The sequence below is a fragment of the Branchiostoma belcheri genome, unplaced genomic scaffold (assembly GCF_001625305.1).
Source record: "Branchiostoma belcheri isolate BF01 breed outbred unplaced genomic scaffold, Haploidv18h27 scaffold209, whole genome shotgun sequence".
NCBI classification, from domain to species: domain Eukaryota; kingdom Metazoa; phylum Chordata; class Leptocardii; order Amphioxiformes; family Branchiostomatidae; genus Branchiostoma; species Branchiostoma belcheri.
In genome coordinates, this window is record NW_017803591.1 from 1 (window position 1) to 69,839 (window position 69,839).

A 69,839-nucleotide genomic window follows, 5' to 3' on the forward strand; every position below is an offset into this window, starting at 1 on the left:
TTCTCACTATTTTATTTAATTTAAGACAAATGACGTCAAAACGACGTCGTGTGCGTTACTTTTCTGAGTAGAATATCAGCGTATGGATCAATATAAAGGGATTGAAAGTCATTGCAAGTTGTAAAATTATAATGTTACTCTGCAACAAGGTGTTTAACACCTGCGGGCGGAGACCAGCTACGGTACAGCTTCCCGCCATTTTTCTTGAATTTAATACGACGTCACGAGTTGACCGAGTTGACCGAGTTGACCGAGTTGACCGAGTTGACCGAGTTGACCGAGTTGACCGAGTTGACCGAGTTGACCAGGGTAGTGGACCGAGTTGACCGAGTTGATCGAGTTGACCAGGGTAGTTGACCGAGTTGACCAGGGTAGTTGACCGAGTTGACCGAGTTGATCGAGTTGACCGAGTTGACCGAGTTGATCGAGTTGACCGAGTTGATCGAGTTGACCGAGTTGACCGAGTTGACCGAGTTGACCAGGGTAGTTGACCGAGTTGACCGAGTTGATCGAGTTGACCGTAGTTGACCGAGTTGACCAGGGTAGTTGACCGAGTTGACCGAGTTGACCGAGTTGACCAGGGTATGGACCGAGTTGACCGAGTTGATCGAGTTGACCAGGGTAGTGGACCGAGTTGACCGAGTTGACCGAGTTGACCGAGTTGACCGAGTTGACCAGGGTAGTGACCGAGTTGACCGAGTTGACCGAGTTTGTCTTGTAGCTGAAGAGATATCATTTCGTCCCATATACAGTTATTCTCCTTCCGAATTATTCCACGCCAGAGACGGTCGCTAGATTTGAGGGTGTGCAGCTTCGAATAGAGGGCCCAAATAAACTGGGGCGTGCCTCCTTAAGGGATTGAAAGCCATTGCAAGTTGTAAAATTATATGGATACTCTGCTACAAGATATTAAGCACCTAAAGGTGGAGACAAGCTAGAGTAAAGCTTCGCGCTATTTTTTCTTCAATTTGAGACGACATGACGTCAAAACGACGTCGTGTGCGTTACTTTTCTGAATAGAATATCAAAGTATAGATCATTATAAAGGAATTGAAAGTCGTTGCAAGTTTTAAAATTATATGGTTACTCTGTTGCAAGGTGTTAAACACCTACAGGTGGAGACCAGCTATGGTACAACTTCCTGCCATTTTCTTTGATTTAACACGACATGACGTCAAAACGACGTGACGTGCGTTACTTTTCTTAGTATGGGATCCATATACAAAGAAAGACAATGACAAATTGGAAAGGGTACAGAATCAAGCTGCAAGATTCTTTATGAACAACTATGTAGGAGGTGGTAGTGTCACGGAAATGAAAAGAAACCTACAGTGGACCTCTCTGGAAGACAGAAGAAAGATGTCTAGACTATGCATGATGTACAAAATGACTAATAAACTGGTGGATGTCCCAACTACTAAGTACCTAATACCAGCCCAGAAGAGAACAAGAAATAGCCACGCATTCAAGTACCAGAGTTATCAACCAAGGATTGAGGTGTTCAAGAATTCATTCTTTCCTAGAACTATCGCAGAGTGGAACTCACTGTCACCAAGTACAGTAGGGGCATTGTCAATAGATAGCTTTAAACAATGTCTAGAGCTAGAAGTTCAAGGGTTAGGTGTAACAAGTCGATCGGTATAATATAGCCAGCTGCCGCCGCGCCGCGTGCCTGCGAAGCTGGTGTGTTACGCCGAAAGGCGGTTATACCGGCTATACAGATACAGAATGTATGGATCATTATAAAGGGATTGAAAGTCATCGCAACTTGTAAAATTATATGGGTACTCTGCCACAAGGTGTCAAACACCTAAAGGTGGAGACGAGTCACGGTACAACTTCCCGCCATTTTCTTTAGTTTTAGACGACATGACGTCAAAACGACGTCGTGTGCGTTACATGTCTTACTAGAATATCAAAGTATGGATCATTGTAAAGGGATTGAATGTCATTGTATGTTGTAAAATTATATTGCTACCCTGCTGCAAGGTGTTTAACACTTATAGGTGGAGACGAGTTACGGTACAACTGCCCGCCATTTTCGTTGATTTAACGCGACATGACATAATAACGACGTCGTGTGCGTTACTTTTCTTACTAGAATATCAAAGTATGGATCATTATAAAGTCATTACGAGTTATAGAATTATATGGTTAATCTCACGCAAGGTGTTTAGCACCTGAGGGTGGAGACCATTCACTTGAATCGGCGGCCAGCATCAGCAGATTATGATATTGTCGCTAGGTGTCGTTTTTAAGTCTTTAATTTGCACTTTATCGTTTAATTGGTACTTTATGATTTTATTCATCTTTGAATTGATATTCTATGCGTTATTACAGACCATTTGCAACAATTCCCCATTCGTGATTTTTCTTTGGGGTCGATTTAGGAAATTTCTGGGATTTCGAATCTGTATTTGAATCAGCTGCTATGCTCGGTTTAGTCCCGAATCGGCGGCTGAAAGGGCGGCTACGAATCGGCGGCCCAATCGGCGGCCTACTTCAGGTTGGTGCTCGGTCAGGGAAAATTAAGGTCATAGGTTAAAGTTGAAGCGCAGCCTGACCTGGTCTCGTGCCCAGGGTACTAAGGCTTACTGGATTCTTGATGGGTCTTGATTGGACTCGACAAAAGTACAAGGACTTTCCTATGGTCTTCCACAAGTACGATTGAACAATAAATACATGTTTGAATTGAGCCACCCTGCGTTCAGAATACACGTATGCGACTGCTCTGGGTTCGAGATTGCTTCACACCTGATTACACTATTGATTGTTGTCTAGGTCACCTGATTACACTATTGATTGTCTATGTACATATGATTTAGAAACGACCTTTTTGTCCCAAATGTATTAGTCACAAACCTGCATAATATTTGCAGTTCTGTGAAAAAATGAGTACATGTATTTTAACCGATGTAAGTAACACGTACGTAATTTCAGTCAGAAGGCTGCAATGTTTGTCACAAATAAACCTTTCATTTCTTCATTTATCTATTCATTCATTCATTCCGTCAAAATATATACATCATGCTCCCTTTTCCCCTCGTAGTTGATAAGAATTTTCCGCCCTTTCCTATGGTAAAACAAGTTGAAAGCTGTCACAGTTGTACTTTGATCGCCATACCAGGTAACCTTTTAGTAGTTTGTTCACACTACAGGTATGTTTACTCTCTCACGTGCTTGTCAGGCGCAGTTGGTGTCAGAACTTTCAAAATGGCGGGTACAAAACATACAGGACTGTTCAGGCGCCAGACACTGGCAGCTTTTCTCGTTGTCTTCTCTTCTGAGCTGGCCAAGTCTCAAACCTGCGTGAAGAAAATGTCCTGTGCATGCGAGATGGACGATAAGTCGGGCTACATAGACCTCAATTCTGTCCAGTCGTCAACTAAACCTAGGTTAGTGACTCGTTAAACTTTGACAACCCGTTTTATAAACTGTTTATATATTGACATCTGTACTTAGATTTGTACTTGCAATTAACTTGATTGTAAGATGTACTAAACTTGATCATAAACAGTTGCCGCGGACTACTAGCTGCCAAGAGGAATATTGGTATTAACTTTTTCATAGATTAATTGTATTAGTAGAATCCTTACAAATTGTCGTATGGCCAGTGTAATAAAGAAGGTTTGACGTAATGCATAGACTTGACATCGGATATGAATTGCGAAGATTTGAGTAGCTTTTACATGTAGATGCAACAACGAAAAGATCTGGTATGATTTTAGGCATTGTCTTTTCAATCTTAGCTTCTGATTGAATTCTTTAGCTGTTCCATAAAAGATACAATGTCACCACGCTCTCGTCATCTCTCTTAGGTTCAGGGACGTCCAGCCCCAGGATTTCGGCCCGTGGCTGTACTCCTGGAACCCGTGTGGACCCTTCTCTATGTCGCAGTGCTCCAACGTAGCGGTTAGTTTTCTCCTCCCGTTTGTTTCAGATTCTCAAATTATTACGTACATCTTCGCAGAAGGAAAAATATTGTTTTTGCTCAGTTTCTTCCTCTTCTTCTTCTCTCCAAACAAATAAAGTGGACCACAGGTCTGTCAGCATGGTAACTGTTGCTGTAGCAGACACCCTGTGGTGTTGGGTTAAATTATGTAGACAGAGCTGGAGCGACTGCTCACCATATATTATAAATGAATCGGTGTTTGAGTAACAAAAAACTGAGAAGTATTTTGGTAAGCTAGAATGTTGCTAGAATGTAAACCAGTCAGAATTGCCCTGAGGAAGGTGGCAGACGGTCACCGAAACGTCGGTTGAATAAAACACTTGGATGTGTAAAAAGAGTCTCTTTATTCTGTATCTTCTTTTGACCATCCACGCAGGCGTGTCAGGTCAGTAACTGGGACGCAACACAATCCTTTGACATCGGGACGCAAGACTCTGTCACCTTCAACAAGGATTTGAATGGGAACTGGGTGCTGAGGTATTTGAGCAGAGATGGATCAAAGTAAGGGTATTCCTAACACAGTTTTAGGAGAAATGTATGATAATCGTATACATGAATTATCACAGAAATCATTTGACATTTATCTCCTCACCTCACCTCACCGGTCCCATTTATCTATCTATCAGTAAAACAAAACCAATATCTAGTACTAGTAACATCCATTGTTTATGTTAAGCACAGACGATATAGTGTTAGAGACGTAGATATAGATAGATAAATTGATAGACGTTACGCTATAGATATAACGTCATACAGTACGTGTATGTCCTTGTTTTCAACACTTTTGAAAATGTTATTTTTTCTCCATCAAATTTTGCCATTATATCAATTTTATGGATTGATTTATCAATAAGGCAAATAGAAAATACTGCAATATTTTTTTCTTTTGGCCACAGAAGTCTCGATGTCGTGCTACAGTGTACACAGGGTAATGACGACCTAACTGTATACGGTGAACTTGCTACCAATGACTACGTGAGTATCTCTTATGATCATCAGTTCCTCAAAACCTAATGACCTACTCTTGAATGTGCTCCAGAATTTTGCTTTCCCCATTTCCATATGATACATCATATATTATAAATTGTATTCTTTGTTTTCCTATGTTGTCTGTTTGTATAATGGTCAATATAATGAGTGATGCTTCTTCTTCTTATCATTATCAAAAGTACTCAAGTATTGAAATATTAGGAATTTCATTCAAGCAAATAATCCAAAATCATTTTCTGTCCTGTATAGTACAGTACTTGTACATAAAACAATGAATGCTACTAGATATTGGTTTTGATTTACTGATTTGTAAATCCTTTATCATTTCAACGTTCATAACTGCCAACCAGTTGGGCAGTATTACCATGGCTAGATATCACTTATCATTTCTTATAGCAATTCACGTTAAGCAGTCTACACAGCTGTGTGAAGGAAGGACCTTGGCCTGGACTCGCCGGCAGTATAAGCTTTGGATCCGTTTTGTGTATAATGTAAGTTTTAATTTTTCAGACGTAATTTTACTGTCTATACATACGTCTATTTGAATAGATAAACTCATAGATATTATAATTCAGTTCTTGTGTGAGACGTTCGCGTAGATATATATGACCCCAGCGTTTCAAAAACCCAAAATGTGTTTAAAAATCTTTTTTGTTGTTGTTAAGAGGTAAATAAAGTCAGCGTTGTCGTTTTTATTTTGTAATGTTTTATAAGAGATAACAAAGAAGCATGCGATACAATATACGATTTGGTACTTCTCTCACAAACAGATTCTTTCCCGCCCTTTTCCTGTACTGTGTTGGGGGAGTCGCCTTTAACAAAATCGTCCGAGGACAGAGCGGAAGAGACCTCGTGCCTAACGCCTATTTCTGGTCAGAGTTACCAGGAGTGATAAAGGTACCGTGCTTGACTGTTTCTCTTTCGCACGAATTAAACTTTGTCTTTGGTGATCAAAGGAGCCATTTTAAATATATTGTCGATACGAAAAGACAAACAAATAGTTAAAGAAACTAATAGGGAAATGGCTCTTAGAATTATTATGTTTACCGAGGAAAACATATTGTTTTTGCTACGTTTCCTCTCCTTCTCCAAACCAAAAAGGTCAATGACCTGAACCATAGTCTGTTACCATGGTAACTAGTGTTGGGTTACATCATGTTGCAATTTTATAGCAGGAGGAATTTAGACTTCTGTCACCATATATGTGAATGTGTTTGAGTGAGAATAAACAGAGCAGACCATATGTGAAGGTAAACATTATGCATTTGCTTTGCAAATGTTACCTTTCTACTTTCGCTTTGTATTTTCAGGACGGCTACAGATTTGCAACAAGTCCCTGTAGAAGTCCCCAGGCAAGAGACGCAAGCTACGACAAAATCTGAGGACATTTTTTTTACTTCTGCTTATACTTTGACAGATACACAAAACAGAGGTCCGATACTGTTAACGTTATATGTTTTATGTAGTTTCATAATCAGTAATGATAGCACCTTTATAAGATCATGTATCTGCATCAATTTCATGTACATGTACCACAGTGACCTCAATGAAAAGTACATTTTACAGACATCACATCTGTCTATTAATTAAGATGTAGAAAAGATATTCTTGTGCTTTTTTGTTTTATTAAAATCTTGTGTGCACAAAATATCTTCTGTAAAAGCGAGGAGCTAGTAGTAACACTGCTATCACGCAGTAAAATCAATGATTGGAGACACTACAATCAATTGTAACATAAGATACTCAAGGTTCCAAATATAAACCATTATAGGAAATAAAAATACTAGAGTTCCACGATCTCATACCCTCGCCAAATAATGCTAATCATGTTTATGTTTATGTTTACCGTTCGTGGCATGATCATTGTATCGTTTATTCAGAAGCCCCGCCCAGCCAGGTCGTTCTCTTCTTAGCAATGAACAAAACTGTACATTTATAGAGAACCGTGCGTTCCACTTTGACTGTTCAATCCACAATACTGGTGGTTTATGCGGTGTTCTACAGTAGTGTCCCACCTCGACTAGTATATGCTTGAATTGTGACACTTCTTTGACAAAATCCTGTCCTTCTTGTGCAATTTCTTTTAACAACTTTGCATAAAAATGTTTGTAGATTGCAAAGTCTGCTGCGCTGAAGTTCTCAAAGTTGTGAAGCATTTCTTGTGTGAAATTATTCTGCATTTCTGATCCTTTAAGTTTCAGGGATTCCTCTTTAAACTTGTAAGATCTGCTCTTGAGCTTTGTGCCTTTTCTATAGATGATGTCTCTCAGTGACCAACACATGCGACGTTTTAGAAGCACCAGCGATTCGTCTAGTTTCTCCAAAACCATCACTGTTGTAAAATCTCCGTCCAACTTTTCGATGTAACGCTTCACGGCATCCTTGTCTGTACTAAGTTTATCCTCTAAGCCAAGGTCATGGGCGATACAGTTTCGGATGCAACCGTAATCGTCGATTGAACCAGCTCCAGTTTTTCGAGGTGGATGAAAACGTTTCTCCCAGTACCAAGGATTCGTCATAAATACCTTCACGGGAGGAGTTTTAGTTCTAACAGCAGTTTCCGACATCCCGTTAAAGAATTTATGCATGTGGAAGTAGTTAAAAGCAGAACTTATTCGACTTGACGGTTCTCTGAGGATGGTGACGAATTTCGTATCTGCTGGCATGAGCTTGAGAAACATCTCTCTGTCGTACACGTTGTGGTGGTTGAAGATGTTCCACTGTTTTCCGCCAGGGGGCGGTTTGTAGGACTTTTCTGTGATGATGTGGGGTTTTCCTATCCAGGCTCTCCTGACTCGCCTTGGAAGAGCCACTATCAACTTGTGGGTGTAGGCATAATGGAAGAAGATGGCCTGAATTGTAGAGGAACCGCATTTGTGCACCTAGAGTTTGAAAATAAAGTGTTACTGTTCTGCCACGATCTAGAAGCAGTGCATTCATATCATAAGATTGACAAGAAAAATTGTAGCAAAGTTCGTTTGTAACATTTCTAAGCCCCTGGCAAAAGCTAAAACCATAGGCAAAGTAAACAAATGGGAAATGTTGAAATATTAATGTCCCACGTATGAAATGATAATTCAGTTACTAGGAATTCGGTGAAGAGGTCCATAGCTGATTGCATATGACTAGGATGTCAGCCATCATGTGTTATTTTGTCAAATGTTTTGCTTCATATGCATAAAATCATCAGTATGGAAAATAACTGACCTTTGCAAACACGAAATTATCTTGTCTGGCACACTGAGTATCTGCTGTTTGGTTTGATGCTTCTAGAAGACTTCCAATATCACGGATCCTATAAAAGGAGAGATATTCAAATTGCTATTATCATGCCCTATTCAATCTATGCACAGCTCGCTGCAGAAACAAGACAATGTAATACATTCATTATGTAATATATTTATCATGTTATTATCATTAGGTGTATAGGTGTAATATATTTTCTGTCATGTACTGTGAAACAAATATGTGTATGGATTTATGAGGACTCTGAATTGTGTAAATTTTACCTTTTTTATAGTTTCGTCCGGCCCTTACCTCTTCTCTCATAACTTCAATGACAATGTGATGTGGCCTACAGGCCCATAGGAGCTTCTCATCAATAAAGAACGATTCAAGAAAAAAAAACAGCTCATTTTTACATGGGGCATATACATTTGACAGTACTTACTCTGTTGAAACCGAAACGTTAGTTGGTTGTTTGTAGTGAAAACTTAACTCCACGGACAAGTTCATCAAATGGTAGTCACGGAAGTTTACTTTCCTCGGGAGGTAGTCCCCGGTGTAGAACAGGGCGATTGTCAGTACTGACAGTAAGGACAGGATGTTCAGCCACAGAATCTTCCTATCCATGTTTTCAGTTAGTAGTGCTGAAGAAAAAGATAAACAGAGTCAAGTCTGGATTGTAAAAGCCCTTGCTGCTTGCAATCTCGTGCACGAACTCAAACACACACACACACACACACACACACACACACACACACACACACACACACACACACACACACACACACACACACACACACACACACACACACACACACACACACACACACACACACACACACACACACACACATACACACAGTGACACACACAGGCACAGATACACATGTACAAACAGACACAGATGCACACTAAGACACACACACTGACACGCTGTGACACACACGCACAAAGCATACACACGCGCACAGACAAACACACAAGAAACACGCCCGATAACCAGAGGGTGTTGAACCAACATGGCCGACATTGTTGTTGTGAACACCTACTTCACTGACCTCCACCCAAAGTAACCTTACAAGATCTTATAAAAATGTATACTTACGGTAAGGTCGTCTTCCTGTTTGTAAAATAACGAAAGGGCTCAAGTAGCTAGGCAGTTTCTGAAGAAGGTTGTATTGTATCTGTGTACGATACTCATGTTTTCTCTATTGATTTTGATTAATGGCCGTTTCAAGGCACGTCATAGAAAAAAAAAAGAAACATGGTGACCAAACTCGCCCGACCAGCTGCCTGCCCTGTGTAATGACTCGTGCATAAGGCTCAGGCCTCCGCCTCCGGGACATTCTCTCTTACGTCAAACACGAGACGGTCACACGTCAGACCGGTTATTATTTACCAGCTCAGACGTTCTTTTCAGAACCGTACTGCGCTTTTTCTGCCCTCGTTTGAAGTAGATGTATTTAGATGTCTGTCACTTAACGTCAGAGGACACAACATCAGTCACGATGCCTGAGAAATGCCCTGACTATCAATAAGAATTTAGATTTTCTGCATGTGAAAATGTAAAAGATATTACCTATGTATTTGTATGCACAATTGCACAAGTGACTTCTGTGCAATGGTATTTATGACCCTCTACATGTATATACAAAAATACGTATTCCAATCTCACTTTTACCTGCTGCGATGTTGGAATACTTCGTATATATTAACACAAAGGCATGCTTTGATTTTACTGTGAGGTAGTGCATTGGTTTTTCATGTCTGCCTTTACTTGAACTTAATTTGTTAGACAAAGATGCATGAATACTACTTATTAGGTCAGCATCAAAAGCAAATAAAGGAATAACACAAAACATTTAAAAATAAATATGATATTTAATGGTAAAGGAAATATATAATATCAAGATAAAGCACAAATTGAAGAAACAAATACACCATATACTAGTATTAGAACTAGAAAGGCCAATATTTGCTTTGGAGCAAATACAGCGATGGGTTCACCACATTTTACGACATGGCAGGGAAGAATGGGAAACACAAGGGAAAACAATGATTTACATTGATATAACTATAATATGAAGTAAAATACAACTAAAACAACAGTTGGATAGCTATTCCCTACTTTATTGGTTAGGATTTTTAATTGCATAATGCAAACTGTTGATTTTCAAAATAAAAAAAACGTACCATGCCCGGCATTCCAATGCTGGAGCAGGAAAGCTTGAAATACCTACCAAAACACTTGAATACAGACATACTGTCAGAAATGCTTCTGTGCAGGTGTTAATCAAGTTAAATCCCAACAGCCAATCAGCAAGAAGTATAGAGGAAAGCTGCATGCCTATTGGTTGATGCCCTGCATTCCATTGTGATGACTCATGCCCAAACGTGGTAAACAAGGCACACTAACACAGTAATACATTTGCTATAACACAGCCAAAAAACTCAAATAAAACCATTCTAAAAGCCTGTATCACAATAATTTAAAAAACGCCTAGGGGTATTTGCCCACTGTACCTCCATACCAAATTTCAGGACCTTGGGCCCTAAAATGAAGAAGCTGAATCCATTTAAAAAATGGCAGGAGGAGAAGGAGGAGGAGAAGAAGAAGAAACATCAGAAAAAGCAATATGGTTTCACCACACCACTTCGTGGTGTGGTGAACCCATAATGAGCCTAATATATATGTATACATAGCTACAATGCACCATGCATACATACATAAATAAACGATTCAACAAGATTTCTTATTTACATTCCTATGTCTTATTATTGTTTACCTAAATTATCATAATAGTGTTCTCTTAAAATTCTATCCCACCCTGGCCTCTCTTCGCTTAACAATTGACAATAATTCTCATCAATGGCAAATCTTTTGTTCCACTTGGAATCCTTAAACCATAAGTGCTTTGGTTTCTTTGTAGATTTGCAATAAGAGGCTACTTTTTCCAGTATGTGTTTAAAATGATCCACCTCTTCAATAAAGTCCTGTCCTTCTGCATCTATGTCTTTTGTAAGTTTCTCATAAAAGTAGTTGTATATCTTAAAGTCGATGTTGCTGAACTTTTCGTAGTTTTGCTTCATTTCTTCTGTGAAATCTGATTTGAGTGAAGACCCGCGAAACCGCACATCTCCGGCTTTGACAAAATATTGTCTCTTCTTGAACTTTCTGTTCTCCCAAAAGATGATATCTCGAAGAGACCAACACATGCGCCTTTTCAGAAGCACCAACGATTCTTCCAGCTTCTCTAGAATCATCATTATTGTAAAATCTTTGTCAAGCTTTTCTATGTAATGTTTTACGGCGTTAGCGTTGTTGTATTGGCTTCGTTCCATACCAAGGTCTTGTGCCATGCAGTTTTGGATACAACCAAGGTCGTTGAGCGAACCATATGCCGAGCGCTTTGGATGAAACTGTTTTTCCCAGTACCATGGATCCTTCAAAAATAGTTGAATCGGCGACTTCCTCCTTTCAACAGAAATGTTAACCATGTTCGTGAAGTACTTGTACAGCATGAAGTAGTTAAAAGCTGAACTCAGTCGACTTATGGGTTCTCTGAGGATGGTGACGAATTTTGTATCTTTGGGCATGAGACGCAGAAACATGTCCCTGTCATAGACGTTGTGGTGGTTGAAGATGTTCCACTGTTTTCCGCCAGGGGGCGGTTTGTAGGACGTGCTTGGGATGCTGTGGGGTTTTCCTATCCATGCTTTACGATCGCTCTTTGGTAGAGCCACGATCAGCTTGTGGTTGTAGCCATAGTGGAAGAATATGGACTGGATTGTGGTGGAACCACACTTATGAACCTGCGACACGAAAAAAATCTAGCGTCAATATCTCTATTAGCGGGCATATGTACTTATTTTCAATCAGTAATTATATAATCAATCTACAAAGATTATAAAGATTATAACATTTTTTGGTTCCTCTTTGACATTCCATTTTCTTAGCAGAACATATCAAGACAATTCCTGACCTTTGCAAAGACGAAGTTGTCTTGTCTGACACACAGCGCCTCGGAGGTTTTGTTTGGTGTCTGTGCTACATTTCTATCTTCACTGATCCTGTGAAAACAAGAAGCATACTTAAAGGCATCTTTCAGGGAGGCAAAACAAAAAAAATTCTGGATGAGTAAATCTGTCTAACATTGACTCTTATTGCCATTTCGAATTCGTAGCACATTTTCGTCATAATTTTATACTTGAAGTGTTTAAGGTAGCACCAAAACAAGGGAGTCCTTTATTTTGGGGTACCACCCATAAATGGTTAGAACCAGCCTACGATGCAAAAAAAAAAAACTTACTTCAAAGTCCGACTGCCCTTTTTGATGTCCGGATCATTCTGTACTGAGGTGTGATTTGACCTGTGAATACAAAATTAACACATGGTGGAAATAATTAGAGTATAACTGACGCACCCAATTACTCATTCCAAGAACGGCTACTGAATGTCAACCAACAACATGCTGCATTCTAATGTTTCAAAATCATTCAATGCTTCACTTTTAACTTCGATATGGCAATAATACTACCTTTATTCCACAGGAATTGTACAGGGTGCAAAGTATGGCATCTACTGTTTCATAACACTACAATTTCACAAAGCTAAAATACTACTAGTACATATCCCTATGTATGCCTATGTATTGTCACTACTCAAGTCCATTGAGGCAAACCCTGAGTATAGATGCTGATAGTCTAGTGTATAGTTGTATACGTATATCGACGTGTTTTTCATATTTAACTTGAATCATTACCTGCTAAACAATTACATGAATAGGATCGCATAAAGTTTGAAGGCCTGATCCCAAAAGGGTATTCTGGCTGTCAATACTTACAGATCAGAAGCAGAAGCAGATGAAGTATCTGACTGTGTTGGTTGGACTGTCGCAGCCGGAGGGAGGTTCAGGGTTCGGTATTCACGTACGGAGCGTGTCTGCAGTCCGAAGTCTCCAGTATAGAAGACAATCACAGACGACAACGACAACAATGACACTGTGACGAACGCTGAAAGTTTCCGAGCCATGTTTTTTAGTTATCACTGGTTGTTGCTGTAAGAAACAGAGACATGATTTTAAGAAGCATCAACAACATTATTATTCATTCGGGATAGCCTATTACCTTCTGACATTTGACAGTTAACTGTGAATCCGATGTTTACTTTAAATCAAGATGGCTGCCGAACTAGTTGTTTACCCAAACGTCCAGTGTTGACAGAATTTTGCTGACCTACATTTATGGGAGATCGCGATAAACCGACAAGGAACACTATCTAGCTCCCTTTCTCTGTATGCAATGTTGAAGAAAACACTTAATGATGTACTTTAAACGGTACAATTGCCATGAATTGGTGATTTCTAGTTGTCGTCAGCTGCAATCTACTAGTATGTCGTCACTGGTAATTTATGTCACGAAAATGACCACAAATCCCCTTAGGATGTTACTCTTTTGTTTCTGACCCTTCCCAGAATACGTGATGGACACCAAAACCCACCCAACCGGGCGCGTGTCACAAAGAATTGCTGGCAACGATTAAGTATTGCTGGTGGGTGGGAAGGGGTGTCAGAAAATTATTTTTCGATCGTATTCTTCCCTTTTTAAGAAGGAAATGTCCGTCCTAGACATAACCTCGGAGACAAGGAATGTACAACATAATAGTATGTATAGATTAATGGCATGTAATTTCATATAAAAGGTTTCTGACGTACTGATTGACCTCTAGTCATGCCTCTTTTTTACTTTCAAAAGTGTCTTCACATTGAAAACTAAGTCCTTCAAATCGTAAGGAATGCTTTGTATCTACTTGTTTCTAAGATACATGAAAGGACTCGATATTCTTTACAGACAGAAAATTAATGTAAACAGTCGGCAGTGTCATCGACCCCTTGAAAGACCACTAGCAAATTTCAAAATGATTACCAAAAATGTGCCCCCACGTAGCTTCGTCTTCAAATCAGTAGCACTACCTTGTTCCCATGCGTAGCTTCGTCTTCAAGTCAAGCTTGTTCCAGCGTGTCTTCTAGATTGCAGAGTTCCATAAAGGGTAGCTTAGTAAGTCCTCGATCTCTTCGCTGCACTCAGTCAAAACGGTGGCACGCTTGTGGCATATTGTAGACTACACCTTTCACGAATTACTCGAGTAATTAGCGGCGAATGTCCGGAAGGCACATGACGTCAAAGTAATATCAAGTCTACATCACAATAGCGACATCTAGCGGTTTATATGTTCTTTGTAACAAATTGATTAATGGTAGTCTCCACATAGTTTCTGCCTACCTGTTTTTGTAATCCACTGCAGCCTAATAGTCTAATATGAGGTTCTCAGTATCTTGTTTGTCTGTTTGTTTATTTGCTTGTTTGAACCATTCATTAAGCTCAAATCGGCCTGCAAGCCAACTTTTCATTAAAGTCAAGAGGTAAGAGTCCGACATAATATGAAGATTACATCATTGAATTTGTTAGATCCTAATAAATCTATACACATTTTATTCTTTCTTACAAGTACGTCCGTGTTAAGAGGAATATAAAGTTGTATGTTGCATTGGAAAACTATTTGTTCGTTGACGCATTGCTGCTGACGCAACTGTCGTTCGCATCTGACATGTTGGAGTTATATACTCTCGTATTTGGACTGTTTGCGAATCGGTGAAATAGCAAAGAGAAAGCCGTCCTGTAAGACAAGTAAAGATAACGTTACTTTACATTACACTAAGAATAAAAAAAAGCCTTATCATCTATCTAAATCAATTTCATAGCCATTTTTCTTCAACTGATCATAAATGTTATTCAAGGTAGCTCCATAGTCTTTTTAAAAACACTTTTGATTTAGATACTTTTGGAAACGGTTAAGTCGATTCGGTTCTGGAAAACGTTTCGGGTGGGTTAACCGTTATCAGTCTAAAGAGGAAGACGACATTGTAATTCCGTGAATAGTTTCATCAGGTTGGTAAGTCACTGAGTAAAGAGATTTTTTTCCACAGTCAAGTCGTTCTATTCAGCCGACGTTTCGGTGACCGCCTGTCACCTTCCTCAGGGCAATTCTGACTGGTACACACTGCATTGCAGCACAGGTGTCACTGCTATAGATGCTTCCCAAACGTACAATATTTACATTGCAATTGCATTGTAATTAGCCACTCGGTCATACAACGCCTCATAGAATCAAAGAAAGATATAGACAGCATTGGCATACCTTTATCAAACCTGGTAGCGAGGCCCAGAACTCCATGTTAGGTATGACGTCCTTTCCCTCCTTTTGACGGGCGAACTTGTTAAGTAGCACACCGCCCACAATGTAGATAAATACAGTCGGAAAGAAACTGCAAGGAAAAAAAAGAATTGACAATGAAAATGAAACCTTTGTGTATATGTATGTGAGCATGGTATGACTCTTCATTTTCATTTCTTCCCGTATTCTTCTTTTACTTTTTAATTGATTTTGGCATTCTACATCATTAATATTGTTTTCCAATTTTCTTTGCAATTTAAGGCATATATTTCCTTCTGTTGCAGCTGCTTTGTACGATTTACAGTTTGGCCGAAAACTTTTTGTTTTAAATGGATGAAAATTCATGCGTGCGTGGATGTCATCCATATAATCAAATCAAAAAGGCCTTACATGCTACTGAAAGAATGTAGCGACGTATACGTACACGATGCAGAGGATAGACCCGACGCTGATGTTGACAGTAACCACGATAGGGCCGGGTCCCGGGCCTGGTCCTGGGTCTGGGCCGTCCTGGGTACAGCAGTACGGGCTTTCCAAACGGAAGTCCTGTGAAACGTCACAAATGTCCAGAAAACTGTGAATTACTTGTTTTTTATGTATATAGCTGTTTTAATTTGTGTTCTAGTTTTTTTCCGGCGTGGTTCATATGTAAGAAAAATATCCATCTGAAAAGATCAATGATTTGAATTATGTACCTGTAGGCATACTCGTGTGTGTGCACTCGAGTACTAGTATACGTATGTATATGACTGTATTACAATACGTACGTAGTTATTGAAGTAAGAAGGGTCCTCCCCATCCACTGTAAATGTCGTGAAAGAAGAGGAGCTGCAAATCAGCGAGATTTTCGTCGTTCTGTAGAGAAAAAAAAGAGAGAATTTAAAACTCTGGAGAAAGCTGTTACTACTATTCAAATTTTGGTTGCACTCTGATTAACATAGAGCGTCCGCGAATATAATTTTATCGTTGTTTCATTTGTCCAGGAACCGTTTTTAAAAGCAAAGTTACGAAAGCTAGTTCTTTTTCCAATTATGTCCATTTGCCGACAAGAAATCGGCAATAACTGACATGTTTTCTCATAATACGAAGCAGTGATTCACCATACATATTTGAGGGTGATTTGTAGTGAATCACCAACTTCCATACAGTACAATTTTGACCATCGCACACCGGGACATGTCCCTTCTCTTTTTCGAAAGGTGTGGTGGGTTCTTTAACGTGTGTGGGGTGTGGCTCTTCCAAACATGGGACCTCCATTTAACGTCCTATCCGAGGAACGTACCTAACTGAAGCTAGGTACTCATTTACACCTGAGTGAAGTGAGGGAAAGAAATATTTTGTTTACCTTTCATAGGATAAACTGTAGTAGTATAGCGCTACTCCAGTTCCGGTTGTATCCGGTTGAAAAATTGCGTTTTCCTGTACACCAAGATCATAGGCTTCTGACGGGTCCGCCTGACCGACTTGGCACACCTGGAAGGAAGATAATTTAGAAAAGCCACGTCACAATATGAAATACAAAAAAATTAATCTAAGGTCGGCCAGTTGTGAAACAACAGATTATTGTGCAGTAATTATTCCATTACAAACTGATAAACCCTATAAGGTAAACTGCAGTAGATGCCAGTTACTTGCAAAACGGTTTGTAGCAAAAACCTTCCAACAATATTTTTAACATCAACAGGCTAGGTTATCTAAACAATAAGTATGATGAAGATATTGAAAAATGAAACATTGGTGGTAATATGATAGATAAAAGACTCCATACAGCGACACCCGTGCATCCAGACTTGCTGAAGGCGTAACACGGGTTCCAGGAGTAGGTGAAACCGTCAGGGTACATCGATGCATAGTAGTCTTCGTACCTGGGGGGAATTTATTTTAGAAATATCTTCATTTAAATATCGTAAATAACTAAATTTAAACATCTCTGTTCTTTACTACATCGTGTTAGATATCTATATGTTCCTTTGTATTCCCTTCATATTGGATTTCATTTTCTAAGAATTATGTTTACTGTTTCCTCTTCTTCTTCTTCTCCAAATCAATAAGGTCAATGACCTGAACCAGATGTCTGTCATCATGGTAACTGGTGTTGGGTTACATCATGTTGCAATTTCATAGCAGGAGGGATTTAGACTCCTGTCTGACCATATATATATATATATGAATGTGTTTACTTGAGTAAGAGTTAACAGAGCAGAACATACGCGAAGGTAAACATTATGCATTTGCTTTGAAAATGTTACCTTTCTAGTTGAATTTGAAGTAACTGGTCTATGTTCTTGTTAGATGTAAGTGGTACTGTGGTAGCGTAAAACTCAAAGTCTTCGTAATTTGAGAGCGCTACCAGTTTTGTGTTTTGATGCTACCTTTAATTTTGTAATAAAAAGAGGAAAATGTTGATAACTAGGACACTATAGGCCTAAATTTGTACTTTGGCCGTTTTCAGTACACCTCCACGTGTTGGTGCGCTCACGTGTTAGGAACTGTATTGGATATTGCATTTCGATGTAACCTTTATCCTGATCAACACATCAGGATTGATTGGTCCAATTGATCAAATCTATTCTTACACCTTGTGATATATTTCGAACAAGCAACTAATTAGGAACACTGCTGAAAAGATGTTCATATTGCTTTTTCAAAGTCAAAAGGAGTAAGAGGGGTGTAAGTAAGTGAAAGATAATCAGCTCATGATCGCAACTAGCCTGAAATTGGGTCACTCTCTTATAAATCCTTCAAATGTTAGAAAGATGCCGAACATATCATATCCATGGAGTCAAAAAGACACCTTTCCTATATGGCAAAGAAAAGGTTTACTTTCAATAGTACAGACTACAACTGTAGAAGCGAAGTTAGCGATGATAATTCGTTTTCATGTGAGGGTACTTACGCAATGCCCCCCTGTGTGGCGAGTGGCGAGAGGTCTATCGTGCCTGATCCGTCATCCATCGTACAACTACATGGTCCGGTCTGCGTGCAATACTGAGCTCTGGTACTGTAGAACAAACACCCCAGCAAAAGAAGCCAAAAAGGCCAAGAATTTGACATCTTGTAAGCCATGTGGCCCCTCTTTTAAGAGAAGCTTCGCAAGGACGTTGTTCTGCAAACAGAGCGGACTGTCGTCGTCCCGTTTTATCACAAAGGGGCGAGCAAAGGTTTCTTTACTGTGTCAGCTGTGGCGTGAATTTTGACCTCCGTAAAACTGTTAACGCTTAAGCAATTGTCACACTACGCCTCCTGGCGGAAAAAAAACACATTGCATTATTTCTACGTCAAATTAAAATGTTTACAGTTACTTCACTTTTATTGTGTAACCTGTTGTTTTATTCCTAACCTGTCGCTATGTTGAAACACACCAGACTGGGCCATGGGAAAGAAAACCTTTCTCTTTATTGATAATCAATATCATTATGGTTTTTATCGTAAGTTTAAAATGTGTGTAATTGTAGAGTTATAACCTCTGTTACCATTATAAAAGTGTCTATGACAAGAGATAGCAACCTGTAGATGATATACATTTTGTTGTATTACATGTTGCCCATTCTTTTAGCAAATGATCTCATTTTTCACATCTTTCAAATAGCCCCTCAAAAAACAATGTTCAAATTACATTGTATAGCCTAGCAAGCCCTTCGCTACGAAGAAAGATACACAAGACCTGTCGGTAGCTTGAGGAATGAATCCCCTCTACTATATACACAAGACCTGTTTTATTATCATATTACACATAGTTATTATTAGAATATATAAACCTTTACATCACATATAAAATCACCTACATCACCTAATATTAAATGGATTACAATATACATGTATTAGGATAGATGATATGAGAAAATAGCAGAGATGTTCTGAGGTATACAGTGTTGCATTAAACCATGGTCTGTGTAGAATAACGTAACTCCAAACTTACGGTAATATCGGGAATGCACAATCTAAGAAAAGTCGATATTTTCCGAGAAAGGCTAGGATTTTCATGTTCTTTTGGAGAAATGATTCATGTTTTTCACACCTTACCCCGTAACCTGTGGACTTTTTTCTTTTGGAAAGGTTAGTGTGTTTTCATGTACAATCTAAGAAAAGTCGAGTGTGTAGATTTTCTTGGTGCAGTGGATGGTGATAGAGTTCAGCCCGTCTCCAGGCCAGGTGATGTTCTGAGACCACACCTCTTCCCTGCACTCTCCCGGAGTCACCTCCATTTTGTACCCCAGCTTCTCGAAGTAGTTCCCGAAGAAATTCAGCGTCTTCCCCTTGTCAGACTCGGACATTTCTCCCATGGCTATCTCCGGCAGGGGACACTTGTGGTTCTCGTGGCTCTTGTCTTGATCAAAGTCGTAAGGAATGTAGTAGTTTCCGATGGTTTTCCCGGTGCTTGGGCTATGGTGGACCGACTCCCACGATAGCTCCTGTGTAAACTGTAAGACCACCCGGCTCTTCCTGCTCAGGGTGTCGGCAAACTTCTTCTGGAGGAGGGAGGCGATTTCTTCGGCCTTGTCCTGGGCGTTGGGGCACTGATCTGCGAACTTGGCGACTTCTTCCTCTTCGATAATTGACCTGTGTCGGCGGAGGATGTCAGCAAGGGGCTTGATACCGTAGTACAGCGCCTCCTTGTAGACATCCTTGGCCTGCATAGTGTAAAGAAACCGTATATTAGAGTTTAATATACTCTTTAAAACTGTATCTGTCCCTTCAATAAACCGCGACGGGGGCCGACATCGTTTACCAGCTATCTTTGACCCAGTGTTGACTTCACACTTCAGAGAAACCACGTGACAAGTATACTAGTATTTACTTACTGGATCAGTCTAGTGACCGTCTTCCTCCGTCTAAAGCTCTAGGTGAGAACCATTGTTTGTGTTACTTCAAAAGTTTTACGTTTTAACAACTTTTACGCAAATTTACCAGTGTAAAACAACACGGGCTCACCTTGCCGGGAGGAGGCAACTGACTATCGCGGAGGAAGTTGAGAATGTGACCAAAGTTGGCGCCGTCCCGCTCGATGAAGTATCGACCTTCGTCGTCCTTCACGACAAGATGGCGGCCGCTAAACATGGCGGCCAACATGGACTCCTCGAACTTGCGCAGTATCGGGAGGGTGCTGGTGTAGTGGTGACCTCCCACATTTAGAGGCACGATGAAGTGAAACTGGGGAACAACAAAAAACACAAACCATTTCAATGATATCCCCAATCAGAGAAAGCTTTAATAACCTTACATTTCCAAGCATATAAAAACTTCTAGATGGGGCATTACTAGTATGTAACATTTTTGCACCAGAAATTAAAGTGTTTTATTTCAAGAAATATTCGTTTTATGGACACTGTTTACATGATTGACCCTTAATTTGTTGTTGATGATGTCTTTAATCATGCTGTAATGGAGTCACACATAACATAAGGTTGTATAAGGCCAAGGCCCTTGGTCATAAATCAGGTACAAGGTTGACACAATGACGTTAGTGAAGCTTTAATTATATCTACACTTTCTGGCCCTGTAGCTTAATTCTGATTTCTCTTTATAATTATACATGAACGTTACAGCAGCTTGCTAAGATTTAAAAAAAAACATGAACTGTTACGATTGAAAAGCTATATGTTGATAAACAACGTGCATGTAAATAACACGACGTGCGTACCAAGGCGGTCACTGTCCCGTTATGTAGTTTGTCCGTTATGTAGTTTACGTCCCGGATTCTAGGGCTCTCACCTGTATGACCTCCGGCGATGTTTTGACCGTACATTTACGAATCAAAATTTTAAAGCATGTAAAAAAGGGATACAAACATGTCCCCTATTTTCTCATTCATAATATTGTCCAGCGCTAAAGAATATCAAGGACATTAGCACAGATATCGCAAGTGTGATAACAAGGATGGATACAGGAGTCGTGTGGTCCTGTGGTCATGTGGGGTCGACAACCTACATACAATGTGCGGCCGTGTCGCGTAGCGGTAGCGTGTTCGGCTCAGGACCAAGAGGTCCCGGGTTCGAATCCTACCCATGTCACCGATCTTGTGCCCTAGCGAAAATCACTTTACTCGACTTTACTTTACACCTCACTTCACTCAGGTGTAAATGAGTACCTAGCTTCGGTTAAGGACGTCCCGTTTTAAAATGTAGGTCCCGTGTTTGGGGAGAGCCATAACCAACGCACGTTAAAGAACCCACCGCAATTTAATATCGAAAAGATTAGGGGACCTTCCCGGTGTGAGTGGTTCACACCTTACAGTCGAGTCTTACGCAGCTTGTAAATTGTACGCACATGTACAAAACTGGTGTGTAACACCTAAAGGCGGTTTACCGGTTATGCAAAACAAACAAACAAACCTTCAAGTGTTCTCAAGGCTATTTGCAAATTTGCATAACAAGTACGATTTACATGACCCTGGCCTCGCAGGGTCGGAACAATGCCTTATCTAGCTAAACGTCACAAACAATTAATGCTATAGACATTGTTTATGTGTGAACTGGAAGGAAGAATGCGTCCCGACAAGTGCAATTATGTCAACCACAGAAAATAAGCCGAGCTACTCAAACTTGAAAACATCATACATTTTCTGTAAGTTCGGTACGAGTCTTAACCTGAACTTCTGGATGGGCACTATTGTTACACCGCTGAAAACATACAAGTCACGGAGACCAAAATAACAGACCCAGGAAAGCTCCACAGAAGGTGGACCAGTAGGCAGTATGTTCACTGTTGACGATAAGATAATGGAACATATTGAACAGGCTAAAACAGCTAAAAAGAACTATCGTGCAATTAACCCATTTATCATCCAATACCATTCGTAAGATCCTGCCCCAATGCTAGGATCACATTTCCAACCCGAGGCCCGACCGGGCTAATCTCCAAGCAGATCTTTTGGTGGGGGTAAGACAGTATCAAATTGACAATTTGATACTGTCTTACCCCCACCATAAGATCTGCTTGGAGATTACGACCGGGCAGTTTCTGAGAAGGGAAAGTATGATCATCAAAAGGCAATGATTATGAGCACTGTCTATGCATATTCTTGATTTGAATGGTCTATTTTTTGTTTACATAAACAACCTGGCCGAACCCGGCTTGGAAATGGGACCTTTAGCATAACCTAGCAAAGAAAGCTTTAAATAGAACCTACTGTATACAACCTCCTTGCATAGCCTGATTAAATCGTTTTGCGACTGCCCCCCGCCCAACATCCAGCCGGCGTTCAAGAGAGAGGCGCACAAACTCCGGGGACATTAAAGCCGCGAACGACTGTCACAGTGTTTGCGTTACAGACTAGTCCTAACAGATATTTTATATTTCCCCTCACCTGAGAATTTTCCCTGTCCGTCCCGCCCGCCATCTCCGGCTGCCGTCCGCCTGTCATTGTGTGGGGAACGGTGTGTCAGGGGTGTGACGTCACTGCGGACATGCGCACTGTGCAGTTTGAGCAATCTCCGTGAGATTTTTGCCCCTTAGGGGATTTTGCCTAGCCCCTACCAGGCACCGCGGATCGCTGGAAAAATAGTAGAAATTGGCCGAAATAAAGGGATAGTATGCCAGAGAAGATCCAGGGCCATAGAAGCTCCAATTTGCGACCCATTTCGGCCAATTTCTACTATTTTTCCAGCGATCCGCGGTGCCTGGTAGAGGCTAGATTTTGCCGTCTATACATGTCTGTATAATGTAGATTTTATTGCTTTTTTTGTAAAACTTGTGCATTTGTATAGATTTTTGTGACTGTTTTTTGTGACAGTACTTGTAGACCCAGTGTCGTACCTGTAAACCTAGTTTTCTTGGTGTATGTGATGTTTGTTTACCTGACCTTCTGTGATTTCTTAGGATGTTTTTTGTTTTCAAATTGCTAAATTCATGGTAAGACTAATGCACCATTGTGATACCTGTGTACCTGTATTTTTTCTGACAGTTTCTAGACTGTTTTAACATTTGTGACTGTTTTGTTGTTGCAGTACTTGTATTCCTAGTGTTGTACTTGCAAATCTAGGTAATTAGTATGTTTGTGTGTGTGTTGCATTGCTAGGATGATGTTTGTTTACCTGTAAATCTGTGTTTTCATAGAACATCATTGTTTTGATTCTACAAAATGTATTCGATTTGTGGTAAAGCCAATGTTGTTTTTGTAAATCTTGTGCATTTGTATATTGCCTGATTTTTATCTTTTTGATACTGTGTCGATGTTTGTTTTTCTCATTTGGGACTGATGTGTTGTTACAGTGCCTGTAGACACACATATACAATGCATACATTCACACACACACAGAGGGAACACACACACACACACACACACATACTTAAGAAACGCATTCAGACTCAATGCAAATATCCTTGTTTGTCGTCAGTCACGTGACCCAAGTTTGTGACCTTGGTTGACCCCATTAGCGCGTGACTCAGTAACTAGTCCGTGTAAAGCAATTCAAAGTTTTGAAAAACAAGATGGCGTCTCGTAAAGTCCACCTTTCCTTGTACTTATCGGCTATCACCGTAGTGATGATCAGACCAACCCTGGCCGCTATCTGCCAGCAAACCGGGCCTTGTTCGTGCCAAATGGACGATGGTTCCGGCACGATTGACCTGTCTCCTCTGGCTGGATCTGGCACCCCAAAGTAAGTAATGTGGAGTTGCTTGCACAGCTTTTGTTAAACTGTGTGTAACACTGTTGTTCTGTCTGTTAACAGCTATCTTTTTCATCTTGTCGTGGGGCGTCTTCTGTTTTCCAAAGAGGTCTCTATTTGTCCATTTGCTTTCTTTTGGTGATAGGTTTCTAAATAGACACCGAGTCTTTGCTTCGTCCGAGTTTAGAGTCAGATTTTGTACAGAGCAACATGGAAACCTGAAGCAAAATAAGATACAAAAGCTAGTCAGTGTAAGCATAACTTCAAAGAATACATACATTTTGTGTGATTGTGTCTAGAAACATTATACATTGCATGTTTGAGAATCCTGTTTGTAAACGTCACACGGTCAAACAAACAGACACATAGTGACCAAAGTCCAAATTTACGGCGGACCCACTAAAATGGCCACAGCATGCACTCTGTATAGTACTCACAGAACCTGCATTTTAAGTATACAACTCCTCATTTTTCTCTTTATGGATATAGTATAGCGTAGCTTAGAACATACGTGTAGAGGTGTACTAGCTCTTAGTTAGTTCTATTCAACATTTTGCCATACATGATACCCGTTGAACCTACATGTAGACTATTGATAGACTCATACCAGCTCGTAATCTTATCATTATCTACCATACATTGTACCTGTTACAATCGTTGTGCAATAAACTTTGACTTGACTTGTATTTGGTCATTGCAAAAGATGAGTGAGATTTTATTGTGGGCTGTACCTAGCTTATATGACAACGACAGAAATGCCATCTTCAATTGTATACAAGATGAGTTCTTTGATGAGTTTTGGATATTTACAAAAATCCATATTCTTCATGGAACCAGATAAAGTCATAAATCATGTATCATAAGCCCCATATAGATCTGTTCTTAGACCTACAACTGTCTTCAGTAGCGAGACTAAACTGAACCTGTACATTAAAAAAACTGTACATTAAAGTACACTATATGGATGTAGTAGATATTAGACTTGTGTCACTGTTTGTACATAGAACATTATCACGATGGGTTTTAACCCATGAGGGCATAAATGTTTCATTCATTCATTTTCCATACTTCTGAAACTGCCTGTTTGAATGTTTATTGTCGTAGGTTTAGCGGATCGGCGACAAAATGGCCGGATGACAACTGGCAGTACAGTTACAACCCGTGTGTAGCGTTTGACATGCAAATGTGTTACGGCGTGGCGGTAGGTTTCTCTATCATACCTTAAAATTACCTAGTACATGGATGTTCATAGGTATCTAAATGCAATTTCAGGGTAGCAAAGCAAAAAAATATTATGGATGAGGAAATCTGTCCGATATTGATATTTCATTGACATTTCTGAGCACATTGTCCTCATAATTTCATACTTGGAACGTTTGAAATAGCCCCCAAACAAGCTACACCATGGGGTTTTTTTTTTTGGGGGGGGGTATCGCCTATAAATAGCTCGTAGAACCACCCTACGATGCAAAGCAGGCAACCATTTTCCGTCAGCAATACCTTCATTTTTGCCTGACACATATCAGTATGCCATGTGATAGGTTTGATTCAACTTACTACATATATGGCCAGAAAATTGAAAGCCTAGTTTTTACGCCATGAAATTGCATTGAATGCCTTTATAAGATTTGCCAACTGTTAATGAAATAACTCATTTGTTTTAAATCTTGTGCATGATTAGTCACCGTATTTTCTTTATCATAAATAGGTACATGTGATCTATACTATTAAATCTGTGTTTTATGTTTGTCATTAGGTTTCAGACCTAAATGATAGTATAGTGGGATGTACATGTTTTCTTTGCACATCTTCAGGCGTGTCAAGTGAAGAGTGACATGTCAGGAGAATCGTACGATATCGGTTCTCAGGACGGCGCGACCTTCTCCATGGACGGAAACAACGTCGCCATCACGTACAACGCCTTCGATTATCAAAGGTACACACAATCATGAAAGTTCATCTGTGTTGGTAGTTACATGTTAAAAGTTCAAACTTTTAATCCAACACAATAAAGTTCTCTCATCTAGAGCTTTTGACCAGTCACTCCTGATCTTCCTCTGTAGCTATAGACTGACCCAGTGAGGCTTGTCGCGTGGATTCTTTGAAGTGTGACATCAACACTGGGTCAAAGGTGTCTGGTAGACGATGTCGACCCCAGTATACTGAATCGACATAGAAACGTATTGAAATCACCGGGCATTGTGTCGAGTTCAGATAGACTTGAAGGACAATACCATAATACATGCAAGACGTCAATTTAAAGCACTAAATGTTATATTTCCGTACAATGTAACAAGTACTTAAAGAAGTATGACACAGGATTGTTGGCTAGATTTACTTTCTTCTATCATGTGTTTTTGCAGGCACACCATAGTGAAGTTAGTGTGCAGTTCGAACACAGCATTCACCGTGGATGGCGAGGATCCCGATGCACAAACCTCTTTTGTAAGTAAAATAGTTTTGTTATAAAAATACGCTGTAATGTCCTCTAATGCAATTAATAATAACTGAGCTCTGACGTCAACATTACTTTTATGTATACCTGATTTCGAAGAATTTTACGTCAAATCTCTAATGCAAATGTTTAAGAAGCCCAGCTGTACATTAACATAACAGGAAAATGTTCATCAAGTTGTTCATGTTTGTAATTATAAGACACATAATTCATTCATCAAATCAAATATCAAAACGCCTTGTAATCTTTATGTCGATGGATCACACATATTCCTACCCCATCTACTCTCCAAGCAGAGGTTTGGGTTTTGGCTTATTTGGGACGTGTTTTAGGTTTTTTCATCAGTCTTTTTTTTTGCACTGTTATCTTTTTACGCCATCTTTGGGTTGACGTAAAAATAAGATGATCAAAAATAAATTTAAAAAAAACACGCCCAAAACAAGTCAAAACCCAAACCTCTGCTTGGAGAGTACACGCCATCCAGTATTGTGTTTATGTTGATTGTTTATTTCAGGCTGGATGGCCCATATTGACAAACACATACACATCTAAAAATGTCAATATAGGAGAAGGGTATTGCAAACATTCAACTTCCACGTGTTTTGTTTCCAGTACTTCACGCTGGAGAGCCCGGAATGCTGTGCTAGTGGCCCGGGTCCAGGCCCTGACCCTACCGGACCGGGACCCAACCCCGACCCTACCATAACGATCTCCATAAGCGTGGGCTCCATCATGTGCATTATGTAAGGCAATTGTAATTTTTTTTTAACTCTAGGTCATTGAGTCCAATGAAATTTCAGGATAGTCAGTTTTGTGGTCATTCTTTTAAATGTAGTAAGTAAAATGAACTCTATCCCATAGCATACTGATATCTGTGAAGCAAAAATGCGATGTCACCGACGGTACCAAAAAAAAAAGAGACGCCTCATGTAGCTTGTTTCTCGGCTATTTTAAACACTTCAAGTATGAAATAATGACGAAAATGTGCTAAGATAGAACTTGCAGTAAATGCCAATATCAGAAAGATTTCCGAATCCAGAGTATGTTTTGATTGTGCTGCTCTAAAATTGCATTGGGTGCCTTTATATGTTCAGGAATTCATAAAATCTAATACAGATTGAAAAATACAATGAATGCGAGTTTAATTTTCCTACTGCAGCATGTCAACCATTTTCTGGTGTACGTAGTTATCGATTCCATACATGTACAGATCTCGCTTATAAAATAATTTTCCTTCCAATTTCTCTCAGCTTCTTCCCCACCGTCTGTATCTACATCGTAGCGGGAGTCCTGATCAACAAGTACGCACGGGAGAGAGAAGGAAAAGACGTCTTCCCTCACCTGGAGTTCTGGGGCAGTCTTCCGGGGTTGATAAAGGTAAAACCAACTCCTGTCCAAACATATATAGTCTTGTATCCAGTCTATCGTGGTTGGGGCAGGCTGTCTTCGAGGCTCTAATAGTTTACCCCGCCCAGCTTAACTGGCCGCCCGGTGGGAGTGTCACACCTGTAGGGGCTTTCCTAGTTTTGTACGCCAGAAGCATGGTAGGGCTAATTGAACTTCACCGTGCAAAACCTTTCGTGTATGAAACTTTTATGTGCACAGGGACATCTGAAAAACAGGTCACGAACCGGAGTGTGATCTAAAAATAACCAATAAAAAAAGAGAAATTGATTGGGAACGTTCTATAGTCCACATAACGTAACGGTTATAAATGATATGAATGTTCGCCAAACTGGATAAGATTTTGGAAACAGGCTTTTCAGGTAGCATCCACTACCTTTTCTCAATGACACTGAAGGGATCTCAAGATCAACAGGTCTATAAACACTGAATAATTAGTTGATATGGAGCAGCTTTCGTCTTTACTACAATGTCCTAAGACTTTGGTGTTTTTCTCTTCTATAGGACGGATTCCTGTTCGTGTTCGCGAGTATGCCGTGCCGCAAACAGGGATATAGTGAGATCTAGACAACATGGGCTGTTTGCCAAAGACAGGATGACTTTTCCAGTAGTACACAATTAAGGGGTGAATATACAAACAGGGATATAGTGAGATCTAGACAACACGGACCTGTGCACCCTTTCAACAATAGCAAATCAACTTTTCCTACACAAAATGCCATTTTTAACTTAAGTAATACGTACTAGTACACAATGAAAAAATAATACAAGTACTATGCATCACTGAGATGGTTCTGTACAAGGCATGTTGTAAGATACATGTACATTTGTAAATGGTTAAAACATATGAAATGATTTGACTATTTCTTTGGTCTCCACAATGTGAACCACGCATAGTTCAGTAATAATAATAATAATAATAATGTGTAATGTGTAATAAAAAACAATATTAGAGATATAGTACAAATGTACTAGTAATGGCCAATAAAGACTTTATTTCTGAAATACCTGGTTTGTTTATTTGCTCAATAAATTATACATTTTCTCTCTGTTAATATCGTTCCATGGATAAAATCAACAGCATTGAGCCAATTGCAAAAAAAAATCGGGCAAATACTGAAATTACTCTCCAGGCACAGGTTAACGCTTCGGCTTATTTTTGACATGTTTTATACGTTTTACTGGGCTTTTTTTTTGTTCCGCTATCTTTTTTAGATACTAGTAAATAAACAATTTGGTAGCTGCAGTCTACGAGACCTTTGTATTATAGGCCCTTCACGAGATCAGCATGTGACACATTGCTTGTTTTGCTTGTACCAAATTAAAAACTGGGGAGGGGGGCAAGGTCAGCCATATATTGCGAGCTAATTCAAACGTATTCTATTTTATTTATCTTGTTTTCCGTCAGCCTTACCCACTGCTTTTCAGTGGGGCCCTGAATCATACATACATAAACATGGAAAATACATGAAGTCACATACAAACAATAAAATTAAGATACAATAAATGATGATGATGACAATGATAATAATGAAAAAACGCTGACGAACAGACAATAAATGATAATAACAGAAATAAAGCAATAAACTAAATTAATAAAACTAATGTTCAAACTAATAGTCCAGTCCGTTCCAATTTGTCATTATCGAGGGGTCAAAGGTCATGCCAAACTACAAACAGGCCTAGGCGAAACCACTTTTCAAATAACTACTTTAATCCTGTGCCCCATCATGAAGACCTTCGTCATGTGTGAGACGAAGTTCCCCGCTATTGTATTGGTGAGTCTGATACAAGTGGGAGCAGTTCTGAGCCAGGATCTGAGCTGTAACAAGACTGGACCGTGTTCGTGTGTGATGAGTGACGGGTCAGGGGAGGTCAACCTGCGGCCATTGGCGACAGGCAACCCGACGTGAGTCAGACAGCACGGTATTCTGGATGTGATATACATGTAAAACATGTGTACATGAGTGTGGTGAAATATTATATAAGAAATCCCATCGATAATAATACAACGAGAGTAAGACAAACCAGAGTTCCACGACCTCGTACCTTCGCCAAATGATGTTAACCCTTTAACACGACAGATGACTTGTCGATGGCTTCTCATTTGCAAGGGTAATATCAGGTGATCAGATTCTCCGTCCAATGACAGTCTTATCTTAACAAAGAAGGCTATCAAAACCGAAAACACACCATTCCGTGCTTATTATCTAATGCGTTGTTGTTGTTGTTGTTGTTCGATTAGGCGGTTCAAAGTTCGCGCCTATATGTAGCTGCACTGATCAAAAAGCACTGATTTCGATATGTACTTTATCCACAACATGTAACATAGGGTGGCGTTAATATGCATATTTAACATCACAATTATGAACATATGGTGGTGTTATGGCACATTCATAATCATAATTATGAATATATGGTGGCGTTGTGACATTTTCAACACCAAAATTATGACTAATATTGTATAAAAAAAACCATTGTCTTCAGATTCAAAGACTTTCCAGCCATTACATACCCAGACGAGTACCTGTACTCGTGGAACCCGTGTGAACCGTTTAGTCAAGGGTCGACTTGTGAGGATGTTGCGGTGAGTATATAGATTCACATTCGGTATGTTTTTCTATAAGTAATAGTCAATAATTTTAACTTTAATGCACATAAAATGTCTCTACAATAACGCTGAATGTTTATTAATGAATGGAGACCTTTATTGTACATTTTTGCCACACTGGGCATACATGTAGATGTATTTGTAAACATCTAGTATACACAAGTGCTTTTGATTTTTTTCGCTTCTTTGTAATTGTATAAATGTAGATGGCTGTATGAATAGTTAGAGTAAGTTTATCGAAGGCTGTTAGGAATATAAATTTCTCCATACTATACTACTAATCAGGTGTGTCAAAAGACCAAGAACGGTAGTAATGAATATGACCTCGGACATCAGAGCTCTGTACAGTTCCAGGCAGGCAGGGCAGATGACACCGGAGAGGCCGTTGTTCTGGTCATGTACGTCACTGAAGACCAGCTCAGGTGACAAGTGTTCGATACTTCCATGAAAGTTCATCTGTGTTGGTAGTTACATCTTTAATTCCAGTACAAAGAATTGTTCTTACCTAGAGCTTTCGATCAGTCACTCTGGTCTTTTTCAATAGGCTATTTACATTAAGGCCCATCACCCTTCACTCAACCGCGACGGGGGCCGACATCGTTTACCAGATGCCTTTGACACATTCCAAACTTAAACTTGTCATAATCAAATCAACATGGCCTTATAAGGTATCGAATGGTATAAAAGACATAGAGCCGTTTACCGTGCACATTAATCCCACATCGCAGAAAACATGTCCGAATCTTTTACCTTCAGCTTGCTAGCTGGTGTGTTACGCCGAAGGGCGGTTAAACCGGCTATACAGATATAGATACAGATATCACATTGTGATATTTGTCTGTTGAAATGTTCCCAGAGTGACACTGGTTCAACTACAGTGTACTACAGGAGATACCAACTTCACAGTTGTGGGGGCCATCCCAGCAAATACCATTATCTACGTAAGTTTATTAGATCTTTCTATATTATGTACTTTATTGACTTCAGTTTGTCACTTTATGTTGTTTTTCATTGTGCTGTTTGTGCATTCTTCAGCATTTCATATTAGGGAGTCCATGCGCATGCCCCGGAGCAGGGCCAAATTGTGCCGAAAGTGGTCTGAGCATCGGGAGTTTGATCTGTATATCGTGAGTATCAAAATTAACTATTATATAATAATAGTGTATCAGAACTCCTCTCTAATTTCCTTGCAATGTATATAGTATGATATTATATACATTGAAACATTTTTGTGTTGGTATATATTTCGGTTTGAAAGAGCATCGATATTAGACAAGTATACTTTACTTAGATGATACCTAGATGCTACCTATCTAATAGTATGTTACCTAGATGGTTACCTAGATGTTTCCTAGATCGTTACCTACGTCTTGCCTAGATGTCATAACTTTCTAATCCATTTAAACGACATAGTTGGAGAAATTACCTATCTGTGCTATCATTCTTTACACGATTTAGACACAAAGATAGACATTTAACAGTTCTTATTTGTGTCAGGGTTCTGGCAGCCGTCACTGTCTACTTGACGTTTGGCTCCATCCTCAAAGTGGCGGTGAAAAAGAAAACAGGCTGGGAGGCCATTCCTAATGATGACTTCTGGAAAAACCTGCTAGGCTGTATCAAGGTCTGCTGTTTCTTATTCCATTTATACTTACTTACATGGTCAAATATGACTCATCCACTAGTCGTCATTCAGAATGAATTAACTTTATTTTTCAACAGATGTACAAGGTGCAATGTATGGTAACAATGAAAAAACAATCAATACGATACGTAATACTAATCAATTCTAAAACTTTGACTACAGAAATATGAACGTAGGTGGCGTATTGACATGACGTACGTTAAATGTTTCTGTCCAGCATCTAAATATTTAGATGTTAAAAGCAATCTTGAATCAAAACTTAGACGTAACTTTTCTTGAACTTTTTGCTTGTTTTGTATTACCTACAGGAAGGGTGCATCTACACAACATCCTCTTGTCGTCGCTTGGTAAAAGGCAACACGGATTACAGTACAATATAGCAACAACAGCTTAATTTAGGTCACATCTCTGTATTGAATCTTGTATTAGAATAATCAAATGCAGTAAAGGGAAGTTCTTTACATGTACATGTACATGTACATGATGTGAATACACCATGACGTTAACGTACTGTCGTGTATATATTTGTGAAATGAACTTAAAAAGTTTCTACATTGTTTGAATGTAGAAAAACGGGAATACAAATTCCTCTGAGGCTAAATAGGGATACTAACTCTCACATATAACATGGTAAATAGTAAATGTGGGACTTTGAAATCGTTATTGTCATGTCAGATTTAGGTTAACTACACGCTTTCATACCCCTTGGATCTGCGACAAGGAGACAGAATGAAAAATACGCCATCCTGTAAACGAAACAAAACAAAACAAAACATTACACAGGAAAAGTGTTTCTCAAGCGACTGGATAGATTTCGAAAACGTTTCATGCAGATAGTGTCCACTACTTTTCGTAAGACGTTTCAAATAGTGGATGTACATGAAACTCACGAAAGTTTTCAAACCTGTCATACGTATCTCATTACCTGGATGTCCTGAACCTTCATCGTCATAAAACAAAATATTTTTGCCGTATGCTGTTCATTAAGCACATCAATATCATGTAATGCAGCAAAAAGTCATTGTATCTTGAAATACGTAAACGTTGTAATAGAAAATGCACATCTGTTTGTAGTTTTATAATATGTTTTACAATATTATACAATATGTTTGAAATACATGTCGAAAGAATAGAAGTACTGAGATTCGCCATTAGCATAGGGCCAGTACGCTATATACGTATATATTACAGAGAATTTAAGAAAACTCTATAGGATGGTCTGACAAACCTTGACATATCCAGGCAGACTTTTCCAGAAGGCGATATTGGGGATGACCTCTGACCCCTGCGCACCTTTGACGAACTTCATGAAAATGGCGCCTGCTATGACGTAAACAGCAGCCAGGACGACAAGTCTGTTTAACCAATGAAAAAGGCTCAGTCATCTACCAGCTATAACTAATAAATTGCCTCTTAGAATTTAGTGGCGTTTGGCGTTTATTTTATAAGCCAAGGAATGACAGAAGACATTGAAACAACTCTATGGAGAGGAGTATCTACCGTGGCCCGTAGGTACTTGTTTAATTTTATTCCACTTTACAAAAATAGTACCTACGGGCCACCGTAGAGTATCAGAAGATACTTACATGATGAGAAACACGGACCCGCCACTGAGCCCTCCCCCTGCACAGCCTGGCCCCGCCCCTGGGCAGGCGCACGGACTCGACAGCTGAAACGACTGGGTGAAAAAAAATTAAATTCCTTTGATAATTTTTCTCCACCTTTTATCAAATGACATAATGCAGTATTTGACCACTTCTGTGATACAACATACACCATAGACATACAGACAAGAAAGATGCTTACGTAAGCACCAACTGTCACCTCCCCAATGGCACTAAACGTTGTCGCCCCCTGGGTGCATTCAAGAATAACTCCCGATACTCTGAAATACGAAACACATTAAATATAATAAAAAACACAGTAAAACATAGAATGAATAGAACGATATTACGAAATACGAAACACATTAAATATAATAAAAAACACAGTAAAACATAGAATGAATAGAACGATATTACGAAATACGAAACACATTAAATATAATAAAAAACACAGTAAAACATAGAATGAATAGAACGATATTCACAAAGGCACATGTACCTCCAATGTTTAAGCTTTTAACATCTGGTAGCTACCACTAGCACCGCAATAGTTTATACCACTTGACGTAAAACAAGGCATGGCATGAAGGCAAAGAAGAACTAAATTATGTATTCAAAGAAAAAGGAGTACCGCATGTATTTGGCAGCTGTCAATCATCCACATACCTTCCTCCCTCAGGCATTTGGTAGACCAGGGTTAGAGTCTGCCCCATATCCGGGTCATCAGTAACAGTGAACGAAGCGGAGTCCTGTGTGCCCAGGCCGTATGAAATTGATCCATCTTTTGCGACCTGGCAGGCCTGAAAACAATTGGACGATAGTCAATTTTTTTACTTAATCTTTACATTGTAATCAACCCGATGTTAGAAAAAAGATGCTGAGATATTGACCATTCTTATTTTTATCTATTATTTTTGAACTCACATGTGGCCCATCATGCATGTCATATGGCCTGACAGAACCTACATTGTGCTCAATGAATACATACAAACCAACCCAGAGAGCCACCCAGTACAGCACTTCCGTGCCGGAAGTCATAAAAACATGGGGTACACTTTTCGTGACTCATAATAATGAAGAATCGTTGGTTCGTGCATCCTGAGTGTTACAAAAGTGTGCTCAACCTACCGCCACGTTGGTGCAGGACTCATCAGGATCGCCTGATCCTACCTCAGAAAAGGGTGCACAGGGGTTCCATGAGTACAGGTAGTCATCGGTGGTTTGTGTGGCAATGTAGTCCTTGTACCTAATTATATGTTAAGATATATCATAACGCTACACGGTACTCATTGTGCATACTTGAACACAAAATTTTAGTTAGACTTGTATTAACTATATACCACGAATTCGGAAGTCAATATCTTTCAACGTTGGTTGCAGAATTTCACTCTGCTGAACTCTCATAACCTTCATTTTGCGATTTAATGAAGCATGAAGAACTGGACGGGGGGGGGGGGGCAAGTTATGGCCATTTATTTGGGCTTTTTATTGCACAGCGAAATTAGGCCATTAGACATAATTAGTATCACAATCTTGTCAATTGCTTCAACATCAACACAATTGTAAATAACTGACATATATCAAGAATAATAGAATGTAATAATACTCTCCTCAAGAAAAACACGAGATTAGCTTTGGAAGAATAGAAATTTAGTATAGCTAGTATGGATTACATGTTGGAATTGCATTTTTAAATGCAATTCCAACATGTAATCCATACTATACTATACTTAAAAAGTATATTGAACTATACTTAAAAGTATAGTTTAATAACAAGTATCTACCCTTGTTGTTTCTTCTTTTCCATATATTGTACCCGTTACAGTTGTTGAGCAATGAAGTTGATTTGATACAGAAATGTACTTAATGAAATGCTTTTCCTTTACACATTGTGTTCGTGTCATGTGACAGTCACGTTACTTCAACAGTCATGAACAGTTACTTAGGAAAGTGTGTTACTCACGTCGGTGTTCCTGACACCAAAGGCCGCAGGTTGACCACCCCTGATCCGTCACTCATAGTACAAGAGCAAGAGTCTATTGACTCACAAACAGTTGTCTGCCCAAAGCACGCATTTACATGGTATAGAACTAGGATACCAATTACAACATGAAGTTTTCTGTGCACAGTGGGTGACGCCATTTTGCAAAAGGGCCAAACCAACTCAGTGGATACACAAGGGAAATTTTACTTTTATTCATCAGAAAGTTATAATTTAGTGGTTTTCTTTCACAAATTCAAACGGTTGATATATGAATAGTATAAATTCAATGGTATAAAATAGTATCAAGTGTATAATGATTTTGCTAAATACATTATTTTTACCATAAAGTAATTACAGGTGACCCATTTAACTAACATGTCCGCACGAATGTTAGACATTATGAACAAAGGTCGGCGATTTGGCTGCCCTAGATATATTTGTGTCAATCAAACAAAGAGGTAGGCAAGCAAATATCAAAGAGGTCACGAGAGAGAGATCACGAGACCACCTACACCTACAAGGGACCGATATCGTTTGTAATTTAGTATACTGGTTTATTATTAAAATCAAAGACATACAAGTCAAATGGGGCCGGCAGCCAAAAGGCTGAATTGACAGACTCGTGTACAAGTTGGCAGGCAATATCGATTCGCTTAAAATATCTAAAATCGTTCAAATCGCAATACAGATAAAAACCAGCAATTATTTATCAGAACAACTACATCTAAAGAGACGACTTTTTAAAATAACCTCATAAACAGACATTTATATAATTGAAATCTGGCGCCCTTTCAATATCATTATTTCGTTTCTTTTCCAGTCATCGATAGAAGACTCATTGAGAGAAAACGTATATTAGAATACTTTCATTTTGAGAAGTAGCAACGTGGTCTCTGCAACTCTTGGCTTGATAGTAATACAACATGCTATTATGTCTCGGTTTCGCTTGCTCTTGAGTTCTGTAGACGAGGCTAGGGATGCTCTTGCTGAAGCGATTCTTAACAACATTCATAGAATGTTAAAGTGTATATAGTAATTGCGTGTCATCTTTTTACTATCCCTAATGAGTATGACTGTTAATGTGCTTGTATTCTGCAGCTTTGTCAATGTTTTTGTCACAACTGACTTATGAATGTCAGTATAAAGGGCACCCATAGATTTCCAAGTAGAATAAAAACTTGATAAAAAGTGTGGGAAGATTTGTTTTCTCCGAGGTTAGATTGAATCGTACTTTCCCGACTTTCGGCAAGGTGACACGATAAACAACACACCCTCCTAGAAAGAAAAAAAAAGAAAAACAGATTTTTAATTCAACCATAGCTGTTTTTTAACTTTTGTGTAAGAAACACATATGATATTCATGCAAGAAACTAATTTTTCAAGTGTAGAAGTTCAAATTCTCCAATGTTGAAAAATTTTAACCCAGAAACAAACCTTGATGTATCCCGGTAGACCGGTCCAAAAACCCGAGTTAGGGATGATTTCCAGCCCCTGGGCTCCCTTCACAAACTTCATGACGATCATCCCGCCAACAAAGTACACCACGATCACTGAGGCGGCACTGCAGGGTACAGTGAGTAATAAACGCACACATTTTAGTTACGTTAAAACCTGTATACAAAGCCTAACACACCTCTGCTCTGTTTATTCTTACTCGACGCATTCATATATTTTTATTTATATGGTGACCACCTCTCCAACACTGTCCTGCTAAAAATGTCAGAACGCCAGTGTGTCTGCTACAGCACCCGTTACCATGGTGATAGACGTCTGGTCGAGGCCATTGACTTCATTTGTTTAAAGAACAAGAAATTGAGCAACAACAGGTAAACATAAGAATGTGTCTGGTGGTTTGAAAGTTTGTTGTTGTGTAGACATAGTACCCACATGATGAGGACGATGGATCCTCCGCTGATCCCGCCACCAGCACAGCCTGACACCGCCCCCGGACAGCAACACGGGCTCTCCAGCTGGAATATCTACAAGGAAAATGATCTTTTCTGTTAAAGGTGCATTATGTAACATTAGGATGATACAAAAAGTAAATTTTCGGGTCATTTCTTTACAAAGTAAGTTGAATCAACCCTACCCCATCGCAAATAAGTGTCATTCAGGAAGTGGAGGTGCCTTACGAGCGTGTATAAAAGCTGAAAAACAGCTGTCAGCCATGTTTGTTTACATTTTGGTAGTTTGTGGTGGTGCCACAAACCGTGTGGGTTATCGAATCGTCAACCATAAGAAATGTGAAATAATCGCACAAATATGTTGAAAAATGGAAGTAAGTAACAATCGCAAGAAGATTTTTTATAATGTATTTCAATTTTGGGTGAAAAAAATGTTACACAATTCCCCTTTAATGTTTGTTATATTCTACGATTGTTATATTCTACTTGCTGAATACCAATGTCTTCAAAAATTCATCATTTCAATACAGAGACTCACGTATTGTCCCTGCTGAAGCTCGCCAAGTACCGTGAAGACGGTTGCTCCCGTGGTGCATTTCAGCAGCACCTCTGATGCCCTGTACAAACATAAATGTTTAAAATAAAAAAAGGTAAAACGTGTTTCTGGAAAATATTTTGAATCGTTCTGTATTCATGAGAAACTCAAATCGGCCTGCATGTCACTTTTCATTGACGTCATGAGGGAAGAGGTAAGGGTCAGACACAACTCGAAGTTAACATTATTTTAAGTCTTAATAAATCTATAGACATATTTTCACTTATAAGGTACGAATCATGCATTTATCATGAGAGCTTGTATTGGCAATTGGATCGTGTCCATTTGTTTTGGTTCATTCATATTCTGATGAAAGAAATTACAAATAGAACACAAAACATCGAATTTTCAAACTATTAATGTTCATAGATTCATATTTTATCATCAGTTATTCTTTGCTTTAACAATTTAAGTTTTAAGATGATAATTTTCTTTACCTTCCTGACGAGGCTGCCTGGTAGACAACACTCACTACCAAACCGCCGCTGTCTGGATCTGTGTCCGCCGCAAACTGTGCCGAGTCGTGCGTGCCGAGACCGAAAAAGTTCGACTGATCCTTGGAAATCTGACATGCCTAAAAGATACACATTCGTGACACAGTCTTTAAACACTGAGGTCTACAAATTAGACTCATTCTTTCCAAGAACTATCGTAGAGTGAAACTCGCTGTCACCAAGTACAGTAGGGCACTATCAGTAGATAGCTTTAAACAATTTTAAGTTCAATGTTCAACGGCTAGATTCAAGGGCGATGATTTTTTTTCGGGGAGCGACGCGAGTTATGCCGCCGAGGGACGGTTTTGCTGCCGAGGGACTTTGCCGGGAAGAGACGGTCTCTTGATGCGCGGAAACCGTCTCTCCCCGGCAAAGTCCCTCGGCAGCAAAATCGTCTCTCCGCGGCATAACTCTCGTCGCTCCCAGAAAAGAAATGCCGCCGCATCAGAAGTCTAGGAAGGAGACTACTTTAAGGCGCGGTCACATTTCCCAACCCGGGGCCCGACCGGGCAGTCGTATGGAACGAAACTTATGATATAAGACAGCAAAACATAAAAAGTTTAAGAAAATTAACCACGAACACTATTTGTGTATACTCTTAATACAAATCGTTTATTTTTCGTTCACGCAAACAACCCGGCCGGGCCCCGGCTTGGAAATGTGACCGTGCCCTTACCGCCGCGTCGGTGCAGGAGTCCTGATCGCCAGCGGGGCCCTCAGTAAACGGAGTGCACGGGTTCCACGAGTAGAGGTAGTCATCCTTTTGAACAGCCGCCACTTGGTCTTTGTACCTGCACATGAAATATCCAACGAACTTCTATCATGATATTCATGCCCTGACTCTGTATCAGTTCACCTAGGCCTATATATATAATGTTGGCGTATAAAAGAGAAACAGTGTCAAACCAATATAATATTCCATCACATCATGTATTGAAGAATGATGTTATGCTTAGGTCACATTTCCAAACCGGGGCCCGACCGGGCTGTCTTTTGTAACGAAAAATATGGTATAAAAGACAACAACGCACAAAACAATTAAGAAATATCATCAATGGAACTATTTGTGTATATTCTTGATAAAAATTGTTGGTTTTTCGTTAATTGAAACAGCCCGGCCGGGCCCCGGCTTGGAAATGTGACCTCAGCATAAGATACGTGCACTAGTTTGGTGTGTTACGCTGAAGGGCTGTTATACCGGCTGTACAAATACAGATACAGATAGTGTGAATACTAAGTTATGTTATTGGACACAGATCAAAATTGTGCCTGTTGCAATCGTTGTGCTTGAACTCGACTTATGAAGCTATAAGCAGTCAATATTTCAACTTGCAAAAACAATGATCTATGATCAATATCAACATGAACTTTGAGCACAACGGCATCCAAAAAATAGGTTGTACTCACGTTGGTTTACCAGTCTCCACATATTGTAAGTTAATGGTCCCTGAACCATCACTCATTGTACATGAACAGGCGGTTTCGGCCCTGTCACATGTTGCATTTTGGGCAACTCCCTGCCCAACTAACCACAACAATGACACACAAGTTACAGTGAGAAACATGGCGTTAGCTAGGTGTCTGTCGTCCTTTTCTGTTTTTAGAATAAACCATTCTGATTCAGATATATACATATAGGGGGTGGGGCATCATATTTTATCCAAAAATGTCTTTCTGTTTTGACTTTACGTGTTGGATTTTTTTATTGATCAAGTTTGGTATTCACCCTACTTCGAATATTAGCACGAAAACAGTCTAACGAAATATCAAAGGAAGAAAATTGAAAAAGTCAAGTATTTTACGAAATGAACTGCTCCTGAAACTTTGTACTCATTGATGTCAACCTTCTGGACTATGTCTGTAGGGGGTTCTAAAGATCAATGGGCATGTAAGCTGTGACCTTTCACCTTTCAACTTTGCTCTTTCGTCAGATGATGACCACAGATTAGCCGCGGCATCTTTCCTTGACAAGAAATGAATTTCAAAGAGTTGGTGAATAAACCAATTTTTTTTTCGTCGAAGTATTTATTGGCTCGACTGAAACAGACTATTCTAGTAATTAATGATATTTCTGTCATTGTTCGTTTAGTAATTTTGTCACCTGCAACAAAAAGGTCTAGTGACTCGCCTCTTTACATTAGAAGACTACAATGTTTTTCGTAGTACTTTATCAGATATGAAACGTGCCCTTAATAAATGATATCTAGAAATATCGCATAAGCTTCAAATGAACTACTTTTTATTGGACTTCGTACTTTATACTGTGTTGTTAACGATATCACAGATCAAACAGGATAACTTTGTTTATGTTTGTTGGGCTGTACCATTAAAAGACATGTAGGAGTAGCCTCCAACTTTAAAAGTTCCATGGTAGTTGACCTTTTTTTTTCCATTTTATATCAGAACATCTGCAATGTGCATAACGACAAATCTTTAATTTCCTTCATTTTAAATACCACGTTGCAATTTTGCAAAGTGTGGAAAGAAAAGGTGGATTTTCCCCACCCTTCGTGTTCGATGAAAACTTCCACCGCGAAGATGGACCCATTTAACCATAGCCCAAGACTTCTTCTAGATTTTGTGAATTTTCTGTTGCTATTTCAGCTCGTGTCTGGAAGGCAGACTCTTACATGTGAGAAGACAGGGCCGTGCTCGTGCCGTATGAGTGACGGGTCGGGGGAGGTCGACTTACGGCCGCTGGTGTCTGCCGACCCGAGGTTTGTCTTACGGACGGTGCGATGAACACAAGGGACAAAGTTCGCTTCGGAACATAGCAGAATTAGCGCTACAGTAGAATTAGCATACTAGAAGAATTAGAAGCATTAGAATAGTGACATAGCGCTATAGCAGAATTAGCAGCATTAGAATAGCGAGATATAGCTATTGTAGCATTAACATAGCATAATTAAACATAGTGACATAACGCTGTAGTAGTATTAACATAGCAGGATTAGAATAGTGACACAGCGTTATAGTAGAATTAACATAGTAGAACTAGAATAGTGATACATGCGGTGAAATTAATTCAAACATTCTAAATAATAGACCTTAGAATACAAATTTAAAGTACTAGTAATCTACGTCTGTTTCATTTATTTAGCTTCAAGGACCTCCTGGCCACCACGGTACCTGATGACTACCTGTACTCTTGGAATCCCTGCCAATCTTTCACGGATGGCCAGTGTCAGAATGTCGCTGTAAGCCAACATATGCACATTTATTATTTTAAAAGTATTATAAAATTCAGCTATAGGCTGCAGTTCCTGCTGCAAATGTTGTTGCATCTGCTAGTGGTTGTGTTTTAGGCTCAAGAGCCTTGTATGTGATAACTGTTTGTTCTCATTCTTTCAATCGTAACAGAATGAAAATGTTCCCTTTCTAAGGTTTGTAGAAAGAAGAAGGACGGTTCCGAGTATGAGGATCTTGGAACTCAAGATAACGTCGAGATTTCAGCCAGCCAGGATCCTGAGACTGGGGAGACGTCCATTGAATTTGGCTACAGATCTTTAGATGGAAAGAGGTAGAGCGACTTATCTTTTTAGTCTAAGTTTGATAAAGGTACTTGTGTTGCAAAGGTAACAACGTACGAAGATTTAAAATTCAACAGTTGATCTGTGAGTACGTATACGTCGATGAAGGTTAGACACCCAATGACATTGTTACTCAAGCAACTAGATAGATTTTAAAACTGTCAGACGTTTCAAGTAGCATCCTATACTTTTCGTAAGTTGCTTGAGTACTTATGTGGACTATGTGTTAGAACTTACCTCTACCATCGTCCTAGAACAACTCCTACCTGTGCAGCTATATAATACAATAGTAATGTCTTTTATCTTAAGTTTCAAATTCTGTTTTCAGATCAAGTGTGGTCATCGCAAAATGCACAACTGGTCAAACTAACATCACGGTGGAAGGAGAGAAAGCGGAAAATTATTACGTACGTGATTATAAGCTCTATCACTACTAGTAGTAACAGTAGTAGTAGTAGTAGTAGTGGTGGTAGTAGTAGTAGTAGTGGTAGTAGTAGTAGTAGAAGTAGTAGTAGAGTAGTAGTAGTAGAGTAGTAGTAATAGTAATAGTAGTAATAGTAGTAATAGTAGTAATGATAGTAGTAGTAGTAGTAGTAGTAGTAGTAGTAGTAGTAGTAGTAGTAGTAGTAGTAGTAGAAGTCGTAGAGAAGTAGTAGTAGTAGAGTGGTAGTAGTATTAGTAGAGTAGTAGTAGTAGTAGTAGTAGTAGTATATTCTCATGGATACCGTTCCAGGTGTTTGATCTGAGCAGCCCATGTGCCTGCCCGGGTGCCGGACCGGACTGTGCCGGTGAGAAGCCGGTTACATGTAACCAGACCGGACCGTGCTCGTGTAGGATGAGTGACGGGTCAGGGGAGATCAACTTACAGTTCCTACTATCGGGGAACCCTACGTAAGTAATTTGGTGTTTTTTCATAGGTCCGATGATAAACAGTCCTAAACCTAAATGTTTTTGTTTGTTTGTTTGTTTGTTTGTTTGTTTTAGATCATCATGAGTGATTCTTCCTGGAGTCTATAGTAATGGTGTAAATCATTCCTTTAGGTTTAGGGATTACAATTCAACTATTTTTCCCGATGGATTCTTGTACTCCTGGAACCCATGCGAACCTTTCTCTGAGGGCTCATGTAAAGACGTGGCGGTAAGTAGAGGTTGTTTTGTTTTTTTTTATAAATCATTCTTTTTATTGTTTCCAAAATTCACACAAAAGAAAGCATGGCACAACGAAACAAAATGAAACCACATGCATAACTACAAAACTAAATAAAAACCGGTAAACAATATAGATGATATAACAGAGTGTTACAAAGTATAAAAAAAGTTGTTGTTTGTTTCTTTCTTCGGCTGACGTTCGGAACACCCTGACCAGATTCATGCATACCTTTCTATACGAATCGAAACGAATTTGAGTTAATTTGATTGGTTGGGTAGTACCGGTGGTCTGCTGACTTATGCACCAAACCATGGACAAACCTCCCGACCAACCCCCAAATGTTTTAAACATTTTGAAACATTCGGCTGGCGCAGCCGAATGCGAATTCGCCAAGTACCAAGAGACATTGCGCCGACCTACCCCTAACCGTGGTTGGTCGACGTTCGGCTAGTATTCGGGAGGCAAAATTCTTGAATGTGACAAACGTTCCTTTATCTAATGCAGTAAAGATTAAACATAAAGATGAATTGAAGACCACTATAACGTGAGCGTCACGGAATCATGACAGGCATGTAAAAGCGCCAGTGACGGCTCGGAGTATGCTGATATCGGGAAGCAGGATTCGGTGCAGATCTCAGGCGGCAAAGATGCCTCAAGCGGGAACGTCGTCATCTCCTTAGCCTACTTATCTGCAGACGGAGATAGGTAAAGATTTACCTTAAAGGTTCATCTCACATTAAGGTGGGCAAACGTAGTAGTACATGTTGATCAGACAGTAGTTGTATGTCTACTATTGCTTTATTTTACTTTTGACACTGTGCAATCAATTAGGGATGATTTTGCAAATATATATCGTTATCATTAGGTAATAATGAATGAAAGACATTTATTGTACGTTTGTGCTCTAACAAGCTAAGTACAGGTCATGAGTAGACAAGGAAAAGGATACAGCAATGAAACTTAAACTATACATACTAATGTGATCTACTATTTTCATGTTCAAATTCGTCTGGCTTCTTGGCGCAGTTATAGATGTACGAGCATATAGAGCTAAAGATACATGGTTTGTATAGCAGCACATGTACACCAGTAACATTTTTCTTCCTTCAGAGCAAGTACGGTTGTGGCGACATGTACCACGGGTGACACTACCACGTTTACAGCAGAAGGACAAACAACTGAGAATTCTTATGTAAGGCCCTTTTTGTACGTATTTTCCGTAAGCGTTTTGTTGGTCCTAGCTTTGTATTTCTTAGGAGCTTGCAATTGTCGCACAAAGTTGTAGAATATAAAAATGTATTGCCACAGACTTTCCAGCTAGAGAGCCCCTGCGCATGCCCCAATACGGATCCAGAATGTGCCAGAGGGAAGCCTCCAACCTGTGAGAAGACGGGACCGTGCTCCTGCCGCATGAGTGACGGGTCAGGGGAGGTCAACCTCAGGCCTCTGTTGGCGGGAAACCAAATCCCTACGTAAGTATCAGTCATGACATTGACTGTGCTCGTCAGCAGAATGCACTGCACCAGCGCGAAACCCGTGATGTATTGTGCATAGCACTTCGGCAGAACGTCCCATTTAAGGTCGTATTTGCGCATGTAAGGTTAACACTCCGTCTGTAGTTTCCCAAAGTTATGTAGGAAAAGATATCGTCTGTAATGGGCAAGCTTCAGATGCAGATACTTGTATTTCTCTGACCACCGTTGAATGGCTTGTTTTCAGCTTTAAGGACGTTCCTGATTTTTCTGGCGAATTTCTGTACTCTTGGAACCCGTGTGAACCATTCAACGAAGGCTCATGCAAAGGCGTGGCGGTACACTTTCCTTAACTTTCTTAAGTACTCTCTGAACTTGGCTTTCCTAGAACGTATAGGTGGATGAAGACCTTTATTGTACATTTTGCCCCACTGGGCTAAGCACAGGTCACATGTTAATGATTATATACAACACATATATTAGATGCATAAAACGTCTACTACTTTATACACACGTACTTACCTCACTTCTTGGTAATTTTATAAATGTAGGTTACTGTATGATTAGAAACAGTAGGCGTTTACATCTTGAAATATATCTTTCTGCAGTTTCCATTTATTCCCTGTTGATGTTTGTTGTTTTTGTTTTCGTAGCTTTGCCAGAAAAAGAATGGCAGTTCGGAGTACTATGATCTCGGCCGTCATGATTCGGTAGAAATCCAGGCCGACCTGGACCCCATCACCGGATCGACTACTGTATCGTTCAAATATACCTCTGCGGACGGAGAAAGGTATAGGTTATCACTCACTCAATCACTCACTCACTCACTCACTCACTCACTCACTCACTCACACTTTTACTCATCATCCACTCATTCACTCACTCTCTCACCCAATCACTCATTCAATACGTAGAGCTCGCTCGGAATCTCGCCATAACTAGCTGTCTCGATCCATAACTCTGTCGTCCATCGCTGCAATCAACTGACTTGTAGTAATTCAACTAGTCAGCTTTTAGCTGTTTAATGTAGGTCATGCGCAGTCTTCCAAGACTTCTATTTCCAGGAGTCGGGTTCCATAGTAAGAGTTCGGTCTCGTGAGGTACTCTTGTGTACTACAAGACCGAGGAATGCCTTCCACCTGTTACCTCATCCTTTTTCCTCCAGTTTATCCCGTAAATATAATCGTCTCGGTCCTTGTCTCCCTTTTCATAGATCGAGTTTGATAATCACGACGTGTAACTCAGATGGTGAAACCCAGTTCACAGCGGACGGGGAGGACCTCTTTCCGAATTCATACGTAAGAAAAACGTTACTACATAACCATAATAGATGCTGTTCTAGTTCACATTGGCTTAGTATACGTGCATGTATGTGTGACTATGTGTGTGTGTGCCATAGTGTGTGTGTTTGCATGTGTGTATGTGTGTGTGTGTGTGTGTGTGTGTGTGTGTGTGTGTGTGTGTGTGTGTGTGTGTGTGTGTGTGTGAATGTGTGTGTGCGTGTTTGTCGACATGTCAGTGTGTGTATGTGTGTGCGTTTGTGTGTGTGTTTGTGTGTGTGTGTGCGCGCGCGCGCGCGCGTGTGTGTGTAGGTAGTGCGTTTACCACAAATAAGGCATCTAGCCTATGTTATGTCCTCCCAGTTGTTTTATCTAAACAGCTCCTGTGCCTGCCCGGGTGCGGATGCGGACTGTGCCGGCTACAGCCCTACTCTGGCCCCTAACCCTCCTCCCGGGCCGGGTCTGAGTGCCGGGGCAGTCGTTCTGATTATGTAAGTAACAAGACAACCTGTTCTCATTCTCCTTCTTTCCAAAATAATCCTAATATCACCCTTTTAAAGCGAAATCGTGACATAACACTGTTGAATGTATTATTCCATTAATACCATGTATGGAATAATGGAGATAGTTTAGTATACTAGTATAGATGATTTATACGTTGTTACGAATCCATTATTTCCACATATGATGCAAATGTTGTGCAATAAACTTTGACTTGACATAAGTTGGTCAGATGGTTCTGTAACATGTTTTATTCTTTTAGTACATCTCTCTTACAAACTTGTATTGTTGGTCCCCTTGTGAATTCAAACTTCTATATCTACTCGCCAGAGCTGTGTCTGCATTTGCCGGGTATTTTCTGGTGGGCGCCATATTTAACAAGGTCATCAGGGGAAAACAAGGGTCAGAGGTCATCCCAAATGTGCAGTTTTGGAAGAATCTGCCAGATCACATCAAGGTACGAAACTTTAAAAAATGATAAAGGATACTAATCCTGGTGAATGCCAAAATCAATTCCAAAGGAATAGAAGAACACGTGAAGAAATGAAAATGAAGTCTATTATCAGTTTCTTCTCTGAAAATCTTAGTAAATAAAATATCCGCCATACCACACATTTGTTCAACCTTCATGAATACGTAGATTTGATTGTTTTGCCAAATTATTTTTTCCGCACGCTTGCATCAGTTTTGGGATTCCCAGAGGATGTCATCCATATAATCGAATCAACATGGCCCAACTATAGGTAAATTGTTGGTTCGTGTTATTCTGTTGTTCTAATCTGAGGTATTTTTCTGTTTCCCACACAGAGTGGGGTTTTCTTCATCATTTCCCCCTGCCGACGAACAGCAGCATACAAGGAGATCTAGAGATAACCAAAGAACACACCTCACAATCCATCCCAATATGCAATCGTAACACTTTTGAGACATGAAGTTTTGATTATATTATATTTTTAAATATAGAGGGCCTAGTCCGCTCTCCCTGCACCTGTTATATCTACTGTATTATCTATTTATCTTGTACTTTTTTGTTTAGATGAATAAATGAACAACCAAACAAACATATGTAGTAACAGCTTAAATAAATGGCGTTTTTATGTTTACCAGTAGTTCAGGCAATAAACATATCTATTCTCAACAAGGACGTTCTATCAAGTTCTTGTTCTCACATGTATCTGTGCAGGATTAATAATTGGCATATTTTAATTACCTAATAGCCAGACACACATGGTTCTTATCATAAATTAAATGGTTCGTTCCATGTACACACTGCATACAGAATGGCACTAATATTTGAGATAGCTAAGTATACTGGCCTAGAAATGTGTCGTATAAACAAAGGGGTGAGTGACCGCAACTACAATGTAAAATCTATCATAACATATGCCGAGTATGAAACTCTTATAAAACGGGAATCGTGTAACAAAAGTTTAAGAGACTCATTATCGATATGACTTATAGTAATACTCAGTAGTAACCTATTTACTCAAAACGACATGTTTTAAAAATATCTTTTGGGATCAACTCAAAATACGAAGTTTTCCAAAGCGTTAATGGATGACACACTGTAACACGTGGTCCACTGGTCATCAACACGTGATTGTATAAGCTTACACATGTACGTTCAGCACGAGCCATAGAGCAAAGGTCAAACATTACGTAGTACTACGCTACTAACATAGAGCAGCTACATTGTGGAATTTCTCAGTATTGCACAGTCACCTCTACTGAAGTTTCAACCATAGTACTGAAAAAAAAACCGTCAGTTTGTATCAACTCAATACGCAGATATGGGGCATTCAGAATATCCTATGCTGAGACTCCGTAGCATCCTTCTGCTGGTAACCCTGGTATTTCTGTCTACCTTACGGGAAGCGTGTTCGGCGGACTGCAACTTGGTCAACTCATGTTCGTGTACCATGGCGGACGGATCTGGTGTTATAGATCTTTCCCCTCTGGCATCTACAGACGGCACTGCAAGGTAAGGGTAGGATTCTATATAACATCAATTTCTATCTTGGCAAACATTTGCTGTATGTATCTACCCGTAAGTTCCTTTGTAGGAGAGTTTATATCGCTAATACATCTGACAGAGCTAGAGTGTACGTTGTAGCAATGGTGGTTTTGAGCAAGCTCTCCTTTTTTTTGCAAAATTTAGACTGAACTATTTGAGAAACCTGCCCCCCCCCCCCCCGTGTGTTGCTTTACAAACTAGTTGCTCAAATGTTGCATACACGTCGTATGCGTTCCATTTTTCCTGCATGATTTTGCTTACTTTTTATACATCAACAAGAGCATTGTATTATCATCTTATTAAGCTTGTAGGACGACACAAAACTACAATTCCATCAATCTACATTTTGTGTACGTGGGACTTTCTATCACCATGCAGGACGTTGTCAAATATGTCCTCACCTGACAAGTATTTGCTCTGCAAACAAAACAGCCGGCAAACACTACATCAGTAGTTAACTCCACATTTAATATGCTCAATAATGAACGATGAGACCAAACCTAAGTGGATGCAAACATATCTAATTGATATAGATCTATCATAGGTCACGGTACTTAAATGTTCGCGGTTTTCGTGGTCATTTCTGTACCGCGAACTTATCACTACCGTTAACAAATTGCAAATAAATTTGCCGACTTTCTTTTTTTCCGCAGCTGCCGCCACCGTAATCATATAGTTCCGTGAACATCAATTTTCTAAGACTGTGAGCTTTTGCTACCGTGAACATAAAATGATTTACAGTATCTCTTTTTGTAATTACTAATGAACAATGTGGTCATTTATCACACAAGGTATAAAGGTTATAAGGCCACCCAGCCTCCTGACTCGTACCTGTATGACTGGAACCCCTGTCAACCCTTCAATGACGGAGACTGCCAGTCAGTGGCGGTAAGCACCAGCTTTTCTACGAACTGATATGAATTTCAATGTAGTAAAATGTGGAACTTTATTCCAACACAAAGTTTCACAAATTTTCAACAACCACTGTCGCCTTCATCAGGATAATGAATGACCAATCACTTCAAAACGTAATCTCGCGAGAGTTACGGTTACAGACAAGTGGCCTTATTCACAAGAGATTTTACGGATACATGACGTAAGCAATTGATCAAAAGTGCCAGGGAGTTTATATCGTCCACCGTCTCTGTTAAGTGATGGCTGGAGGAGTGCCCTGATATATATGACCTGATAGATATATATGGAATTTCAATGTAATTCACAACATCATTCAAGGTCATAATTTCAAAATAATTTGATTAAATTCGAATTCTAATAGAGTAAAAAAAATCGGATGTTCATAGCGTACTATGCCGGGCAGATTTAAAGACATCCAATGCAATTTCTGCCCTGAAATTAATTATATTGGGTGCTTTAAACACGTGGTTTCCCCTATAACACAATTCTGACTCTAACATGCTCACACAGGGTTGTCAAACCAACCCGGATACCGGAGACAACTACAACTTAGGGACGCAGGACAGCGCTTCCTTCGGATCGGCCGAAGACGGGACGGTTTTGTTAATGTACACAAGCGGAGTAAGGTAAAGTAAAGAATTTCTTTGCATGATACATACATGATACGTCTTGCATTGGCGAAGAATTGACAAGAAATGACAGTTTAGCAAAAAGATGCAGATGTATATGTACCAGCTTTGAGCTAGATGTGTGAATGTGTTATTTCTATTCACAATGTTTCATTTGACAAGTATAGATTGTAACTACAAAATCGAAGGGATTAAACCATTATTAGACGGAAGTTTGTTTTATATTTATTTAGAAGACCATCAAAAGACTATGTTGCTACTAAGATCACAAAACCTACGCATTATGCAGAACGTGGGACTATTCATTATCCACTGCCTTCAAAGAAACGTCAAACCCCATAATAGCAAACGTAATACATGTAGTAGTAAAAGTTGATCAGACAGTACTTGTATGTTTCCAATAGTTTTTCCTATGTTACTTTCGTTGACACTATACAAGCAATCAGCCTCCGGGCATGATTTTATAAATGAAGATTATTGTCATATTTTTCAGGACATTACTTGTGACGTTGACATGCACGTCCGGTCCAACAACGTTCACTGTGATTGGAGAAGATCAAACCGGAAGCACCTACGTAAGTTTTCACAAACTGCCTTTTGTATTGGTTTCTGTATTCTCAATTTAATACATTTCAAACCCTTTTTGTTAAAATGTATATAGAGATCATGATAAGGTTTTATGAGACGTTTCGGTCAATATCCAGTGATGTTTATCAATGAAAGAAAAACCTAAATTTAACGTGCAAACTAGAAAGGCCGAAAGTTGCCCGAGAGCAAGTGCAGCAAATGGCTTCACCACATCCCCCGCATCAAAAATGGACCTATCCCCTTCTGCACAAATGGACTGTTCCTAAATCACCCCTGTCCAAAATGTGAAGTGTTCCAATATCTATACCCCCATGCAACAATGGAAGTTCTATTTATAACTGTCAGTTGGAGATTTGGGATTTGAAGCTACAATCGCTGTTTTTTCTCAAATAAGGCCACACCGACTTAATTTTATGGATGACATCCGCGCGCGCATTAATTTTCGCCTGTTCTCAAAAAAAAAATAATAGAATAAAAAGATCACGTCCACCGAGGCTCTGGCCTGGCTCTAGGCCTGGGTAGTGGTTAGCAACAATACGGAGCTGGGCACCCAGGCTACCGAAGCTCCACGACTCAAGAATTCAGTACATACGTACAGTGCCGATTCATAAATTCCGCAAAAAGCCAGCATGTGCCGGCTTGTCGTATACATCGCTAAGTACTGCCGCAAATTCACAATACCAGCTTTGTATTCCTATGGTTTAGTAGCATTTTTATTTTTGGCTGGAATTTTTTTTTCATTCGCCCGCGCGCACTAGTTTGGGGGTCTTCGGAGGATGTCATCCATAAAATTAAGGCGGTGTGGCCTAATACGGAAAAGAAGAATGACTGTTAGAATATGCAACAATGTCTTCGCTAAAATTCTGTTGTTTTTTTCTTGATTTAACAAAGGGGTACGAGCTCCGGAGCCCGTGCGCATGCCCGGGAGCTACTGCTGCCTGTGTGAATGTAGGAACCGGACTGAGTGGAGGAACAGTGTTAATCATTATGTGAGTAATATACCAATCATTGTGCCATACTTGCTATATCATAGGTGTAGGTAGGTATTATATGTAGCAGTAGAGATACGATATATACAATAAAAGTTCTTGTGTTTTACAGATTCATCGTGCTGGTATCTGTGTACCTGATAGCCGGTGTGTTGTACATGTCGTTCGTTAAAAACGCCACAGGAATGGAGAGGATTCCAAACATCGGCTTCTGGAGAGATCTACCAGCTTTAGTCAAAGTAAGCATCAGGACACAGTTTCATTGCCGAAATTGTGAAGGCTTGCCTTATTCAATGATCTTTGGTCTTCTTCTGTCTTCAAAAAAGAAGTAAACCCAGTAGATTTAGGAGTTACAGTAGTTTTTATTTCCTCTGTCTAGTTATGTATTACTTGCTTGTACATGTAACGTTTCTTGTACACAGAAAATAGTTATTTTTGTTTGATTTCAGCAAAAGCATAAAGGACCTCGTAATTACAATAGTCAGGGATTTCCTCTGTGATATGATATTTATAATTCAATTCATTTGTTCTGTTGCAGGATGGTGGAAGACTTCTTATAAGTCCGTGCTCCAAGTCGTCAAGCTACAGTGACATTTAATGCAATCATATTACCTATTTTGTCGCAATTTGTTTGTGGTTGCAAAGTAATTGAGCTGACACAAGGAGTCATTAACTGCAATGCTAATGCATAGATTTCAGAAACGTAAGACGAATGTACATATTTCATAATTGATGCATATCCCGCATATTGCTTGCATAATAATAAATGTATCTATGGGTATACTTGCAATCGTACCAGCCGGTCGTCACATGAATGTGATACAAATTAATATATGTTTGTGCATATCTGTAGTGAAAAGACAACTTTAGGTTAGACTGTAGGTTGTGCTCTAACCCACAGAACACGGTATAGATACTACACAATAAAGTTAATGCCTAACCCTGGGTACAAACATGACCCTTGATAACACCAGATCTCACGTGTTGTTCTTGTGAGAGTTGTTCAACATTACCCAAGAGGCGTATCGGTGCAAACACTGCACCCTTATGGGCACCAAGCAGTTCTTCGACTGTATACACCGTACTTTATCAGTAATAAACTGCAGTCCAGCACCAAGAGGGTACGATATATTTGGTTAAGATATACCAAGCGGTGTGGTTAACTTGTAGGGACACCATGAAAGTTCATAGCTATATATGGCAGGGTTTCTATTTGTCCCTGTTGTTGGTACTACTCATCGGACCACGGAGTGTGTTCACGCAATGTCAGAAGATTGACAGTTGTTCTTGCCGACTTCCTTCAGGAATTATAAACCTCGCACCTATCGGCTCTGGAAACCCTCTGTACGTATAAGGTTTTCAACTATTTCGTCGATCATTTATATACGGTAAAGAATGTTTAAATCTCAGAGACTGCACTATAGAGAATTGTTAAACATCTAGTGTTGCCGCTGACATATATTCTGTACGTAGTATGACTTTATATATACATACATGTATTTAATTTTGTTTGATCTTAGTTGAAGTAGAACATACATTGTAAGAATGTCCCTGTACGTTAGTCGAGTCAATAAAGAAACTTTCAGGTGTATAATAGTTTGTTTAATCATCTAGTGTTATATATCATTTTTTTAAATTATTGAATCATGGCTTATGGAGACAGCTAAAGTTGTAATAACTATAGTAGCAACTGAATGCATTGTACGATTTACGATTTACCATTATGTTACCTATTTGCCCCTCCCCTTTATAGGAATGGTGAACTTTGACTCGGAAACAGATTAGTCATGAGTACGTGCGGTATATAACTGGCCGTTTCCTTCTGTGGCTACTGCATCTCTACTGAACAATGGTCCACTCAGCCTAATTGAAGACATCTAGATCTGAAATAGAGTAATTCTCGGATATGGATTTTAAATTCATGAAGTTCTTGGCCAGAATATTAGAGGGTTCCTTTTTAACAGTGTTGCTCAATGCAAAGCCAAATGACCACGTAAGGCACTAAGCTAGGTAGTACGACAGACATATGACTATGCCAAAAGATGACGGTCAATGTTTGACTTGTATTTTTCTGTGCTGTAGATACAAAGACCTGAAGGCAACACAGTTTCTGGACGACTTCGTGTATTCGTGGAACCCGTGCAGTCCGTTTAGCGAAGGAGGTTCTTGCATGGACGTTGCGGTACGTGGAAGTTGTGTGCGAATAACCATCAGACAACTTTGTAAAGTTAGCACTTGTTAAGAATTGGTATGTCAGTAACGGAAAACGGTTGCTTGTTTTGTATTGTATGCTGGTTCTAGTTATGAATTTGTGGTTCTAGCTATCTAGGTGTGGTACCCAAAATAAAGTGATGCCACACTAACTTGTTTTGGGGATATTTCAAACACTATAAGTACAAAATGATGCCGATATTGTGATAAAACTGGTAGTAAAATATTAATAACAGATAGATTTCCTCATCCCGAAATTGAATTAGATGTCTTGAACATTCTAGTACAAGTACATTACTATGCTGGCAGAAGGTATATTTTACATCCCTTTGGTCTTTTTTTACTACAAACTATTCAAACAATCCTTACCACAGGCATGTCAGTTAAGTCCAGACGGTCAGACGACTTACAGCCTGGGCTCGCAGGACTCTGCCGCGTTTACCGGGGATAACACTACGGTCAAGCTGGGTTATACAGGCCCGGCACCTGATAACAGGTAAGAAGCGGCCTGCAGCTGTGATGGGCTAAGGCATACACTTATGAATTTTTCTATACCTGGCTTAAATAGTATAAACAGAAATAGTATAATCAGAAAAAACACCGCCCCCAAAATCATAACGCTTTTTATGTTTACCTTCGCAGAATAAAAAAATATTGTTTTTACTCACTTTCTTCTTCTTTTACTTCTCCAAACGAACACCTATTGTTAAGTCAATGTCCTGGACCAGACGTCTGTTACCATGGTAACTGATGCTATAGCGGACATTTTGTAGTAAGACAGAGTTGGAGGGACTGGTCACCATACATATATGTATAATGGATGTGCTTGGCTCTTAGATATACAAAATGCAGTTGTTTGTTGGCTAAACCATGTGAAGGTAAACACTATGCATTTTCTTTGCAAATGTTACTTTTCTAGTGTCCACCTGTTTTAACTTTCTTAGACAATCTGAGATCGCCCTAACGTGCACGTCAGGAGCAACAGAATTCATCGTGCTTGGGGAGGATAGTAGTGTCAGTATCTACGTAAGTACGATGACTTTTTCGTGGTTATCAAATACTCTTATCAAATACTCTTCCTTATAAAGAGTTGGATAGATGACATAAAGAACAAAATGTGTGTCATGTAATGCTCACTTGTTAAAGATATTTTGGAGCATGGGTCAGCTTTCCTAAGAATTATTTGTACGTATTAACACATTGCAAGATATTAGTTCTTATTATACTTGTATGAACAAAAATATGTTGTCGTCACTTGTTAAAGAAATTTGAGCTGAAAAGCCCGTGCGCATGTCCTGGAGCGTCAAGTGGCTGTGGTGGTGGTGGAATCAGCGGCGGGACAATTTTCGTCATCATGTGAGTAATGTTGTTTCATAGACTCACGGATAGTTGTACACTACCATAGCAATGGCGTTAACAATCACTCAATGCATCTAATAATGTAATATTTCTAGCCCATCGGCGTAACACACCAGCTTCGCAAGCCCGTAGCGTGGCGACAGCTGGCTAAATTGCACCGAACGACTTGTTACACCTAGCCCTTGAACAATGCATCTAACTCTGGTTAAGCTGTTTAGTGATGATGCTAGTGTACTTTCTAGGAAAACAGAAACTGTTGAACATCTCAATCCTTGATTGATAACTCCCGCACTTGAAGGAATGGTGTATTATTACCACGGCTGGTGTGTTACGCGGAAGGGCGGTTATACCGACTGTACCGATACAGATACAGAATGACTGTATTATATTAATGTGATTCATAAATGATTTTGTGTGTGTTTTAAGAAAACAGAACAATCATTATCGAATTGGCGTTGGAAAAATTTCGGTTGAGGCGGAAAATAAACGCTTACTGTTACACAGATACATCGTACCAACTTGTCCGTATGTTTCTCCAGAGTGTTAGTGGTGCTGGTAGTGTACCTGGTGGGAGGGGTGCTCTTCATGTCTCTGGTGAAGAAGGCGTCAGGAGCCGAGCGGATTCCCAACGTCGAGTTCTGGAAGGATCTACCTGTGCTCGTCAAGGTCAGTTTACAAAGTTTTTAACTTTAACATTTCTCATATTTGTCATATTGGGCAATTAGGCTGAGAAAAATGAATATTTAATATCTATTTCATCTTAATGACGTCTAGGTATCTCCTACAGCTACGTCAGCTGATTTCCAAGGAAGCCAAGAAAAAAACATACATTTGTAGATACAATAAGATTACATAGAGAAATTGTACATAGGCAACATAAAGTAGATCGTGAGATGTTTATAGAAATTAATGAACCTGAAAGCATAGTGATAACAATACAATATAGTGTAACTAACAGTAGTAGCATGTACATGTATAAGACATAGTGTGTGAAGAAAGGGATCACTTTGTAATCTTCAAGCAGATTAAATTCATTAGGGGATAGGATACGATCAAAATGGCCACCCGAGTTAACATTTGCCTACCAGACCCAAAAGGCCACCCATAGTGCATAATGTGCATTATCTTTTATATAGTCAGTTAGACACGTGGATTATGTATTCATATTAACTAATTATACATGTGATCTTTGTGTTCCTTCAGGATGGCGCGGTGCTTGTCATCAGCCCATGTCGGAAGCAAAGCAAATATGACAGCATTTGATTTCATCAAAATTCTACATAGAGACGGACTTTTCTCTTTGCCTAGCTTAAAAGCTACATTTAGTATTAAATTTACATACGCAAAGACCATTACCTTTGTAGACGTTATATTACAGCTATTAGATATTGTCATTACACGGTTAAAGCTGCATTATGTAACATTATAATATACATTATAATATACGATACAAAAAGTCAATTTACAAAGTAATTTGAATAAACTCTACTCCATTGCCATTTAGGAAGTCGAGATGCCAAAATATGACGCCTTACGAGTGTGCTAAAAGCTGGAAACACGGCTGCTTGTTTACATTCTGGTATTTTGTGGTGGTACCACAAACTGATCGCACCTTGCGTGGTCGGTTTTTAGCGCCAACCATAAATGTCAGAAATGTGAGATAATTATAATAGCACAAATACTAGTACATGTATGTTAAAAAGTGTGAGAAAAACACAATTACAAGAAGATTTTTCAATTGAAATATTTCAATTTTTATGCAAAAATGAAAAATGATACCCCCCTTAAAGCTTGTTGCATGTAATACATGCTTTAGGACGTGATTGCTAAACAATGGTGATTCCTAAGCATCAAAAACTATGATTTTGATTATTCCGATCATAAAAGTAAATTAAGATATATATCTTTCAAAACTAGTAAGAAATATCATCAGAATCAGATGAACAGTGAATAGTGATGTACCTTCTAACAAAAACAAGTTATTAGAAAAACAATTATTTCATATGCTTTGCTGCTACCTTTATCGAAATAAATGTATACTTAAGTCATAAACTGAATTCATGAATGTGTCAACCAAAAATCAACAATAAAGGTTATCAAATCAACGAAATTCATGTTATCAAAAATAATCGTTTTTTACTTTTAAAAGAATTGTCATTATTCACCATGTTTTGACTCACATTCTACCTTTAAATAAATGTCTTTAAGGTGCTACAGGTCGGTGTGAGAAATTCCAATGCCCACGGTTTAACAATGTAGCACTGGTACAAAAGTTCTTGTTGGCCACTTTTCACAATACTCGTGGAACAAAGGGTATCCAGATACAGTTGTGTGAACGGCGGAGTAAGTCAACAACATCATGCAATCAAAGACCACTTTGTAACGGGAATTCCTGCTGACTTCAAAAGGTTCTGGCACAAAACTTGACGACTATAGAAAGATAAAGGCAATTGATTGCTTCCACGGGTGGCCATGTTATGTTGTGGTGGCACAAAATGTTGTCATGGATTCGACTTGTGTGAGCGTAACAGACTTGTCGTTGCACGTTGCCTGTATTCCCTAGTGTACCTTCCGTTTAAATCAGACATAGGGTGCTGTTGAACAGGAATGGTCGTTACCTGGCTTGTACGAAGTGGTAATCATTGTACAAACGGGTGAGATTTGAACTAGGATTAAGCTAAGTTTTAGAATGGATTAGCATTGCTTAAAGGGAAGTTCTCGAGTTTTAAACCTCAAATGGCGAGAACTCGCCTGCCATGGATCCTGTTGCTGATACTGAAGAGACGGAATCATCAGAGGAACCATTCCAGGACCCTCCCCGGTTTGTGACCATGTCTCTCAAAAAACACAACAAGGTACAACCTGACATCACCATACCAGTGGTAAGTTAAACCTCCTAACAGAAATGTTTCCCTATATTGCTGCCAATTTTGTAGTTTAGGTAAAGCAGAAGACGAGGTACATTTCACTGTAGATTGCAGGTCACTGTACTTTGTAGGAAGGCTAGTTAGTCTTTAAGGTAACGGTTGAAAACCAATCGTATCAAAGCTAATACAACAAGATACTATCGTACATCAACGATATTTCATTACCATAACCTGTCAGAGCCCCTTCTGTTGTCGAGCTATTGAATGGACAAATTGACCAGGCAGTATCTATTCGCCATAGAGGGTCTATATGCTACCCAAGGGTGGGAATACTGTCTTTTGCCACCCTAGGATCTGCTTGGAGATTACACATATACCACACTGACTAGTAGTTCTAATCATATGTTCTTATGCGACAGGAACCGTCGTTAACAAAACAAAGTTCTGCTGCCTTGTCTGAGAGTGAACCTCAGGTCAGTAACTTGAATTAAAATGACTTTAGACTTAGAGTTTCGTTGGTATTTCGTAACATGTTGCAAGTTGTAACCTTGAATTCTATCCAACCTCTCCGAACTGTACATTTGAAAAACCCACTGACCCTACACCGTGGTTTTATTATGTACACAGACTCAAGGGCTCTTCCGTGAAGCGATACCGCCCCTCGAAATTGCTGACATCCCAACATTTATCCGCCCTACACAAGTAAGTATCACATCACTGTCTGTAAAATGGTATCGGTCTTACGTACAACATTTGGGCATTGCATGGATATTAATGTACATTTTTATAGTCTGATACAACGCATGTAACATTAAATCATTACAGACAAATATATACTTCTAATGAACTTTGACAAACCTTCGATTATGAATTATATTTGTTCTTACCTTTTTATTTTTTTCAATTACTAAGAAGTCGAATTCTCTTAGTTGCAGATACTTGACAATTATATAATACGTATCTGTATACCATGTGTATTCTTTTGTTATGACCTGTACTTTACCCAGTGTGTACAATAAAGGTCTTAATTTTTCATCATTCATTCATTTCTGAATTATCAATTACAAACGACGAATATCACTGCAGGAAACTTACCCTAATATGGCTCAAACTAAAATATGCAAATCTAGATCAAATCTAGATTAATATATACATCTAGAGCAAATATGCAAATCTAGAGCAAATCTAGAATGTAAGATCAACACAATTCAGTTCAATGCAAATGCATGTGTGTACTGCAAGGTTGGTTGAATGAATAAAGTTTAAAGTTTAGATCAACTTTATCAACAGTTTTGATACAGCATTACTTTTCACCATCTTAGGTACAACAGAGGTCTATAGGAGAGAACTACAAATCTTTCTCCAACGCCAAAGACAGAGTCATCCAAAAGACCGGCAAAGTCCTGAGTACCCTCTTCAGGTATGTCTTTGCCCTAGTCGCCAACGGTCTATTTCTCATGAACTTCGTCTATGCTATATACAACGCCTACAAAGACCCGGAGAACGACCCGCCAAAACTATTTGACAAAACCGCCATAGCGTTCGCCGTGTTGGAGCTGGTCATCATCGTGGTCACCTACGGACTGGAGATCGGACAGAGCCGCGGCAAGTGCCAGAGTGAAAGACGGTGAGCGTCTGTATGATACGTGTTCACTCATGATAAGTAAGTTTTTGGCGACGTCTCAGGGAGGAGACTAATGGTACAGTATTGTGTGCAGTTTACAAGAATTCTAGGAATGGTACAGGCATTTTGTTCACAGGCATGGAATGTCCACAGGAATGTCTCCCAGCTCTGTTTGCTGACACATATCTATGGTCACATTCCTCGAAAACCTTGGGAAAACCTGTCTGCCCGAATGCCTATTTTCTGTGACCCGGGGCTCGTTCACTATACACTCGGGGGAGGAGTGCACTGTAGCTGTGTAGACTCAACGGGTTCCCACTTGGCTTCCTCAAAATTATGAAATTATGGCAGTGACATGCAAACAATAACCCGATCAGCAACCACCGTCGCCATGGCAATGTATGTTTGAATTGCCAGTCTTGTTTGTTTACCTTCGCAAAATGAGCACATAGTTTTGGTTCAGTTTCTTCCTCTTCTTCTCCAAACAAACAAACAAACAAAGTCAATGACCTGGACAGGTGCTGTAGTAGACATCCTATGGTGTTGGGTTACATTTTAAGGCAGGACAGAGTTAGAGGGGCTGGTCACCATGTAAATGAATATGAATGTGTACGAGTAACAATAAACAGCGTAGTGTGTTGGGCTAAATCATGTGTGAAGGTACATGTAAACTTTATGCATTCGCTTTGCAGATGTTATCGTTTAGTGTTATGTTTAAATTTTGGTCATCCTATCAGCCCATACCATGTTAAAAATCGTACGTAGATTAAACAAAATTGAACTTGTACTAGCCAAAGCCAAAGCAAAAAGCAGATGGGACCAATGTTAAATGTAGTTAAATGTGGGTTTGTGTCTCCCAAAGGTTGAACAAGCTGGCGGGTGGAAGAGGAGACTGGGAGATCATTAAGACCTTCTTCCTTGAGTTTCTGCTCTATCCAATCGTCATAGTGGATCTGTACGAGTTTGTGGTAGAGGAGCAATATCTAATGAAGGTACGGACTGTTCAACGAATGGCTTTATCTGTGTGTATTGGACTCTTGCCATTGTTTGCATTATTCACAGAGTAATATTCTAAGTGGATAATGCATTTGATCTGATTAGATGAAGTTCTAACCTACAATTTTGCTGAGAACAACACAATTCAGACAAATGTAAGCGAGTTGTTTTGGTAAAGGTTAAATTGAATTGAATTGAATTGTATCCACATTTTTGCCAAGCTTTAGATTGCTTATAAGGTTTGTGCTCTATGAATTTTGAATATAATTTTGAACAGAAAAGTAATTGCTGTACCCGAGCAAAGCAGAAGGTACATTAAGTAAACACGTAGAATGTGTCGTTATGGTCTATCAGTGCCAGTGGATGATTAGAATCCCTTCGACCTGTTTTTCAGGGTCTTGACTCCATCTTGGGCGCCATCTTGTTTCTCCTGTTCGTCCTGGAGCTGACTCAGACGTACGTGTTGCGAATCTACGTCCTCCTGTGTGTCAAACAGACCATTCAAAAGGAGTTCGAAAGGTACTGAAGCAACTATACAGTATACACTTGCTAACTGAGTACAACAGGTGATTTAAATACAGTGCAAAAAGGTAGAGAAACACATTCATTTCTAGAAGACAGCTCATAAGTTAGCCCCTGTCACACATTGACAACCGCCCCCCGAATTTGTTCCCTAACACCAGCCGACCAGGTTCAGCTTATGTTAGAGAACACTCTAACTAGATGTAGGCCATGCCTACCTTTCTAACGAATTTGAGTTAAATCTAAGTCAAATTTGAGCCCCGACCACTGCGAACCAGAACGGTTGGCTGACTTACGCCGAAATATCAGCCAAACTTGGTCGAACTTCCCGACCAAGCGCCGAATTTTTAGACATGTTGTAACATTCGGCTTGCACAGCCGAACTAGAAGCCGACCTCGCCCAACACCAGCCGACTTTGCGCCGACCTACTGACTAGTACTGAGCACTCCTAACTATGGGGTAGTGTTCGGGAGGCTACATTCCTGAATGTGTGATAGGGGCTTAACGATGAAGTGTTGGAGTAATGATGTATATGAAGATATCTGACAGAACTTCCATTACCCACCCAGTACCAGCGCCAAACGCACCTGCAACGGACACTGCTATTCGTGGTGGAGTGGAGATGTTCTGGCGAGTCTGATTGGTCAGCAGCTCCAGAACATGCTCCTGTTCGTACTGATAATGGCCCAGCTGGGTTACGTCATCCACATAGAGAACCCACACCAAGACGACACTGAAGGCTCTATCACTGTCACATTATGGAGGTAAACTGGTGTCAGATATAAAAATTGACATTAATTAGGCCATGTTGATTTGCTTATATGAATAACATCCTCTAGGAACCCCAAAACTAATTTAAAAAGTTTGGCAAAAATGAAAAGTAACCTTAATTATGAAATCTACATGGCCATGAAGGTTGAACAAATGACAAAATACACAGAATATTTTCACATTTACCTTTGGAATTGATTTTTTTTTCATTCTACGACCTTAGTATCGTTTTCCAATATCTATTTTACAATTTACGGCATATAGTGTGATCGAAAACTTTTCTTTTTTTAAACGGACGAGAATTCATGTGCGCGGATGTCATCCATAGAATCAAATCAATGTGTACATCCATACATGAACTTCATGTGTTGACAAGATGGCTTAAATACTTGTTTTGTATATGTGTTGTGTTAATGTTGGTATTGAACAAAATGTAGCTCTTTACATTATCTATTTCCAGTGGTGTGATAATCGCTGCCGGAATAATATTTCCCGTCTTTCAAAACCTGATCTTCCTTCTGACCAACAAGATGTGGATCTACGAGACAATATATCAGGTGAGGATTATAAAACGAATATGAACGCTAAAAAACTGTAATCGTTACATAAAATTTTCTTAAAAGAAATCAAACCATATGATGCCGTGTAGCCACGAGGCAAAGCTTTTTTTTCGGCTAAATGAAACTAAAACTTGCAGAAAGCTCCAAAATATTTTATTTGACCGTTCAAGTTGAGGATAAGCCTAACTTTATCGATACTTTGTTCATTCTTTTCGTCCATGAAGGTCTTATACGATACCGAACGACAGGATCAACCGGACTCGGACAACAGCGCCACACAGCGGGATTCAGACAAATGCCAGCGAAAACTTCGCGAGTACAAGTCTATGTGGAAGGAAATCTCCAACCAAACATGGCAACAAAACGTCTGGGCTGGGATCTGGAACGGCCCCACCGGCGTAGCAGTCGTCATTTGGGCGGCCATGTTTCTAACTTATTGCTTTAGTTCCATTTTTGCACGCACCCCAGTCCCACTGTTAGTCATAATTGTGTTGATGAACTGGCAAATCATACTAGCTTGTGTTGTCATTTTCTTCTGGACACTTCTGCACGTTATGTATTATATGGTGTATAGCATAGGTTATGTTTTGTACTATATGGTGTATGGCACAGGTTACGCTTTCTATCACATGGTGCATTGTTTAGGCGCCATGTTTCCAGCAGCGAGCGAGGATGAGTGAGTGTTTTGCTTGGCAGCTACCAATTAGAAGATTTTTAGTGTTGCTTGGGCCATGTTGATTTGATTATATGGATGGCATCCCCTCGCGCATGAATTTTCGTCCAACAACAAAGTTTCGACCATACGAAAATGTGAAGAAATGAAAATGAAGAGTCTATTATTCGCCATACCATACTCTGTGTGTTTAGTCATTTGGTCAACCATCATGACCACATATGTTTCATAATGAAGGCAACTTTTTTTTAAATTTATTCTCACGCTCGCATTCACTTCAGTTGAGGTTCCCAGAGGATGTCATCCATATAATCAAATCAACATGGCCTTGCAGTAAAGCATGGCGCGAGAATTCACTAAGCACAAAGGAAAATAACAAAACAGGAATCTTGAATATGAATCTATTGATGTAATAATAAAACGGAAACATGAGCTACGTAGTATATATTGAGCTACATACATATATATATTTGTCCCAACCATCACAACAGTATTATATCAGTCATTGTAAAATTTGATAGATAATTTGTTATTTGGGTACAATTTGGCTGTGGAGGGTGATTTTCTAAGGGACGTTTTTCGTTCAGAGAAACGTTGTAATGTTTCATTCGCAATAACATATACGAGGGCTTCCAAGTGTGTTTTGTGTTGCACAGATACAAAGTAACCACTATATCTAAATATTATGTCGTCTACATTCAATAGTAAAGTCATTTTATTCACAGCCATTTGTCTAACACAATCCGACGTTTTGATGACCGTCTGTCATCTTCATCAGGGCTAATATGACTGGTTTATTGTGCACTGGAGCTAGGTGTTATATGCGTCACTGTGCACTGAAGGACAGACGGTCATCGAAACATCGCCTTATTTGAACAAATGGTTGGATATAAAAGAACTTCACTGTTCAATCATTCCATAACTTAAATGAAATTATTTAGGGATATATACACTAGAATGTTTGAAAAATTATGCATCACTGATAGTGATATGGATAGCTTTTTCTGTTCCATATTCTATTATAATGATATAAATCTACTGTTCTACTGTTCATTTCCATCCATCCAAGTCAGTAACGCTGCAAAGAGTTGACAGCTATCTAGTTATGAAACCGTGGCATTCAACTATGTTCTTATGGTCTCTGACCCCTTCGGCGCAAAATTAAACCTGTGACGTCATGCTGACGTCAATAGACCATTGATGTTCTGACTGACATTTCCTGACTGGGCGCCCTTTTTCCCTGTCGCTGGAAGACAAATTATTGAAGAATGAATCACACACGTTGGTGAAAACGTGCAGGTATGACAGCAACGTCTTGCACGTATTGTAAATAATTCTTAGCATCAAAGACTGCATGGTTGGCCATTGTTCTACTCTTACTAGATTGAAAACAAATGGTTTGAAGGCAATGTTTCAGTTTTGATATCCAAGAACACTCGTTGTGTACTAAGGCCACACTGATTTAATTTCATGTATGCCATCCGCGCGCGCATTGATTTTCGTCTGTTCTAAGCAAACAAATCGTCTCCTCTGAGGCTCTGGCCTGGTTGCCATCCAGCCTATTGTAGCTAGCGACAAGAACTCAAGAACTCAGTACAGTGTCGACTCATAAATGCCACAAAAGGCCAGCATGTGCCTGCTTGTCGTAAAAGTCGCTATGTACTACCGCAAATTCACAATACCAGCTTTGTATTCCTGTGGTTTAGCAGTATTCTTTTTGGCTGGATTTTTTTTGCACTAGTTTGGTGGTCTTTAGGTGATGTCGTCCATACAATTAAGTCAGCGGCCTAAAGAAGGAGTTGTGCAAAATGAACTGTCACCTAAACAATGTCGAGAATGCACACTAAGCGGATGGATGGACGTACTTACCTCACAATGTACCTGCGGGGTTGAAGAACGGACGTCACCAGTATTAACAGCCACAAAAATAAAACACTCAACACTTCTTCTCGGGTGGACACAACTTAATGGTGAAGGCAATTAACTCTGAAGAGTTCTGCACGTATCTTGTATTCAAATACGAGTTCTTACTGCAGGAAACTTATATTCAAATAAGAATGCAAAATGAGCACAAAAATGCCGTAAATTGCAAAAAAAATTATTGGAAAACGACACTAATGTCGTCATAGGATGGCAAAATCATTCCACAGGAAAAGAAGAAAATGTGAAAAATATCTATTATTCGCCCTACGATTCTCTGTGTGTTTAGTAATTTGCCAATTTTTTTTTCGCACGCCCGCATCAGTTTTATGGTTCCCAGGGGATGACAGCCATCAAATAGATATGACCATGCGTCGTAGTGGCCTCAAAACTCGATAACCTGCTAATGTTACCATCCACAAATGAGGTATAGTTTAATAGCCAGTCTTTGAAGGCGATTAAAACAAGATGGCGATGATAAAGACAGATAGGTCGAGGGACATTTGTGGTGGTGTTAAAGGCACCCAGTGTAATTTCAGGGAGGCAAAACGAAACATATTCTGGACTAGGAAATATGTCTGATCATGCCATTTCAAACATAATTGTCACAATTGCATACTTGAGGCATTTCAAATAACTCAAAAACAAGCTACGTGAGGAGTCCCTTTATTTTTGGTACCACCCATAAATAGCTAGAACCAGCCTACATACATGCAAAACAAGCAACTGTTTTAGGTCAGTGACATCACATTTTTGCCTCAACGATACATGTATCAGTATTCAATGGGATAAGATTAATTCAACAAGAATAGCAAAAAAAAACCTGACTTTGAAAATCAAGTTTTACCGCCCTCAAATTTCATTGGATACCTTTAAACTGGTGCGGTGCTCTTAAGAACCATGACACCAAAAAAGGCAAACGATGACGTTTCGTCGTCAGATCAGCCTGTCGCCCTCCAATACGAATGGTACCTTCCACGCTCTTATTTCTGTGCTGTGATTATCACCCGGGTGGCAGTGGTCTTCGGACGGGTTGAGTTTCAGGAAAGAAAGGAGATATCCTACTCTACGCTTATTACATGTGGAAAACCACACAAAGATAGGTTAGTAACGCGTCTTTTCTGTTTTCAATAGCACTGAACAACTATGCTAAGTTTCTTTTCGTGATGGTATATTTTCCAGTGATCTTTTTTCCCCGAGTACATTGGATGCACTGGGTTTTGTATGTATGGTCTATGAGAGCGGTAACAGTTCTCGTTTCTGTGCGATTTGGTATTGGTTTCATCACTTGGCATGGCCGCCTGTCAGTGTGAGATTTTTTTCGTAGCTGTAGGGTCTGTAGGATTAAAAATTACAATGCTTTTGATGATCAAAATTCCTAAATCGTCCACGTAGATAAATCTAGAATATATGTCAAAATCATTTCTACATTTTTTTTGCTAAATATTACCGTTCATTATATGAACAGGTGGCACAGCAAGAGTTTTTGTAGATAAAAACAGTTTCATTCAGATTTTTTCTAGTTATCTGTAGAAGTAAACTACTCATGTAGCAGATTCATTTCTCTTTTAATTGCATTTTGTGGATCCTCTGTAGAAAAGAAAATTAATTTTTCCACACAATAACGGATCCATCTGTTCACAGTCAAGCGATTATGATTTTTGGCACCCCGCGACGTCAGCGTAAAAGAAGCACGATATTCGGGGAAAACTGGAAACCAGGATTGTAGATAAGTCCACATCAAGTTGATTTTATGGATGACATCAGCGAGCACATTAATTTTCGCCTGATTTAAAAATAAAAATAAAAACAAATTTTATTGAATTTGACGGTGGTCAACATGACAAAAATGGGCGAATTTTCGTAAACGTCTATCGGTTCAGAGACTGTCGGGGATCCAGCAAGCTTGAGTGAAAATAACTCGCGTTTGATGGTGGCCAGTGTTGACAGTCCAAGGTTTTCCATTGTACATGGCTACCCAGTGTAGTAGCTGTATACTATATGCATGATGGCACGGCAAGCTCTTTACTATCTACCCCAGGACAGGTAATACTGTAGAATACAGAAATAAAAGACCTGTTATGATATCATGTTTAACAAGGTGCATGACTTCAAAATTTGAAAATGTAGGAATCTTGTTTTTTTGAGCGCCTTTTTTTGGCCTGTCGCATTAGTTTTATTTTGCAGTCTTCGGAGGATGTCATACATAGAATTTACTTGTTGTTCCCTAAAACGCACGTACGTGACTCATGTGCGGTTCCTGGGGGGTGAATATTGAAAATGACAAACATAAGCATGACTTTGATTGTCTGGGAGTCGGAGGCAATCTGTATACATGCGCTTTGTTGTCTTTCAACGGCGAAATATATTGACATCGCGATCGTATACGAAAGAATTAGAGCATTTTGGTTTTTCAGTTTTAAGATAATTTTATACTCTCTAAGCGGAGGTTTGGGCTTTGGCTTAATTCTGGCGTGTTTTACTATTTTAGGCTTTTGCAGGTTCATGTATCTTTTTTGTGTCAGCCCTGGCACAAGAAAAAGAGAGTCTAAGAAAAGAATTTTATTTACAGTTGATTCGTTTTCGTTTCCATGATTGCAAGGCTCTGACTATGAACTTTGCATTTCTCCTTTGGTCACTGACGAAAGCTAGTGGATACTAGCATGAAACGTCTGACCGTTTCCAAAATCATATCCAGTTGCTTGAGTATGGTTTTTGGCGTATCGTATTGCCTGGATGTCTAAACCTTCATCGACGTATGATCTTTGTACTTCGTATAACGGTACCTGACACGCCAATTGCCCAGGGGTTTGGGCCACCGTAGCTCATTTGCCCACACAGTTGGGAAGGGGAAATTAACCCTCTCGCGGACTGACTCGCCTGGCCAATTATTCTTCCTTTTTTCCGGAATTTTACCATCCGTACCACCATAGGAAGGCCTGGTGGAGGCTAGGATTGTACAAATGACAATGTATATAAAACCTAACGTTTACGGTACTAATTATAATCCCCAAGCAACGTATACGGTACTAATTATAATCTCCAAGCAGATCCTAGGGTGGCAAAAAGACTGTATCAAATTGGCCAGGCAGTATCCATTGGCCGGAGAAGGTCCATGCGCGACCCAAGGTGGGGGTAGCGACAACAAAAACGGCCCAAAGGTAACGATCTTCCCCCATCAACCTCTTCGAGAGTTCTAATATTTATAAAGAAAATTAACATAACCTACTGGAATGTAAGCACACTTTGGCACCCTACGCGACGCACAAACACCGACCTGAAAAATAACCTTTCCAGACTGTGAGCTGGCTAAAACGTAAAAGAGCAAATGGCAAAGTGCTGTACAAATATCTCTTTGTGATCAAGGCCAAATCCCTTCAAACCTCGGAAAGTGTGCCAGAGGGAAGCTGACGGATTCATAGTAGGTTAGGATTTAGCAGAACGACCAACAGCTGATAATCTGTGGAAAGCATGGACTTTCTTCTTCAGCCTCCGTCACACATTCACGACCTTCCCACGACCCTGCCTCCAAACACCAGTCAACCTGTTCGGGGGCAGTCTGACCAGATTTAGGTCACGTCTACCTTTCTGTACGAATCGAATCGATTTTAAGCTAAATTTGAGTCAAATTTGACCCCCCCCCCCCGAACACTGCAGATCTGCCGCCGAACACCAGCCAACTACCAGCCAGGCATGCCCGAATCTCCCGTCCCCACCTGAGTGATGTTATTTTCAAACATTTGTCTGGGAAACACAGCTGTCAGCCATGTTTGTTTACATTCTGGTAGTTTGTAGTGGCACCTTAAACTGAATGCACCTCGTGTGGGCATCGTTTTAGCGCCAACCATCAATGTCAGAAATGTGAGATTATTGTAAAAATATGTAAAGTACAATCACAGAAATATCTTTTTAATAAAATATTTCAATCTTTGGAGCAGAATGTAACATAATGCCCCTTTAAAGATACCCGTTTGGTACATATATCTCGAGGTCGCTGTCATGTGAGCCCGGATATCAGCGATGCATGCTATACCTTAATGTATTCAGACACCAAGACACAAAACGCGATATTACCTGTCACCCAATATCACAACAACTCCCCTGTAAGAATAATTGCTTTGAACCTAGCTGTCATCTTTAGCCCAGTATACTAGTCCAAAATACTTACCCGTTATAGGAAGCATAATAATGTTATGCTTCCTATAACGGGTAAGTATTTTGGATAATTAGTTTCTATATGTTTCCCTTAGGCCACACCGGCTTAATTTTATGGATAGCATCCTCTGAAGACCCCCAAACTAGTGCGCGCGGGCGAATAAAAAAATTCCGGCCAGAAATAAAAATGCTACTAAACCACAGGAATACAAAGCTGATTGTGAATTTCCGGCAGTACATAGCAACATATATGACAAGCCGGCACATGCTGGCTTTTTGCGTAATTTATGAATTGGCACTCTACGTATGTACTGAGTTCTTGATTCCTGGAGCTTCGGGTCCCATCCTCCAGACTTACCATGCACCGGCTCCGTATTGTCGCTAACTACCATGGACTACCCAGGCC

The 69,839-nt window shown here is 39.6% G+C and overlaps 7 protein-coding genes across 9 annotated transcripts; 4 read left to right on the forward strand and 3 right to left on the reverse strand.

Moving 5' to 3' along the window:
• The first annotated feature begins 3,207 nt into the window (after window positions 1-3,207).
• Window positions 3,208-6,393, forward strand: LOC109469594. The gene is made up of 7 exons (XM_019768132.1): window positions 3,208-3,395; window positions 3,819-3,912; window positions 4,329-4,453; window positions 4,849-4,927; window positions 5,339-5,433; window positions 5,713-5,839; window positions 6,253-6,393. Exons 1-7 carry the CDS (start codon window positions 3,214-3,216, stop codon window positions 6,322-6,324), a joined length of 774 nt encoding a protein of 257 aa, XP_019623691.1. The 5' UTR covers window positions 3,208-3,213; the 3' UTR covers window positions 6,325-6,393.
• LOC109469595 lies at window positions 6,385-18,753 on the reverse strand. Its single transcript, XM_019768133.1, has 9 exons — window positions 18,298-18,753; window positions 17,170-17,266; window positions 16,747-16,874; window positions 16,169-16,256; window positions 15,826-15,947; window positions 15,366-15,492; window positions 11,289-11,980; window positions 8,150-8,237; window positions 6,385-7,824 (listed from the first exon to the last, which is right to left on the reverse strand). Exons 1-9 carry the CDS (start codon window positions 18,465-18,467, stop codon window positions 6,763-6,765), a joined length of 2,574 nt encoding a protein of 857 aa, XP_019623692.1. The 5' UTR covers window positions 18,468-18,753; the 3' UTR covers window positions 6,385-6,762.
• Window positions 18,754-19,307: 554 nt separating this feature from the next.
• LOC109469597 (BTB/POZ domain-containing protein KCTD7-like) lies at window positions 19,308-22,853 on the reverse strand. Its single transcript, XM_019768137.1, has 3 exons — window positions 22,708-22,853; window positions 20,334-20,552; window positions 19,308-20,032 (listed from the first exon to the last, which is right to left on the reverse strand). Exons 1-3 carry the CDS (start codon window positions 22,762-22,764, stop codon window positions 19,481-19,483), a joined length of 828 nt encoding a protein of 275 aa, XP_019623696.1. The 5' UTR covers window positions 22,765-22,853; the 3' UTR covers window positions 19,308-19,480.
• An 824-nt stretch (window positions 22,854-23,677) lies between these two features.
• On the forward strand, window positions 23,678-28,833 carry LOC109469599 (cation-dependent mannose-6-phosphate receptor-like). Of its 2 annotated transcripts, XM_019768139.1 has the most exons (7): window positions 23,678-24,001; window positions 25,115-25,211; window positions 25,825-25,946; window positions 26,374-26,455; window positions 27,078-27,208; window positions 27,716-27,842; window positions 28,374-28,830. In XM_019768139.1, exons 1-7 carry the CDS (start codon window positions 23,832-23,834, stop codon window positions 28,434-28,436), a joined length of 792 nt encoding a protein of 263 aa, XP_019623698.1. In that variant the 5' UTR covers window positions 23,678-23,831; the 3' UTR covers window positions 28,437-28,830. The 2 variants fall into 2 exon arrangements, with proteins under 2 accessions (XP_019623698.1, XP_019623699.1); XM_019768140.1 differs by lacking the exon at window positions 27,078-27,208 and having other exon boundaries at window positions 28,374-28,833.
• Window positions 28,834-29,546: 713 nt separating this feature from the next.
• Window positions 29,547-32,590, forward strand: LOC109469592. The gene is made up of 7 exons (XM_019768130.1): window positions 29,547-29,778; window positions 30,357-30,456; window positions 30,766-30,902; window positions 31,337-31,421; window positions 31,516-31,607; window positions 31,978-32,104; window positions 32,434-32,590. The coding sequence occupies exons 1-7, from the start codon at window positions 29,600-29,602 to the stop codon at window positions 32,503-32,505; spliced, it is 792 nt and encodes a 263-aa protein (XP_019623689.1). The 5' UTR covers window positions 29,547-29,599; the 3' UTR covers window positions 32,506-32,590.
• Window positions 32,591-32,605: 15 nt separating this feature from the next.
• Window positions 32,606-40,290, reverse strand: LOC109469593. Of its 2 annotated transcripts, XM_019768131.1 has the most exons (9): window positions 40,114-40,290; window positions 39,383-39,497; window positions 38,650-38,786; window positions 34,858-34,975; window positions 34,396-34,529; window positions 33,932-34,010; window positions 33,712-33,803; window positions 33,354-33,480; window positions 32,606-32,871 (listed from the first exon to the last, which is right to left on the reverse strand). In XM_019768131.1, the coding sequence occupies exons 1-9, from the start codon at window positions 40,269-40,271 to the stop codon at window positions 32,812-32,814; spliced, it is 1,020 nt and encodes a 339-aa protein (XP_019623690.1). In that variant the 5' UTR covers window positions 40,272-40,290; the 3' UTR covers window positions 32,606-32,811. The 2 variants fall into 2 exon arrangements, 1 of the variants encoding a protein (XP_019623690.1); XR_002140202.1 differs by lacking the exons at window positions 32,606-32,871; window positions 33,354-33,480; window positions 33,712-33,803; window positions 33,932-34,010; window positions 34,396-34,529 and adding exons at window positions 35,693-36,988; window positions 37,148-37,274; window positions 37,601-37,692; window positions 38,156-38,234 and having other exon boundaries at window positions 34,885-34,975.
• A 270-nt stretch (window positions 40,291-40,560) lies between these two features.
• LOC109469574 lies at window positions 40,561-57,444 on the forward strand. Its single transcript, XM_019768108.1, has 24 exons — window positions 40,561-40,566; window positions 41,311-41,423; window positions 41,807-41,903; window positions 42,090-42,226; window positions 42,565-42,643; window positions 42,970-43,127; window positions 43,278-43,374; window positions 43,955-44,091; window positions 44,497-44,578; window positions 44,695-44,858; window positions 45,106-45,196; window positions 45,512-45,648; window positions 46,072-46,156; window positions 46,502-46,629; window positions 46,970-47,094; window positions 48,512-48,620; window positions 49,445-49,541; window positions 50,079-50,194; window positions 53,857-53,956; window positions 54,360-54,481; window positions 54,930-55,011; window positions 55,250-55,341; window positions 55,884-56,010; window positions 56,548-57,444. The coding sequence occupies exons 1-24, from the start codon at window positions 40,561-40,563 to the stop codon at window positions 56,605-56,607; spliced, it is 2,541 nt and encodes an 846-aa protein (XP_019623667.1). The 3' UTR covers window positions 56,608-57,444.
• The last annotated feature ends 12,395 nt before the right edge of the window (window positions 57,445-69,839 follow it).

What these genes read in the sequence shown, in the direction of transcription:
- LOC109469594 (XM_019768132.1), top strand. Translation starts at nt 3,214, where the DNA reads ATGGCGGGTACAAAACATACAGGACTGTTCAGGCGCCAGACACTGGCA. An exon ending in CAGTCGTCAACTAAACCTAG is followed by an intron (nt 3,396 to 3,818) that starts GTTAGTGACTCG and finishes CATCTCTCTTAG; the next exon opens with GTTCAGGGACGTCCAGCCCC. An exon ending in AACTTGCTACCAATGACTAC is followed by an intron (nt 4,928 to 5,338) that starts GTGAGTATCTCT and finishes CATTTCTTATAG; the next exon opens with CAATTCACGTTAAGCAGTCT.
- LOC109469595 (XM_019768133.1), bottom strand. Translation starts at nt 18,467, where the DNA reads ATGGCTTACAAGATGTCAAATTCTTGGCCTTTTTGGCTTCTTTTGCTG. An exon ending in CTTCTTACTTCAATAACTAC is followed by an intron (nt 15,948 to 16,168) that starts GTACGTATTGTA and finishes GACGTTTCACAG; the next exon opens with GACTTCCGTTTGGAAAGCCC. An exon ending in GGAGATGTGCGGTTTCGCGG is followed by an intron (nt 8,238 to 11,288) that starts GTCTTCACTCAA and finishes CTCCTTTTATAG; the next exon opens with GATCCGTGATATTGGAAGTC.
- LOC109469597 (XM_019768137.1), bottom strand. Translation starts at nt 22,764, where the DNA reads ATGACAGGCGGACGGCAGCCGGAGATGGCGGGCGGGACGGACAGGGAA. An exon ending in CGGACAGGGAAAATTCTCAG is followed by an intron (nt 20,553 to 22,707) that starts GTGAGGGGAAAT and finishes GTTGTTCCCCAG; the next exon opens with TTTCACTTCATCGTGCCTCT. An exon ending in AGTTGCCTCCTCCCGGCAAG is followed by an intron (nt 20,033 to 20,333) that starts GTGAGCCCGTGT and finishes TACACTATGCAG; the next exon opens with GCCAAGGATGTCTACAAGGA.
- LOC109469599 (XM_019768139.1), top strand. Translation starts at nt 23,832, where the DNA reads ATGGCGTCTCGTAAAGTCCACCTTTCCTTGTACTTATCGGCTATCACC. An exon ending in AACGCCTTCGATTATCAAAG is followed by an intron (nt 25,947 to 26,373) that starts GTACACACAATC and finishes GTGTTTTTGCAG; the next exon opens with GCACACCATAGTGAAGTTAG. An exon ending in GTCTTCCGGGGTTGATAAAG is followed by an intron (nt 27,843 to 28,373) that starts GTAAAACCAACT and finishes TCTCTTCTATAG; the next exon opens with GACGGATTCCTGTTCGTGTT.
- LOC109469592 (XM_019768130.1), top strand. Translation starts at nt 29,600, where the DNA reads ATGAAGACCTTCGTCATGTGTGAGACGAAGTTCCCCGCTATTGTATTG. An exon ending in GGGAGTTTGATCTGTATATC is followed by an intron (nt 31,608 to 31,977) that starts GTGAGTATCAAA and finishes TATTTGTGTCAG; the next exon opens with GGTTCTGGCAGCCGTCACTG. An exon ending in ACCTGCTAGGCTGTATCAAG is followed by an intron (nt 32,105 to 32,433) that starts GTCTGCTGTTTC and finishes TATTACCTACAG; the next exon opens with GAAGGGTGCATCTACACAAC.
- LOC109469593 (XM_019768131.1), bottom strand. Translation starts at nt 40,271, where the DNA reads ATGTTTCTCACTGTAACTTGTGTGTCATTGTTGTGGTTAGTTGGGCAG. An exon ending in CAAATGCCTGAGGGAGGAAG is followed by an intron (nt 34,011 to 34,395) that starts GTATGTGGATGA and finishes TTCGTATTTCAG; the next exon opens with AGTATCGGGAGTTATTCTTG. An exon ending in GGGTCCGTGTTTCTCATCAT is followed by an intron (nt 33,481 to 33,711) that starts GTAAGTATCTTC and finishes TTGGTTAAACAG; the next exon opens with ACTTGTCGTCCTGGCTGCTG.
- LOC109469574 (XM_019768108.1), top strand. An exon ending in GCCAGTGTCAGAATGTCGCT is followed by an intron (nt 41,904 to 42,089) that starts GTAAGCCAACAT and finishes TCCCTTTCTAAG; the next exon opens with GTTTGTAGAAAGAAGAAGGA. An exon ending in GGGGCAGTCGTTCTGATTAT is followed by an intron (nt 46,630 to 46,969) that starts GTAAGTAACAAG and finishes TCTACTCGCCAG; the next exon opens with AGCTGTGTCTGCATTTGCCG.